Here is a 57,982-nt window from a genome sequence, read left to right on the forward strand (position 1 = left end):
TCTCTGCCTAATAATGAGCTCCGTGCTATGCAAGAAACACATGCTGCATTTAATTACACCATGCCTTGTTGATGAAATTTAATTGAGGATGTGATTATGTTGCATATGTTTACAAATAATTGCAAATCTCGATCTTGCTTTGCGCTTGGTCAAGCTCATGACCCTAAAAGAGCACTTGTCGGGAGAAGCCCCGAACTTCACAAACCATGCAGGACTTGAAACTCAAATTATGAGGAGGGAAACTGTGCCCAAAATTTTGAACACCATCATCAACATCTCCAAGTTTCAAGAAAGGACGTCATTAAGCCTCATCAATTTTGTGCACAAGTCCAGAGATTTACAATGCAAGAAAGTTGAATATTTAGGATCTCCATCAAGTTCTCGGTTCAATGCATTCATGATCGATATAATTGAAGACCCACGGGAGGAGCTATATCTCAAACATCGGAGATGCACGTGCTGAAATCAGCACCGGGAAGATTGCAGTGACGGGGAAAAAGGGGGAATAACTCCCTCAATTGGAATGCGTTTTGGGCAAATGAAGACTTGTTGGAAACAAGATTTCGTGCACCTTGCATTGGATCAATTGTTTGGTGCAATTCCCAATCTGGACAGAGAGGAAAATCCGTGAAAAGAAAGGTAGCGACGAAGGACAACAAAGAAGGAGGTGACCATGATGTGAGAGACGATTGGGCAAGTTTTCCATTAAGCATGATTGATCATGTCTAACATGGGAAGTGGAATAAGAGCTGCATGGAACACCTTCACCTCTTGCATGAAAGACCATGGCTTCGCATTAATGAGAAGGTATGTAAGAAAGTCGAGCTCTATGACTCTAAATGAAGCGCTTTGCGGGAGGCAACCCGATCTTTTATATATATTAATATGACCGTCTACATTGCACTCTTTAATCGGAATATCAAGTAACATTGTACCATTGCTCTAATAAAAACCATAACTTCATGTTGTTCATTCTAAATGTTATTGAGGGAGCACTTTTTTATTTGATCTTGGGAAACTTGTAGACCTTTTTGTGTGCCTATTAGTGTTTAGAGTCTTTTTCTTTGTGTCCCTTTTAGAGAGATTTATGAAGTATTGTACCACCCTTTGATTCTAAACTTGTGGCTAGTTAAGTTAGGCTAACTTTTTGTTTTGTTTTAGACCGCCTCATCATGTCATATCATTTTGTTCACCCACCCCGTGTTGCCTTGCATACCATGTCGTTCGTCTCACGCTTGCATTACATTGCATGTTGCATTTAAAAAAAACCTTTTCTAAAAACATTGACTAGCCTCGCTTTTGAGATCCTAAAACCCTTAGGAAAACCACTCATAGAGCAATTCTAAAACCATAGGTTATATTTTTCATTCAAAAAAATCTAACTTTTGTTTCTCTCTAGTTTTTTTTTAAAAAAAACACCTTAGATAGAATTTCTATACCCAACACTCTCTCTTCAAAATTTTTGTTTTAAGCCAAAAAAAATATAGGAAACCCATAAACCTACTTCTAAAACCTTGTTAGCTCGTTTGCTTGGTCATTTTTGATAAATAACCTTTTCATTGACAAAAGCCTCACTTCTTATGAAGTGTCGCGAAGGCTTTTTGTCACTCTTAGCAATTGTTTTTGAATAAGCTAGTTGCGGAACAATATCGAAAAGTCCTTTCAACCTTGCTAACACTTGTTTTTGCTAACTTTGCATTGCACTTTGCATCCATTTCATTGTTCATGCACTCATTTTGCTAGCTTGGTCTCAACTTTATTGATGAAAGCTTTCATATCCATGTTAATGCTTCACGTGAGCATTTTCCTTTTTGCAATCTTGTGTAAACATGGTGTTTAGACATGATTGAAGACCATCATCATTTAGTTACCAAGCTATGAGGTTGCATTTGGTTGGTTTATAAGCTTTGCAATGCGCTTTATTTTTTTCTTGTGCTATTAAGGCCTATTGATCTTGGGATAGACAAGGTGTTTTGACCTTGGTTAAATAAGTATTTTTGGCTATGGAGAAGTTTGGCAACCTAGTTGTAAACACGGTGTTTAGAACTAGGTGTAAACATTGTCTTTGTGTATATACCTTCCTCTCATTTGCATTTACACTAGCACACAAGTACACTCACTAGTTTCGCTAAGTTAGTTATGCCACAAATTGAGATCTTAGGAATGGTGGGTTTGTTGGCATTTGTTTCTACTCCCGACTGTCACCTTGGGGGTAGATTGTGCACTTAAATTATTTTGCAGGCATGACAAAGCGTTCCCATGAATTCGTGATCAAAGAAGAAATCAAATTCGTCAACATCTCCAAAGTTCGAAAGCAAGCCCCGCTGTTTTCATCAAATTTTGCACATGAACAGAGATGTACAAGGAAGAAAAAGTTGATATTCAGAAGTTCCATGAAATTCCCGTTCCAACGCATCCAAGATCAATGAATTTGAAGACCCGTACAAGGAGATATGGCAAGAACATTGGATGTTGCGCGTTCTGAAATTCGTCGAGACAGATTGCAGTGCTGGGATAAAATGGACACAACTCTCTTGTTCGGAATCAATTTTGGGCGAATGAGGACTCGTTGGAAAGGAAAATTCGTGCACTTCGCAACGGAGTAATGTTTTAGTATATGTTCTATTCTGGAAATTGAAAGACAAAATTCATGAAGATGAGACAGCAATGAGACAACGAGGAATTGAAGGAGGCGACGATGATGTGAAGCAATGATTGGGACCATGACTTAGTACAAGACGAAGTTGAAGGAAATTGAGGCAACAAAGGTGAAGACACATTGAAGATGATATTCATACACATGAGAGAAGGACTTCAAGAATTTCAAGATGGTCCATCTTCTCCTTCCACACCTAGCATCATGCTAAGCATGGGGGAGGATTTCGTGGACAAGGAAGAAAGATCTCATGGAGTAAGATAATCACGGTTGCCACAAGATGCTCATGATTCTTCTTTCATGCTTAGCACAATGCTTAAGTATGGGGGAGGCCGCGCTACACTTCATTACGAGCATCGAGAAGGACGGTAATTCTTCCTCAACTCTCTCTTTTTCTAAATGCTTGTACGTATATGCCTTCAACCATAGATGCAACCTTTGTATATACCTCTCAACCTATCACATGGCTTCTAGGAGGACAACCTAATTTTGTTTTTGTTTTCAATAAGTGTAGGATCACCATCACTTTGCACTCACCACATTGATACATTTTGGCAATGCCTTATGCTTATGGAAAAATGATGAAAGTTGCTGCTTTGTTTTACCTACGCTATGTTGTATATGACTGGACCATTTGCTCTCAAATAAATGGAATTAAAATGATTAAATACCGGCTCTTTTATTTGTGGAGGTTAAATAACTAAATTCTAAACTCATATATTCTATGTTGCTCTTTGATTTAAGTCTACCGATGACCTTACACCTTGTGATTGTTTAATTTGAAAACTTAATTCCTATGCTATCTACATTTGTGAATCTCTTGCAAAGTTCTACCTACCAAAGCCTATACATACATATTCTTTCATGATGAAACCTTTAGATTGCAAACTTATATTTTGATGAGTTTGATTAAGATTGATTTCTTTGGTATGAGACGAAGAAGCTGGTCATTCCGTTTTTTTGTGTAACCTTCTTTGTGCTACCCTATTTATCCATGCATTGTGAGTTTCTACTTTGGGAACTTTGCAAACCTCGCTGGATATCCACTCTAAACCAAAAATATCTTTTTGTGATTACCTCCTTGAACACAACCCAATTTGAGTATGGATTATCATTTCGATGGAATCAAAAGAATCAAGGGCACCATATAAAGAAAAGTTTTGGGAGACAAGGCTCACCGGAGATTCAAGAGGTTCTACGAAGAAGAAGGTGAATTTGAGATACTTACCCTAGCTAGTTGGTTCTCCCACTATTCATACTCGAGGACGAGCATTCGTTCAAGTATGGGGGGATGGCTGCGTAAGTATTCTATGCTATCAAAAGTTCTAAGGAGCAAAAAAAAGAAAAAAAAAGAGAAAAATAGAAAAATGAAAAAAAAGGGAGAAAAGAAAAGAAAAATGAAAGAAAAAAAAGAGAAGAATAAAATGCTCCTTAGCTCTTTTTGGCTTCATTAATTTTCCAAGTTACTTTGAAGAATTATTCCATACTCAAATTTTCCAACCATGTGCAATCCGATAACGAGAACTTTATTTGTGTCTCCGGATCATCCATCTGCCACTTGCACATGTCCACCTATCTAAATGTGTGTGTTTCATCTTTCTCCCTCTCCAACATTATTTTCCAATAGCCTTTTTGACTAGTCTTAGTAAATCCAATAGATCTCTATCTTAGTTTGACAATATTTCAGATATAATGTTTTGCTAGGATTGTTTTTACCTATCAAGCTCCACATAAGCCTTCCACTTTTATATATTGTAACACCCCAGGTGTTAATCACCTGTAGTTAATCATGTGTTGGTATCGTCATTAACACTAACTGTGCATGCATAAAATATTTTTAAATTACATTTTTGCAAGCTTGTTAACACATGAAATGATGACTAATTTTCAAATTCAATGAAACATGCTTTAAAAATAACTTTTAAATTCTTGCTCAAATAAATTTTTGCCTAAAAATAAAGTTGTAGAGTTTGGAATGGTGAAAAACTTTCGTGTTTATGTTTTTTTTCAAGTTTCAGTACAAAATTTGAAGAAAACTTTTAATTTTCCTTTGAATAGGACATTAGTGCTTTGGTTTTAACATTTCAAATTTTAAACCATGATTTGATCTTCAAATGAAGTTTTTCCTAAAACAAAAGTTGGGGGAAATCAAATTTTGAACAACTTTCATTCTTGGAATTTTTCGAGTTTCTATATGAAATTTTGAGTTTTGGACGGTCAAAATCGAGCTAAGTTTCGTTGAATCATTTTCTCTCTGTTCACGGCTCCCGGCGCTCATGCCGCGCGTCCACGTGTCGACCGTCCGGCGATCCTTGGCCTCCAAATGAGCACGTTCTTATCCATTCACGGCGCCCGGCTCTCGTTTTCATTTTTTTTCCACTTCCTTCTCGGGTTGAGCCGAGCGGCGCCGCCGCAGCTCGGGCCTGCCCCGCTGCGCCGGCCACTCCCCGCCGCTTCCCTTCCGATTGGTCGCGCCCCAAGCCCCCTCACCATCCCCTCCACCTTCCCCAGCCCGCGGTCAAGCTTCTCCCCGGCCGAATCGGCCGGAATCGGCTCACTCACCACCCACCACCATTGGAGCCGCCCGGAGCTCCTGCTCCCCGTCGACCCCTCCCCTCCAGACCACCTCCGCTCGAGCTGAGCCCCTGAACGGTTTCCTCTCGTCGCGCTGAAGCTTCCCGGCCTAACCCCGCTCGTCCTCCCTCGCCGGAGCGTCGTCGCCGCGGAACACCATCGCCGCCGGCCGCCTGCTCCCGTCGCCGGCCCTCCTCCGGCCACCTCGGCATCAACCGAGACCACCCAGAGGTAGCTCTCGTGTCGCTCATGCTCCCCCACCCCTCCCCGGCCGCCGGGATGGCCTCCTCTCGCTGGTACCAAGCTCCCCGAGCCTCTCTGTTCCAAAAATCGCGATCAGGGGCTCCACACAAGAATTGGAACAAGTCTAGGGGGTTTTCTGCGAAGTCTGTGACTCATATGAATAGTGTTGCGAAGGGTTGTTTTGTAATAATTGGCTGAAACTTTGAAAAATCATAGACAATCGAAGAAAAATCAGAAAAATGCAAACTAAAATTTGTTGGATTCCTTGTTCTAAGATCTACAACTTTTCTTACAGGTTGATCTTCAGTTTCTAAATAGTTTTTGCTCTAGTTTAAATGTTAGTTTAAATGGTTGCAAGCTTTGAAAATACATAGTAAATAGTAGAAAAATGGTAAAAATGTAAAACCAGTTGGGTTAGAATTTTTTTGGAATATAGAGCTTAGGAAAAATATTTAACATGCTGGTTGTTTAATGTTTATGTGATGTTTTGATTTAATCATAAATAATACTTGTTTTAGCTTGTTTATTTAATATCTGCAGTTTTGGAAGTCGAAAAATTATGAAATTTATGCAGTAGTGTACTCTTGGAATGCTTAGTTCACTGTAAAAATTTCATGTCCAAAAGCTATGCACATGTGTGTAAATCTATTTTTGTTCAGTTTGTCTTGTTTAGGCTAAAATAAATGCTTTATGTTAGCAATAAATGTTGGTAAATTGTTTTTACACTCTTTATCAGTATCTTATCATGCTGTTTAAGTTGTGCTATCAGGTTCTTGCTGCATGTCAAGTTTTTACATTTATATAATTCCTAGATATAGTTTTTCTTTTGTTATTGCTAAGAAATGTCTTCCTGCATAGATAATTGCGGCAACTTGTTTTGTTCATGTGCTAACCTTGTGAAATCAATTAGAGCTAGTATGTTGGTGGTTTTTATAAAACTTGCTTATGTTGGCTTGTTAGCTAAATAAAGTCTTTAGTTGCTCTCTTGTGTTTTGCCTACCATACTTGATGTTCCTTGCTATATTTCTATGGAAGATTTGAGTAGTATCTAATTAAACATCTTTTGGTGCTTAAATCGGTGTGGTGTGACTCGGTTTATCTTGTATGCCTTTTAAATGCCTCGTGTGTTGTTTTCTTTACGTTCATGCATCCGCATTGTTGCATCTCATTTAGGTATGCTAGATGTGTGACGCGTGGAACTGAAGGGTGATGTTGGAGCCGAGCCAGAAGATGGTGTAACGGTGGACGCATCTAGAAGATGGATGGATGGACCCGATGCGCATGACCAAAGGAAGATGTTCGCCAAGTGAATATCATCTAACCAACACTAACTAATTCAGTGTTAACCCCAGGCAAGCCCCGGAGCATAACCCTTAATTTCAGTATTTAATGTTTATTATATAATTATTGTGCATTTACGTTTCTAGGAGTTGATTGGAACCGTAGATGCATAATCCCTAGGTTTCCTCAGTTACTCTACTAGTGTATAGGTGTCGTTAGTATTGCCATGCTTAACTAGGATCCGGTAGAAGTCGAGTGATTGCTGTCACTCGCGAGCTATAGGTTTTTGTTACTTATGGAAAAGTGGCTTGAGAATGAATATGTGAGGAAAGAAAAATGGAGACCGGGCGGATAGGAATTGGATCTGGATATGAAAGGAATGGAAAGTAAGCCTCCGCCTGTGTCGATTGAGAACTGTATCGTTGTTGGCCGTGCTGACCAAGTTTGAATAGTATTAACCACATGCCGGAAGTAGGAGGTAGTCGAAACCGGTAAGCTAATTACCTGATTTGCAACGATACTTTGAATCGCGACCTGCTATTCTGGGAGTGGGATGATGGCGGGTGTTGGAATGTATGTCGTCTCCGGGTTCTCCGGGAGTTCGCCATGAGGGACCCTTCACCCGGGTATTGGCAGGCGTGATTCAGACGTCGGGGTAATTATGGGAACGGTTGACATATGTGGTCCGGCGTGGCTGCACGTGTCATGTGAGTTAGGTCCACCTTGCAAGGTTAAATCGGATCGATTCGCCGTCTCTCTCGGTTAAGAGAACCTTGATCACTTTGTCACATCATAGTAAAGGATGAAATGAGAATGAGTTGAAGACGTTTGAATGGTTTTAATAGAGGTTTAATGTGATCAATCATGCTTGCTTTAGATGTCAGGCAAATTTAGTTGATACTTGATAAATTTAAATTGAGCTAAAATATTGAAAGTAAGGATCCAGTATTAGTAGCCTTTCAGCAAAACAAACTCCAGAGCCAAAAAGCTTTGCATGTCTAGATAGTGGGCTAAGTATACTCGTGTCGAGTAAGTCTTGCTGAGTATTAGTATACTCAGGGTTTGTTGTCACCCTGTTTTCAGGTAATTACTGCTCAGTGGAGCTAACCAGGATTCACATTGGTGGGCTCGATGTGACGTCCTCACGTCATCGTAGTTATTGTGGTTTTTAAAACTAAACTTCTATTTAAATTCCGCTGCTTGTTGAACTTTGATAATTTGTTTAAAACTCATTTTGTAAAGCTCTGCTTTATAAATTAAATTTGACAATTTTTGTCTGCTTGTAATCATCTGTACTCGTCTTCGTGCGAGACTTCCAGTGTTTTTCGATCCTTAACCCAGCAGGCTGCCGGATTACACCGTTTTAAGTGCGTGGCAACTGGATTAACAATTAAGATGATAGTTAGCGCACTTAAGCCGGTTTAATTTGGGCGGTTCTGCCACATATATGAGTAGAATAGATTGAAGACAATCTAACGTAGGCTTGAGCGACTTGATGAGATGAGTATTTCCATGATCTTTTGCAAGAGAACCTCACTTATGTTTGATATGCATTCTTTTGAAAACTCTTCACGATGAAACAAGGTAAAGGTTTGAAGTTCGCTTAAGTTTGAGAGCATTGCATTTATTTATTATTGTGGCTTGTTCTTTAATTGCTAGTCTATCTTCCATAATGAAAAAGTAGCCGGTCACAACATGAACTTAAATGCAAAATACTTGAGAGAGCAATGTGTCTTGTTATGTATGACTAAGTGCAGAGAAGACATTGAGGGGCAACGCTGATTTCTTTATAAGCAAAGCTCCTGGACTTACTCAAGGACGAGCAAGGTTTAAGCATGGGGGAATGTTGGCGCTCCTTAAGTACCCATTTTATCCCCTGTTTATCCTTGATAATGGCATGAATTTAATATCAAAATCACTAACCGTCCTAACCCCGGCCTAATTATTGGTCATTTTCACACTTGCACATATATTTTGGAGGAACTTCGTTTTTGCAGGTTTTTGGCCTATTTTGAAGCATGAAATGACGAGGCCCGTGATCGAGCGCTAACACGAAGAAAGATGAAGGCCAAAGCCCAAAGGGAGGACCAAAGCCCATGCTGATTCGAAGCCCATTCATGCACATCCATCCTCCAAGAGAGCCCAAAGGACCAAGCCCACGAAGATGAGATCAAGATACTTCGGGATTAAGCAAAGCAAATGAAGATTTAAGGAAGGATCCCTATCCTATCCTTTCCTCAAAGATATCTCCAAGATAACGACGTCAAAAGGGGTGCAATCGTGAAGGACATAAACTCTAGAAGATGCGAGGAGTCTGCACGCGAAAAATGAGACCGAGGCGAGCCCGAAAGGGGGTAGGCCGGCCGGCCTAGGCCCATAGGGCCGGCTGGCCTAGCCCGTTTCTGAGGCGGTTCGGCCTCCCCTTCGACCGGTGGCTTCCTCGGCTTATAAATAGCTCGCACCTTATTCAACTCGGAGCATTCATCCACCCAGAACTCGACGAAAACCTAGGGCCAAGACCGGAGGGAGACGACGGCCGCCGCAAGTCTTCGAAGTTGTCTAGGAGATGGCTTAGGCCGACCCTAGCCGCCGTGGCCTCCCTACGTGGTTGTGCCATGGCAGAGTTCATGAGCTAGTTGGATTCATCGATGGTGTGCACATGGCGGTGATGATCCAAACAAATCTATTATGTGAGTAATGATAATCATATCTTCCGAATCTATTAGCGACCATGTTCTCTCTTTCGATTTCGTTCTTTTCTTTGGGTTTGCTTCATCCTAGATCTATTATCGAGATAGATCGCTTAGCATGATCTTGTAGTCATGGTGGCTAGAGGTTCATGGCGGAACTACCAAAGGGGGTTCGACTTGCTTCAGGGTACTTTTGTCGAAAGGGGTGGCGTCGTGACAGGCCGTTGCCACTAAGTAGGTGGAGTATCGAGGGATCGGATTGGAGATTTTGGGTTTAAAGATGCTTTTGATTGAGATGCATGATTTATTCGCTCGTTAGCTTGAACTACAACTAGATGACGATAGGCCTAGTCATATCTTTGGTTTTGCTATGATTAAGCCTATATTCATGGATGAGATCAACCTTTACATATCACTCATATCTATTAAAGGTTTACCCTTTATATGCAATCAATGCTTCATGTTAGGATAGATCCATTAGATTAGATGGAAAACCTTAGGTAGTTCTTTGTCGATCCACGGATTGATAAACCTTGGGGGAATACTCTAAGAGAAAAGCTACACGAACCGTGCGTTTGCGGTATACAAATTGGGGCGCTAAGGAGCGTAAACAGCCGCGCAGCCGTCCGCCTCGCCACCGTCGGCCGCCCGAGCACCGCCGCCTGCCACAAGCTCGGAGCCGCGCCGCCGCCGACCGGCGCGCAGCCGCCGCCACCACCCGCGGCCTGCTGCCGCGCCCGCCGCTTGCGCTGCCGGCCGGTGCTCGGAGCCTCGTGGCCGGATCCACGCTCGGGGCACCGAGCCGGCCCCTGCCCCCACGCGTGAGCAGGCCCTCGGCGGCGCGGCTAGGGGCGCCGAGCGGAGAGGGCGCCATCGCCGTGGGCCGCCCGCGCGTGGACGCCTGCCGCGCCGCCGCCACCGTCCGCGGCCTCCGCCGCCGGCCTGCCCGCGGCCTGCTGCCGCGCCCGCCGCTTGCGCCGCCGCGACTCGCCACTTGCGCTGCCGGTCGGTGCTCGGAGCCTTGTGGCCAGATCCATGCTCGGGGCATCGAGCCGGCCCCTGCCCCCACGCGTGAGCAGGCCCTCGGCGGCGCGGCAAGGGGCGCCGAGCGGAGAGGGCGCCGCTGCCGCTGGCCGCCCGCGCGCGGACACCTGCCGCTCCGCCGCCTGCCGCATAGTCAAGGCCACGCCGCCGCAGGGGATGAGGCTCTGCTACGCCGCGCGCGGCCGCCGGCCCCCCTCGACTCACTCACCGATAGCCCGCCACCGCCGCTCGAGCCCGGCCACCGCCGGATCCGGGCCCGCCACTGCCGGATCCGGCCGGTGCCGGCCACCGGCCGACCTCCGCGCGAGACGGAGTGAGGGGAGAGGGGGGAGGGAGCGCCATGCACGGGAGGGATGGAGGGAGGAGACAGAGGTGCACGGAAGGGGAGAGGGAGTGAGGGAGGAGAGAGAGTGAGGGAGAGAAAAGGTTAGGGTTTGTGAACCGGGCTTTTCGGATTATTATTGGGCCCGACCTATTTACTGAGGCGGACATACGCAAACACCTCAGAAAATAGAAGTATTAACTGAGGCAGACATGTATAACGTAACTGCCTCTAATCGATTTTCTGAGGTGGTTTTCGTAACCGCCTCTAATTGATTTTCTTTTTGTGTACGCCTCAGAGGTCTTTTTCAAGTGCCTCGCAAAATCCAGAATTGTAGTAGTGCCTCCAGGTTTTGCGCACCGGGCCTGGCCCAGTCAGCTCCCGATGGGCGCCCATGCCATGTGTGTGGATGCTCGTGGTGGGTCCCACGGCCGCGCCCAGCTGATGTTGCCGGCTGATGCGGCCGGCGGGCCTGTCCTTCTTGATCACGAATGAGTCCGGGGTTATGGCGACCCGTTCCCATTACGCTGACAGCAGTATGTATATATATATATATATATATATATATATATATATATATATATATATATATATATATAAAATAATTTCTACACGCACGTGTAGCTACTCCCACATTCGTTAGGTGATTGGGTCAGACATGCCTACATAAGGAGATATACACGCAGGAGTAGCTACACGAACATGTAGATTAGATTTTTCCTATATATAATAATAAAATATTGGAAGGTCACTTTAAATATTGTGAAGCCACTATCGAAAAGAAAAACAATAGCGAAGTCATAACAAAAATTAAACATGGCTCACACAAGACAAGACAAAAAAAACAATATTTTCGTGAGCTTTGCGGGCAGCATCTTAGCTGTAGCTAAGACTATCTCCAACAGCTCATGCAAAAGTTTTTAACAGCTGCTGCTACAATATGTAGTGCATAGTATAAATTGGTAAAGAAAACTGGCTCCAACAGAACACGCAAAGTGCGTAGGTATTTTGGCTAGGAAGCCAACCGGGAGGCATATTTGGGTCGCCTCTGTCCCATGACACAAATCTCTCGCGCTTCCAAAGGTGGGCCCAGCGAGGCATGTTGAGGAGCGGGGAGCTGCTGGCGCAGTGGGGAGCAGCTGGCGTGACAAGGATTGTTTGACGTAGTATAAAGACTTGTTGACTGATTGTTCGCGAGTAAATATAAATACATTTATCAACAAATGTTTTTTTTAAAACAAGAATCACCGACAGACCATCTATTAGTAAGATTTACTCATGGACTGTCGATTGGTAATATTGCACTTTTATCTATAGACTCCCGTTGTTAATTTGGTGTTGTGGTGAAGTGGGAGCAGGGCGTAGCGAGGAGCATTCAGTGTGGCGGGTCCGTGGCGGAGAGCCACCGGCGCAGCCGCAATGAGGAGCGGTCGGCGCAGTGAGGATGTGCCTCCGCTGCCTTCACCGGCGGAGGTCGACGCCCGTGAATGGCAAACGGCTGGGCGGGCCAGCGCCCGACGGGCTCCTGCGTCGTGGCGGGACCCTGGCGGGCCGATGGCGGCTCCGTGGCCGGCGCTTCCTGGCAGGTTCGCAACGAGGTGAGATGGACCCACGGCGGATCCTCAGCGGGGCGCAGCGGCACGATCACGCGAGCCTGCGGCCGAATCCACTGGAGAAGAGCGCGTAGCTGCGGAGGAGGACACCGAGACGGAGGTGGAGGATTTGTGTTTGCCTGTTGCCTGTTGGAGTTCGGCTTATTTTGGGTGCTCATTCTTTTCGTGTACACGGCCCAAATAAGGGAATGTGTGTTGTGTTTCGATTTTCATTGTTGGAGACAGTCTAAGCAAATAACGACGCCCACGGTAGCGAGGAGCTAAGTTCAAAAGTTGGTCCCAGCACCAGCGCAGAGTGAGCGGAAGGGATGGCAACAACGAGGCCCAATAACTTCTTATTTTTGGGCCTTATTACAGAACAGTAGGATTTTAGGTTCCATTATCAATCACTTTTTAATCAATAGAATCCTAGCACATCATCAAGGTAGCAAAGATGAAAAAGTGAATGATACAATCCAATATTATCATTCAAATACACAAATAGAGAAACAATGAAAAATCGAGTGAGAATGAAGGCATAAAGCACCTAATTTTTTTTCTACAGAACCTACCTAGCGCCTTAATGGTTTCCAATTCAGTTATCACCAACATTTTTAACCAAATGAAACGGCATGTCAAAGAATCATAGGAAATATGAGCATGATACAACAATATTTCTTTATCTAATAACACATAAAAGTATAAAACAAAAAAAATAATTTGGAATGAACAAAAAGCAACATATCACTCAAATATTTAACATATCTAATAACACATAAAAGTATAAAACAAAACAAAAATAATTTGGAATGAACAAAAAGCAACATATCACTCAAATATTTAACATCACACTAGGGGGGTGCAAATGGGTGAACCTTAGGTGCACCTCCAACCCACTTTAGTTCAAAATTTTTTACTAGTTTTCCAAATTGAGATATGGTTTTGAAGAATTAGTACAAAATTTTGAAGTAGAGAGGGTTGGAGGGGCACCTAATGGTTACCAATTAGCACCCCCACATCACACCATAAAATGATACAACATGCTTTTTCAATCGAATATACAAGAAATAAAATATAAATGAAAACAAAGAAAGAAATTGCTTACGATACTCTGAAGCTATAGTGTCCATAGGTGGTGCCTCTCTCATGTCCGTCTATCATATTTGTTCTCCATCTATCATGAAGATACCCTTTCTCTCGATCCCAATATGCAAATTTGACAGGGTCTAGTGCATTGGATTTTGCATTGAATTTGGTCTTCCATGAATACTTCTCAGCCCACACACAGCTGGAAGCAAATGAATTCAATCTTCACCTCGTCCAGCTATCAAAGAGTAAATGGATTATCTTAGAACGCGTTACCGTTTGAAGCAGCAAGCAATCCACGCACAAAACCTCTCAAAAAAAATTTCCTCGCACATAAAAATGAAGCAGCAAGCAAAAGAACAACGGAATGAAGCTGCACAGGGGCCGGCAGAACAACAAATTGGCTAACTGGCCAATGGAAACGATAGAAAAAGGCCCAACTAGTGCCCCCGCACATCACAATTTCAATCCGACGCACGAATCTTTACAAGATCAGAGCCAAACAAAAATGGGTGAAAACAGGGAACAATAATCGTCCGAGACATGTTTAGAAAATCCGACGGAAAACCCTAATGATTCCCGGTCCAATTATGGGACATCAAGAATATAGCCGGGAAATTTTTTTTTTCTGTTTTCATATTTTCCTAGGCAAGAAAATTAGGATAATGATTGGATTGGAACTTTTCATGTTTAATGTTTTCACCCTACACACCGTCAAGTTGTGCTATCAAATACATGACATAGTAGAGTATATATTATTAGACGTAAAATAATCTTATTCACAACAAGTTCTGGTTCCGGAATAATATCATCACCCACTTATATACTATATAGAAACTCATGTACTCTGGAGTATTTGGTTTGTGAAGCTAGGCACAAACATCGAGCTCCCAATTAACCCAAGAATATATATATATATAACCTGTCTATTTAGTATCCTGGTTGTTGAATAGTTATTTAACACTCACGGTGGAGCATCACCGGAGCTCCGGTGAGCACTCGGGCAGCAAAAAATTACTCCATTTTCATTGCGCAGTAGTAAAAGGGAATCCAGCCTTTATTGCAAATGTGTTTTAATGCCCTTTCGATTCACTGTAAATGGCGTGGGTAGTGTAAATGGGATACTCCACGTTTTAATGCCTAGTTAACCAGTCGGCATTGATTTTCGCTTTGATTGCGTTAATTACTGGCTGAGCCCCCTCGGAATGTTTTTATTTCGGGTGCGGTTTCAACTTTCTGGTCAGCGGCCACATACCAGACTGATCTCTGCCTCTCTGGCAAGCTAAATATTTACTACGTTGCGGTGTCGTGGAAGTATAAAGCAGCCCTCACTATTCCGTGGCTATTCTGGTTGTCACGACCAAATATTCTGTGACCGATCCGTGATGGGTGCTTCCTGATCCAAACGTGATGGTAGTAAAAAATAAAACCTTGCCGTAAAAGCTAATATTTACTATGTTGTGGAGCAGTCCTTCCTTTTCTGTGGATAACATGGGTTCCGTTGTCATGGGAGTAAAAAAGTGACCATTCTGCGACTGGTCTGATTGATCCTTTCCGATCCAAACTTGATGGTAGTAAAAAAAAAGAGGTGGTTATAAAAAGTTGTTTTTGCAGCGTGAATATTGATCCGGGTGTGCCTATATCCATTGCATGGGCTCGTCGTGATTTCGTGCCGAATGTGTATGTCAACGCATTGGAGTGGGGTTGTGGACATCGGGGCTATATACTGTAGTGGTCGAGAAGCCATTGGTAATCTCTTGATCTATCGACAATCTATTTCGCTGTGGATGAAAGCATAGCAGCCGTATTTCTTATCATGGAAGTATGTTGCTGGACATCCATCTCCTGAGCCATGAACGAAGGGCATGCAAAATGTTTTGACCACGTGCCATGATGGATGAGCCATGAATGCACGGCATGCAAAATGTTTTGACCATGCATCATGATGGATGAGCCATGAATGCAGGGCATGCAGAATATTTTGACCATGCGCCATGCATGGAATCTTCAATTACCCATTATTGGTAAAATTGCAGCAGAAGAGGGATTTTAGGGGGCACAGTTGAAACATGCATCTATGCCTATTAATGTGAGCGATATTGTCTTTTTTATAACAAATATGAGCGAGATTTGGGAGAGGGGCATTCTGCTTCAAGACTCTATCCATGCATTAGTATCTCGTTTAATAATTTTAAGTTTACGAGATTACTGCACTTGTATATATCCAAGGAACATTCCTTGTTCAAAAAAATAATTTTCAAACATAGGAAGTAATATCTACAATAAGTTTAAGTAAACTCTAAAAATTTAAGCAGTATTTTAATAAGTTCTGCAAGATTATTCTATTTGTATGGAAATATAATTTCGTGTTCAAAGAAGTAATTTTGAAACATAGAGAAGTAATATCTACAATAACTTTAAGTAATTTACTACTTAAAAAGGAAGAAATATAGTTTTCTAGCTTGTTGAATTTTATTTTAATCGAATATCTGGGATCGTGGTAATCTTGAGACAATTTTGGCAATACCGAGGAACAGATATTCATTGTTTGGAACAATAAAAACATAAAACATTGTTGTGAGGAACTCGCGCAGAGCATGATGATCTCGTTATCACTGAGCGAGCGGTGGCCGTCCTCAGGGAGTGTGATGTCCTGCAGGGTGTCCACGTACGAGTGCCGGAACATGATCTCGCTCGTCAGCGCCTGGCCTTCCTCCTTGACCTGTCTCTGGTACGCTCGCCGTGCACTGAACAGCAGCACGAAGAGCTCCAACTGGCGCAACCGAAGGGCGTGTGCGGCCTGCTGGAGGTGTCGTCCGCAAAAGATGTAATTGGTGATACGGACAGGAAGAAGAAGATGCTCATCTGCTGGGAAATGTAGAGCAGTCAAGCGCGCTCGCCGTCCTCGATGGTGCGCAACTGTGGATTATTCGCCGAAGCACATGAGCATGAGGAGGCAGTGGAACACCTCCATGGTGCCGCCGGGCGCGCCGGGCCGTGCGCAGGTTGTCCAGGAGCACGCCGCGCACCCAACCGCGTGCGGGCTCCGTGCGATGGGTGCAGCATCTCCACGACCAGAAAATATGGGAGGGACCAAGCTGCCGGCGGCTCGTCGGAGTGCGAGGGATCAGGGCCAGCATTAGCCGTGGCACCACAGAGAGGAGAACACGAAGAGAGAGAATTGAAGGGTCTAAATTAAACAGTTGACAGATAGAGGTGAAGGGTGGGAACTTTATTTATACTAGTTGGTTTGTGGTGGAGGAGTTTTTACGGTTTTGTTTCACATAAATACGGTTTGGGCATTTTAGTTGGTTGTCGGAGGTGGGCGGCGCTCCGTCGACGTGTTAAATATTATTTAACTCGCAGGATGTTAAATAGACTATATATATAGTATAAATAAAGTTTGCGCGCGCTAATCTACACTTTAGGTGTAGAATACTATTCTACACCCAGCACCCAACCAACCCAGCCAGCCCACTAGCTAGCTAAACCAAACCAACCTGGCTCCCACCACCCGGCCCGATAAGCCCACCATCCCGACTCATCTCCCCAACCTGTCCAGCTTCTGCATTGGGCGAGCATGAGCCGCGAGCGCGCGGAGCGCGGCGAGCGGCGAGTGCGAGACCTCCCTGGATCGACGGCGTGCGGGGCCAGCAGGGCGGTGGCACGTAGGCCGGCGAGCGGTGACGGGCGCGGCTTGCGTGGGGAGTGGCGGCAGGCGCGGCGTGCCCGGGGAGCGGCGGTAGCGAGTCGGGAGCCACGGCGGCGGCGTTCGCGAGCGCCGGTGCTGGGTTGTGAGCGGCGGCATTGGGGGCTCACAAGCAGATCGAGCACTCCCCACCCCCTCTCTCTCTCGGTTGAACCCTCGAAGCTCCCTCTCTACAGAAATGTCGGGCGGAGCTGCGTGCAGGGCGCAGCGCCGGTGGGTGGGGGTTCTCAAGTGGCTGCAGAAACCTTCACCCCCTCCGGCAGATCATGCGGTTGTCATGGACTTGCAATTTGTCTACTGATTTGGATGTGCTATGGATTCAATTTTATCATCCGATTTTCTCCATTTTCGCTATGAGGGTGGCATGCTGATCATCGGATTGTGAAGGGGAGAAGTAGCGTAGAGTCAGGGTGAGCCCCGTGCCTCCACACACCTTCCGCGCCCCTCCCTGTTCTTCCAATTTTTTGTTATCTCAGTAACTGGTTAAGTGAGTAATTTAACCAGCCATCCCAGTAATTTAACTAACTTAGAGAATGAAGATGGTGCAGTAACAAAAATTACTGCTTTCAGTACTAGATTAATTCAGTAGTAAAATGCCTTTTTCGCTTACTTCAGTAGTAAAATTACTGCTTTCAGTACTAAATTAATTCAGTAGTAAAATGCCTTTTTCGCTTACTTCAGTAGTAAAATTGTTTCAAACATATATAGTAGTAGCTCTCATATCTTTTGTCTGCTCGTTTGGGAAAACATTCTCCCATTTACCGAAGTATCATTTTTATTTACATTCAGTTTTTTTTAGGCTTTTTCATTAGCTCTCTGTGTATTTGTCAAGTAGGCTTAACCAAGTAGGGAGTCTAGTAGTTCTGTAAGCATTTTTTAGTTTGGTAATTTTGACTAATAACAAAATTACTGAACAAAGAGGATGCATGAAAAATAGAGGATAGGATGCTGAACAAGAGGATGCTGAATATAAATACTGAACTACTTAAAGTAAAAGCTAACTAAAAAATGGTTACACCCTGATCCAACCGAGCTAGTAGTTTGTAAACAATTAACGACAATTACTGAACATTGTATGCTAGTAGTTTTGTTAGGATTTAGTATCACTAATTTGTTGTGTTTATTAGTCCAGTATTTTTTTTATTATGTGCTGACGATCTAAACTGAGTAGGTAGTCCAGTAGTTCTGTAAGTATTTATTCAGTTCAGTAATTCATTATTTTGCAAGTATTTTTTTAGTTTAGTAATCCTTCTCTGTGCTGACCAATAATCCCCTTTTTAGTATTGTTGATGATATAATTGTTTTTTTTTCACCGGGTGCAATTATCGATGACCCACGAGAAGATCCACAAGCTCCACAATCATCTACAAGATGTAGATGCACTGTGCAGAAGGTTTGTTTGAGGAATGTCCCCCAAATTCTATAAGCATTTTTAGTTCAGTAATTTGTTATTTCAATTACAATTGTTCTTTTTTCATTTTTAGTTTGAGCTCAATACTATATTATTTTAGTAGTAGTATAGTACATGTGTTTCTCAGCAAAGCAGTAACCCAGTAATTCAATAGTACATCCAGCAATTTCTATTTATATCTTGGATTCAGTATTCTAGAGATCTTATATTCAGTAACTATGTATATCTTGAATTCAGTAATTTTTAAGTTTGTAAATAGGCTAGTATTTTTTTATTATTGATGCTTGATGAGAAAGAACTACACATCAATTCGTCTGGATATGGGGTCATCCTACCGCACCTCACTTGTGGTATGTATCTAGTAATCCAGTAATCCCTCAACACTCTAGAACTAGCTATTCAGTACTATGCACTATTTTCAGTAATTTCTCAGGTTTTTGGTGAATTTGTTTTTCCAGTAACACACCATGTTCATGCTTGGATTCGGTAACATGGAGATCCAGTTATTCAATATTTCTTTTATGTAATAAATATTCAGTAATTGGACACAGTAAGTGAGAGACTCGGTAATAATATTTTTAGTATTCTCTTCTTTTTTTACATTGGATGGATTCAGTACTCCAGAGATCCAATTATTCAAAAAAATTTATATCCTACTAATTGATTGCAAAATAGTTCATGTGTTTGGATTCAGTAACCGAGTGACTCAGTAATAAATATTCAGTATAGTCCATCTCATCGTGTCTGTAGTTCATCCTTTTCAAGCTTAGTCATGTTTAATAGTCGATCATTTTAGCTTTTTGGTAGTCCAACTAATATGACTCAGTATAGTCCATCACATCATCTTCAGTATTCGCTGATCTGTCTCAACATGTTCAGCACTCTCGAGCCATCGAGTTCAGTAGTACTCCATCTAATCGTGTTTAGTATTCTCCTAGCTCCATCGTTAACAACACCTATTTAGTTTGCTTAGTAATATGTATTTCTATTATATTTTTCTTGCTTTTTTGGTGCCAATCACGGTGCTTTTACCTTAGTAGCTCTGCAATATGTATTATGTTTGGTAATTATTTGATTTTGTTCAGTAACATACTTTCTTTTGTGTATGTCCAGTAACAATAGTAATATGTTATTTTTTTCCCCACGCCATCTCTCTCTTTTTGTGTTTGCTCAACTGATTTTATATACGTGGATTTTTTTAAAATGCAGCTACTTCGACCACAATATAGGGCCCAACCTCTCTACTACATCTGTTCCACAAGCGCAACGCCATCAGCCCCTTACCCGCTGTGATTGAAGAACTAGTGCCAGGGCATTTGCACCATGTTGGCAAGGCACGCCTTCAAGACCCGTCGCCTCATCCACACGACAGTCATAATACTTAATTTCACAAGGAAGAGGGTTCCAAGTGAAGAGAAAGATACTGCTTCATGTGTTTTTTTAGACCTTTTGGTTTTTGGAGGGTGCACGAGACAATCAATCGTGACTAATATGTGCACATTTGCGTAGTCACTCACACACCCAACTATATGTATATGCTTGGATTCAGTAATCCAGAGAACCAGCTATTCAATATTATGGACTTTTTTCCAGCAATTCCTTGGGTTAATATGTGTGCGCCATGTATATGCTTGGATTCAGTAATAGGGAGATCCAGTTATTCAGTATTCTCTTTTTTGTGTACATGTCTGGATTCAGTAATTAGGGAGATTCAATATTTTTTTCTTTTGTGTACATGTCTACATTCAGTAATCAGGAGAGTATTTTTCTTTGTGTACATGTATGGATTCAGTAATCAGGAGATCCAATTTTTCAGAATTTTTATATGCAGAACTGTTCAGGCTAGTTTTTTCGTTCGCAATCAATTCCTGTTTTTGGATTTAGAAATAGAGAGACTCAGTAATAAATATTTTAGTAGACGTCTTTTATTTAGTAATCTAGTAATACACATCCAGTAATCCTGGTTTTGCACGATCATCTTCTGAGTCATCATCCAGTAATAGGGAGATCAGTAATTCGGTATTTTTCTTTTTGTGTACATATCTAAATTCAGTAATCAGGAGATTAAGCATTTTCCTTTTTTGCGCACATGTCTAGATTCAGTAATCAGGAGTCCAAATTTTCAAAACTTTTTTATATGCAAATCTATGCAGTCTAGTTTTTCCTTTCGCAATTAGTTTCTGTGTTTGGATCTAGAAATAGAGGCTCAGTAATAAATATTTTTTCAGTAGACACATTTGATTCAGTAATCCTGTAATACACATTCAGTAATCCTATTTTTTGCACAATCATCTTTTTGAGCCATTGTCCTCAATCCGTACCGAGAGGAAATCGACCAGCCTATTCATTTTTTTTATGCAGTTTTGTACTAATTTCTCATGTTATTCAGTATTATGTACATCTAGTAATGTTTTCACAAATTTAACACCATCTTATTTCATAGTACATTTTTTTCATTCAACAAAGGTGTACCAGCAGTTACTCAGCATTTTTTATGCAGATCCACTAATGCTTAAGTATATATCAACTCAGTAATTCATAAATCTAATAGTTCAGTATTTGAATTATTGAATTCAACAATGGTACATACGATCAAAAGAATTCTTTGCCTATTCTTCCTTGTTCTATTCGTCTGGATAGGAAAACCAGCAAGCTTCATATACAATCTGTAGAACTCATATGCAATACTAGATACCAAACTACATGGGATTGGGATTGAAGAGAGCTCACTAATAACAAAAACTACTAACTCTTCAAGAAGTCAAATGCTTCGGTGTCATATCTCATAGGAAGATTCACAAACTCTTCTGCTCGCCTCGATGCCGCCTGCACACGACAGCCTTCAGGTGCGAGAGCACGCGCCGCAACTTTGAGCCACAGCCTACCCAGCCCTCAGGTTCCAAAATACAAATTACTGGACTACCGAGCTACAATGAATTAAGAGGGCTAGTAATTAGGTACCACCAAAACTAAAAAACTATTGAAACTAGTGCCTTTTGTAAGGATCGCTTAATTACTGACAATTGACAAATTAATTTTTTCAGTAATTGAATCATGAAGAGACTAGCTACTGAGCTACAACAAAATTCATCAAATCAACAAAAAAAGGAGAGAAGTGAGCTATAGTCAATTGCTAATAGAAGATGATTTGTTGTAGCTCATAGCTGGCCCATGCACCCCGCCGCCACCGCACCCTCTTGCTGTGCGTGCTCGCTCCCCATGCCGCACGCCTGCGCCGACCAGTGCGGCCGCCTCCTCTGCGCTGCAGCACCCCTGCAAGTGAGGCAGCCGCGGCTGCTCCCACGCCGCTGCCGCTCCTCCCGAGCCCGCGCCGCTGCTCCCTGTGCAAGCCGCCCCGCAACTCCCAACGCGCCTCGACTGCTCGCACTCGCCGCTCGCCGCGCAGCTCACATCTCGCGCTCGCGTCGGTTCCCGCCCACGACACCGCTAGCGCCGCCGTGAGCCTCGGGCTTCACTGGCCCGCCCCCGCCAAACCAGAGAGGCCTCGCATTCGCCGCTCGCACGCTCCGCGCGCTCGCGGTTCGTGCTCGCGAAACAGAAGCTGGACATGTGAGGGATAGGTCAAGTCGAGGGGCAGAGCCGGATTGCTTTGGGTTAGCTGATTGGGTTGGCTAGGTGTAGAATAGCGCTGCCGCGCGTGTGTATATATATATATATATATATATATATATATATATATATATAATAGTCAGCTCAGCATAGTACTTGGCATATCAATATACTCAAGCACTACTACCGTAGCCCCTATGACGGGATCAATTCGAGATGCTGGTCGAAGAGGTGTGCATGGCCGTAAAAAAACAAAATCAGAATTATCCCTTGCAGAAAAAAAAACTTTCCGTGGAGTTGCTGGGCTGTGCACGCAAGCCAGACCAAATTAGATACGGTGGGCTCCTAGGCGGTAGACGGGCAGAGGTGGGTCGGCGCGCGATCGCGCGCTAGGGCTGAAGCGCAACGCGTCGTTGGTTAGTTTTTCCGCGAAAAAGCACGGCCACAACCGTTTGAGGCCGCCAGTGCTATCTTGTGCGTTCATCTTGCTTTTATTATTCGTGCTGGTCAACATGCTATCTATTCCCACTTCGATTGCTGAGTTCCCATACCTACTGCTCCCCTTTCCATTCCGTGTGCTTCCATTCCGACTTCCTCTTTCCCCTTCTTCTCGCCCAATGCTCTGCGTTTCTCTCAGTCCGAGTTGCTTGTCCGAACCCTAGCTTCGCGCTTCTCCTCGGACGATTTTTTGCCGCCTGTGACGATTTCGATCCGCGACAGGTGCGATGACCTCTATACTCTTGTGCGTCTTTCGATTGATGATGATTATTGTGTATCATGTCTATTTCCTTCTCGCAGATCCTACTACATTTCGCTACATTTCCTTGTTCAATTTTGTTCTATTTTTTACTGTCTTTCTTTGCCCCCCGCCCTTTTTCCCAGCCATGGATAGATCCGCCACTGCCACAGTTCGTCGTTCTTACCCTATGCTTGCAAGAATGCCAGATCGGTCTGTAGTCCCTGTGCTTCAGTGCGCTTGTAGTGGAGCTGCTTTCAATCGTACATCCGGCACAGACCGTAATCCTGGCAGGCGATTCTACACTTGCTCGGTATGGTTTTCTTCCTTTATTGTGTCCGTCATTGCTTTAGCCAACATTTAGCTTAATTCGTTCTAATTAATGTCGTAATTTATCCTTAAATTTTTATGCAGATCTGTAAAATGTTCATTTGGGAGGATTTACTCAACAAGTATGTTGAAGAGATGGTTTTTTATTGCCACTCAGCTACTATAGACGCGCTGCAGGTTGACCTTGATACTGCTCGCCAGATGCTTAGGCAAAAGGATATGCAGATTCATGCTTTGGAACAGGAATTGGGCAATTCTTTCTGCGATGCTCCTCGCGCAGTTGAATCCTTTTGAACCTAGGAAGTGGAGCTTTGGGTTCGTGAAGTTTAGTTTGATTCTCCTGGTATTAGTTTTTTTTAAAAGCTTTATCTGGCAGCATGAAGTGCCTCCAAGCTAGCTGATGCCTTGTTCAATGAGTTGCCCTCTTTTGGTCATTGTAGCTATTAGGTGAGTTGTGCTAATTGTAGGTATTAGGTTAGCTGCTTAGAACAAAGCACTGTTGTTGCTACTGTTCTGTAACCAACATTATGTGCTATTGTACTTGTACTATTTCTCTTAGCAACTGATCAGTTATCACTTATCACTGCTGTTTTATGCTTCGCATTTTAAATTGAGCAGAGGCTTGGTCTTGGACAATTCAACGGGTTGTCTCTTCTGATGTTCATCAAATTTTAGCTGATCGTTTCATCGAGAGTGTGGATAGCCCTTGCTTCATATCTCCTTCTTTTACTTATTGATTTGTTTAGTTCTGCTTCGTTTTTATCTCACTTAGCTGATGAGACAACAGAATTACTAATGCCTAAATGCATTTCAGTGGCCTATCTGATTGGATCATTTCAGTAGCTTATATTGCGTTGTCTCAATGGCGAATTTAGTGCAAGCAGTTCGCTAAATCCACATATAATGTTCTTCCAAGCAGTTCACTAAATACATATATCATGTTCTCGGCCTTCAGTTTCGAATTTTGAAATGCAAAATAAATTCGTGCCATTCGAGCTAACACAGCTGATTACACAGTATCACTACTAAGGACATTATAATTAAACATACGACAAATAGGATTCATGGTTTTTTCGCAATTGCACTTTCTTCCAAACTATTCTTCAACTTCCATTTGAAGCGCTGCTTTTAGAATCGGAGGCAGGCTTGCATTGTTCTGGGCCAAACTCAGGAGCTGGTGTAGTATATTAAACTTGTGCATGTTTTGTGATTCCTGCAATATTTATTTCAAGCTAAGTTACATAACAGTAATGTCTCAACATTTGGCGTCAGATGAATAACTATAATGTAGACTGTTACTTACAGGAGTGACTATTCTTGTTAACATTTGGCCGTCAAAATAGCGTGCATAGAACATAGTGTACAATCCAGAGCAAGTGCTGCAAGTTTCAAATTGGATTCAATGCACTTTTTTATTTAAAATTTTGAAATCTATCAAAACTGTTTACCTGCCACAGTTTGCGCCTTGTATGGATATGTAGTCCCTTGTCCAATCTTCCATGTCTACATCAGGATCTTTGAAATATTCTTCTTTGCATTTCTGCATTGCTTTGTGCAACTTGTGCACTATGGGTTCATGTTTCTCCATTAACACTTCTCTTCCTGCTACCGTATTCACAGGATCTATGACTACAACAGTCCCTCGCTCAAAATTCCAAACATACAGTGACCAGTCCCAATCAATGTATACTGGAGCCCGTATCTGTTCATGGAATCAAAATTTTCATGTTATGTATCTAAATTAAAATCAAATCTGTTATTACCAATCTTGAGTCTGACAGATTAGCTTACCATTCTGCATTTAGCAATATTGTAGGTTATATGGTAGCCAGCAAACATTTCCTCAAGCATCGCAGTGCAGTCCAATCTATTATTTTGGAGCACTGAATCCTGCATTTTCATTTAACATTTGCAAACATTTAGAAATGTAAACAAATCATAACAATATATTTTCCTTTATTTACCATATATTGGACATCACCGCAAAATCACACGGCAGGAAGTGTCTACATCTTGTCTCTTTGTATGTAGCATACAATTCATCATTGTTGACACCATTTTTTGACACGTGTCAAGAAAGGTGATTTCAGTAAAGGAAAGATGGCTGATTTGGAAGAAACCAAAAGACGCAAAGTATTGGAATCAGCCGATGGAGCTTGTCCGATGGGCCAGAAGAATATGCTTCGAAGATGCTGATTTATCCATTCTGGTGCTCGGCCGATAGAGAGTTGCCGATGAAGTCAAAAAAGGAGGGGATCCGGACTCTACGAAAATCTTGATGATTCGGTTGTAATATTTAAAGTAGTTTATCTTTAGTAAGTCTTTTCTTTAGAGTCAAGTAATGTTTATCGTAATCGGCTAGGACTCGGTAGCACTAGGCTATAAATTTGAGTCTAACTTACATCATCTAAATTGTACATTCGCAGCTTAGATCTTGTTATACACGTGTAATCGGCTGCCCAAAGCCGGTTTCGTTGTTTAGTGCATCGGCTGATCCTGCCGACGCGCTCCTTTACTACGCGCTTGTATTTAATATCCTTTTGTCGCTTTCTGTATCGGCAGAGGTTGCCGATACGCTTATCTGAGAGACATTCGGAATCCCAGCCGATACGTTCTCGAATTTGATTCTGTTTTCTACCTTGTCAATTTCAGGTCAAATTGACTAGCACGCTTGGTTGAATTTTTCGTGCTTGACGAACACTTGCACTCAGATTCCAGTGTGTTAATTTTTGCGTCAACACATCTTTTGGCACGCCCAGTGGGACCGAAAGCTTCAACATGGTGGACATTACTGATAAATCTGCGGTCAGTGAAGAGAACCAGATTTCTGTTCCTGAAGATTGGCTCAAAGAAGAACAAAAGAAGGAATATGAAGAGCTGGTGGAGAAATTCAAACGTGAATGCCTCAAGTCGTACAACATCAACAGATCTGGCGAAGTGATCAAGAAGTTTGATCTTCCAACTTTCCAGCCATTGACAGAGGCTCAACATGAGAACAAGATGATGGATGCAGTTGGCCAAGCTGTAGTACAAGCTTTCATCAAGAGTGCAATAGTCATGGGCAATACAATTCACAATGCGGTGGTCAAGACTTTTGCTGAAGGCACGTTTCCAGGTTGCATGGGTCCTTGCTACATACAACCAGATCAGATGCAATATACTCCCTTGGAGGTGTCTATGACAGCAGCTCTGTCGGCTCCAAATAGCCAGGCAGGGACAAGTGTAACGAACATGGCACCATTGATGCCATTTCGAGTGATTTTGGTGATCGAATGACAACACAACACTTGGACTAATATGATTGTTAAGATGATCATTCTCAGGCTTTTAGGTTCAAGTGATGACAAAGAGAAAGAGAAGATAGGCGTAGCAAGGCCCGATGGACTGCCCCTACGGGGGTTCCGCTACCCGGTTAGTGGACGGGGGTCGAGGGGGAGCCGCCCCTCGCGGATCTCAGGGCAGCGCCCTGAAAGCTCTTCGATTCAGGAGCACCGGAAGAACCGACGCCAGGGCATCGGAGCATCCGATGGTAGTCGGAAGAACCGACGCCTTGATACTTTGGTGCAGAAGGGAATCGAAGCCAAGTCAGCCTATAGGCACCGGTTGAACCGACGGTCCAAAATAGGGCATCGGTGCAATGGCCGTCCTTTGTACCAGAGACGATGTCAAGTGCCCAGAAGAAGTTTCTTCAGCACCGGTTCAACCGACGGTGCATCGGTGCATACCACCGGTGTAATGACGTCAGCATCCAGGAGAAGATTCTTTCAGCACCGGTTGAACCGGTGAGGCATCGGTGCATTGCATCGGTTCAACCGGTGGTCTCTGCGTCAGCTGTCAGGACTTCAACGGCTACTTCATGTTGTGAGTGACCGGATGAACCGACGCTACCCCACCAAGAGGCATCGGTTCTTCCGGTGATACGCAGATTTTCAGCTAACCGTTGGAGCAACGGCTACAAGACTTGGTGGCCTATATATATGCCTCACCCCGTCCATTTGAAGTGTGCTGGAGTTGCTGAACATCCCAAACACACCCAAGAACATCTCCAACCACCATAGAGCTTCATTGTACATCATATAGGCTTAAGCACACTTGTGAGAGTGCTTAGTGCTTGTTTAGGGATTAGTTCTTGCGAGAGCTCCCTTGAGAGAAGTCTTGCTGCGGCAAGCAACTTGTGATCCGTCGTGTGACCCTCCGTCTTGGTGTGGAGTGGCAACGACACTTTGTGCGGGGGAAGAGGAGGCCCCCTCCTTGGTGGAAAAGCTCCGTAGTGGATTTCGGCCGGGTGACCGAGAGAGACGGTGGCGGTGCACTAGACTCGGTGTCTTGTGCGCACTTGCCTTTGCTTGCCGGCATCGCCTTGGTGGCGTAGTGCAAGACGGTGATCGGAAGAGCCTCGGTGTCCCGTGGACGTAGGCGTTTGTGCCGAACCACGTTACATGACCGTGTCTACTCGGGAGTTTGCATCCCTCTTGCACTTATCTCTTTACCTACCTTATTACGTTTCCGCATTTACTCTTTCTTGTGTGCCTTTACTTTCTTAGTTAATTTGATTAGGATTGGCTATAGGTTGCAAGTTTTTAGGGGTAAGTAGAGAGTTGCATAGATAAACCTTAGTCATAACTAGCATGTGTAGGACGTGTTAGGTTTATCGTTTGCAAGTAGATTGAGCCCTAGGTTAAAAAGCGATTAGCGACCCTATTCACCCCCTCCCCCTCTAGGGTCGGACACCCCGGTGATCCTTACAATTGGTATCAGAGCTTGGTCTCACACCTCTTACGAGGATTAGCCAATTCTATTGGTAAATTTGTGAGAAAGCTCGTAGGAGACCCGTCGACTTAACCGTCGAGTGAGTATCATGTCCGGGGAAGGGATGAGTACCGATAGGGCTCCGTTTTTCGATGACACGGGATTTCCACGGTGGAAAGTGCTTATGCAAGCACATCTTCAAGCCCGGGGGCTTGATGTTTGGCGTGTCACCGAAGAGGGCAAGAAAAATGAGAATAAGGCCGAGAGACAATATGATGCCATTGCAAAATCAATTCTATTGTCTTCTCTATGTGATAGTGTGTTTAATCGTGTCTTTGCAAATGAAAATGCTCATAAGCTATGGAAGCAAATTGTCGAGAATCATGAGGGCACAAAGGATGTTGCCAATCAAAAATATCATATTCTCGGCGAGGAGCTTAGTAGCTTTAAGCAACTTCCTAATGAAAATGGTCATGACATGTACTCACGATTAAACACTCTTGTCAATGAAATTAATGCCTTAGGTCTCAATCAAGTTAAAGATGAGGACATTAACCGCAAGATCCTCCGAAGCCTTCGCAAGCCCGATTATGACATCATCAACACACTCTTGCAAAAGGAAGACTTGGTCAAGCTTACACCCAACCAAGTCATCAATCAAATCATTGCCCATGAATATAGTATGGGGATGACAAAGAAGAAAGAGCAAGAGTCCACCTCTTCTTCAAGCAAAAAGAGTCTCGCCGCCAAGCACTCATGCAAGCATCAACCAAGGCGACAAGACTCGTCAAGCTCAAGTGAAGAAGAAGAAGAGGATGAGGAAGATAGTGATGATGAATCAAGTTCAAGCGATGAAGAATATCCAAGGGCCGTGCTATACCATCACCGCAAGATTGCCAAGCATGTACATGAGCTCTATGAGCTTGGGTACAAAACACTCATTAGAGGGAGTGCAGTTGGGATGGAGAAGATGGCGAAGAAAAAGAACGAGTCAAGAGCTCAAGCTCTCTCCGCCATCCACAAGCCAAAGAAAAGTGGTGAAAGCTCAAGTCACAAGAAAAATTCCAAGAGCTCCACCACCCATCGCCCTCGGAGATTATCACCACCACCCATGTGTCTTATGGCACTAGGTAATAACGATGTAAGTGATGACTCCTCCTCAAATGATGAATCCGATGTTGAAACCAATGAAATATGTGAGATGATGACTCTTCTCCATAATCAACAAGAATATCTCATTAAACAAAATGAAGAAATCAAAGCTCTCAAGGCTAACGAAAAACTTCATGCTTCATTTGTCTCAAGATATGAGAACTTGCTAAACAAATTCAATTTGTTAGACAATGAGCATAAAGAACTTAAAATGAAATATGAGAGTCTTGAGTCTAAAAGTGAATCATCATCGGATAAATCATTTCCTTGCAATATTCCTTGTGCTATCTCTTTTGACAAGGTAGATGCGTCTACCTCTTGTGATCTAACCCCTTGCAATGAGAATGTGATTGTAGAAACATGTGATGATCTCATTGCTAAGGAAAATGATGAGCTTAAACAAGAGATAGAAAGGCTAATGACGGACTTGAGGCGGCTCAAAGGAAAGTACACTCAAGAGCAAGTCCAACCTTCTCAAGATAACACCTCCGCGGGCGTGAAGAAGCTTGAGAAGGGAGAAACCGTGACTTGCTTCAAGTGTCACAAAGAAGGCCACAAGTCCTACCAATGCAAGGAGAAAGAGGGCAAAGCAAAGGGCAAAGAAAATAGCAAGCCCAAGAACTTGAACAAGAACAAGAAGGCTAAGGAGATCAAGAAAAACACATCTCCATACTTGAAGGCTTCATACATGTACACCAAGCCCACCCACAAGAACAAGCAAAAGAGCAACCACTACATACTTAAAAAGAAGAAGAATGGTAAGGTGGTGGCTCATGTCAAAGGGTGGAGAACATATGGATGGAACCGACCTATTTGGGTGCCCAAGGATATTATTCATACCATGGATGGCTCTCAAAAGGTTTGGGTTCCTAAGACTTAGGCACCAAACAAGTGCTTCGGGGAATTTGGAGGCTTGGCAAAGTTTGGGGTGTATGAGTAGGGATGCATCATGCAAAGTTAAGCTAGAGCCAAGTTATGGATTAAAAGATTAGTGACCCAAGTTCCCCTCCCCTACATATAAGGTAATGGTAGTTAGAATTCAATTCAAGCATCATATAGCGCCATTGCTTTTTGCTAGGTTGTTTGCATCGCATCACCTAGTGTTATATATGGTGGGTTGCTTGTGCCATGACTCTAACCCATGAGCAACCTACATGGTTTGATAAGTGTGTAGAAAGCTACACAAGGTTACCTTTCATGGTACATGGACTTCATGAGGTATGTCTTTCATATGTGTACCATGAGCACAAGCTATGGGGTAAACTTCCTAATTGTGTCAAAATCAATGTGTATACATTTGCTTGGTGATTCAAACACTAAATGCACACTTTTAGGGGGAGTTAACTTTATAGCTTGTGATTTTGAGACTAACATGTTTTCTAGTTTATCTTTTGTAGTCTCACGTGGAGTTAACACTCTAAGAGAATGTTTCTCACGATCAATGTGAACAAATAACTCTCTAAGAGGGGTTAAATAAATTGTGCTTTCATGCATATTGAGCCATGCTCTATTGAACTTAAATGATCATATCTAAGTTCATAGGCTATGTGCTCATACATTTGCTCAACCTTGGTGTACCAAGTGCTTTTCTTCAAAAAGACTTACAAGTGGTATCTTGTGCAAATCACTTTCAATTGGTACATGCAAGGTAAACAAAAGTAAACCCCCGGAGGTATGCAAGGTTCTAAACTAATTAAATTGGTATCATTGTCATATCCTATTTACTTTAGAGCTACCTCCGTGCATGATATGATCTAAGCTTTCTAGTTATTACTTTTAGTTGTGCACTTGATTTTCACATTATCATTTTGTGCACAATACTTATGGAAAGCTTAGCTCATGTCATGCTAGTTTCGTGATTTTGTGATCCACCATAGTAAATTTTCAATTGGTATCTTCATTGATATCATACTTTTGGATCATAAGTCATGGAACTAACTCCCTAAGCTACTAATCTTCTCTTAAGCTATATTGTTTTTGCAAGACATTTGTTGGAGCAAGACCTTTTAGGTGATTTGATTCCAAAGGGGGAGAAATGTGGATCAAAGCAAGGTATTTTCTCAAAGAGGAGAAGCATATCCCAAAGGGGGAGAAATACCTAAGTGAATCAAGTCATGAGGGAAAAGTAGCAACATAGGGGGAGGTTCAAAGGGGGAATCATGGTTTTAGGGGGAGGCCAAGTTGTCATTGGATGGTGGTAAACATCCAAGCAAGCGTAAGCGGTTTTCAATCAATTAATTTCAATTGGTATCAAGTTGTTAAATTTGTCAATTTTGTGCAAATTATGCTTGCTTTGATTGTGTTGTCATCAATCACCAAAAAGGGGGAGATTGTAACGAACATGGCACCATTGATGCCATTTCGAGTGATTTTGGTGATCGAATGACAACACAACACTTGGACTAATATGATTGTTAAGATGATCATTCTCAGGCTTTTAGGTTCAAGTGATGACAAAGAGAAAGAGAAGATAGGCGTAGCAAGGCCCGATGGACTGCCCCTACGGGGGTTCCGCTACCCGGTTAGTGGACGGGGGTCGAGGGGGAGCCGCCCCTCGCGGATCTCAGGGCAGCGCCCTGAAAGCTCTTCGATTCAGGAGCACCGGAAGAACCGACGCCAGGGCATCGGAGCATCCGATGGTAGTCGGAAGAACCGACGCCTTGATACTTTGGTGCAGAAGGGAATCGAAGCCAAGTCAGCCTATAGGCACCGGTTGAACCGACGGTCCAAAATAGGGCATCGGTGCAATGGCCGTCCTTTGTACCAGAGACGATGTCAAGTGCCCAGAAGAAGTTTCTTCAGCACCGGTTCAACCGACGGTGCATCGGTGCATACCACCGGTGTAATGACGTCAGCATCCAGGAGAAGATTCTTTCAGCACCGGTTGAACCGGTGAGGCATCGGTGCATTGCATCGGTTCAACCGGTGGTCTCTGCGTCAGCTGTCAGGACTTCAACGGCTACTTCATGTTGTGAGTGACCGGATGAACCGACGCTACCCCACCAAGAGGCATCGGTTCTTCCGGTGATACGCAGATTTTCAGCTAACCGTTGGAGCAACGGCTACAAGACTTGGTGGCCTATATATATGCCTCACCCCGTCCATTTGAAGTGTGCTGGAGTTGCTGAACATCCCAAACACACCCAAGAACATCTCCAACCACCATAGAGCTTCATTGTACATCATATAGGCTTAAGCACACTTGTGAGAGTGCTTAGTGCTTGTTTAGGGATTAGTTCTTGCGAGAGCTCCCTTGAGAGAAGTCTTGCTGCGGCAAGCAACTTGTGATCCGTCGTGTGACCCTCCGTCTTGGTGTGGAGTGGCAACGACACTTTGTGCGGGGGAAGAGGAGGCCCCCTCCTTGGTGGAAAAGCTCCGTAGTGGATTTCGGCCGGGTGACCGAGAGAGACGGTGGCGGTGCACTAGACTCGGTGTCTTGTGCGCACTTGCCTTTGCTTGCCGGCATCGCCTTGGTGGCGTAGTGCAAGACGGTGATCGGAAGAGCCTCGGTGTCCCGTGGACGTAGGCGTTTGTGCCGAACCACGTTACATGACCGTGTCTACTCGGGAGTTTGCATCCCTCTTGCACTTATCTCTTTACCTACCTTATTACGTTTCCGCATTTACTCTTTCTTGTGTGCCTTTACTTTCTTAGTTAATTTGATTAGGATTGGCTATAGGTTGCAAGTTTTTAGGGGTAAGTAGAGAGTTGCATAGATAAACCTTAGTCATAACTAGCATGTGTAGGACGTGTTAGGTTTATCGTTTGCAAGTAGATTGAGCCCTAGGTTAAAAAGCGATTAGCGACCCTATTCACCCCCTCCCCCTCTAGGGTCGGACACCCCGGTGATCCTTACAACAAGCAACAGTCAAACCCCACCACAGGTTGCTACTACGGCGTCAGCAGTTACAACAGATCCTATCTACTCGACTACACCACCTATTGCTACATCTGTGCAAGATGGGTCTGCGTTTGTTTTTCCTAAGGGATGGAATCTGGCTACTGGGTTTGGCATGTATCCAGATTTCTTTTCTACGCCACCCAAGATACAGTTTAAAACATCAGTTTCTCAGCCGATGACCTCTCAACCTGATCCATCGGCTACCCAGCCGATGAGTGCACAGCAGGACGCATCGGCAATGCAGCCGAATGTGCAAGGCACATGGAGTACACAGATAGCTGCGCAAGCTAATGCATCGGCACCACCGCCGATGACCCCACAGCAGCGTCTCGCGATTATGCTCCAACCCCAGTCTCCTACTGAAATCCTTCTGTCGCAATCTCCTCACCGGAAAGGAGTCAACTGGGTTTTTCATGATCAGGCTACTGGACAGTTGCGGTATGTCAATGTGCCGTACATGGATATTACTGGTCAACAATCGGCTAACCCATCAGCTACACAGCTGACGATGACTTAGCAGACACCCAATCAGATGTCCCAGCAAGCACAACAGATGCAATCGGCTCAACAGCCGATGAATCATGTAGCTCAGTAACTTGCAATGATGACCAATGCAGCGAGCGTGGCTTCTCCCCAACAGACACTAAATGTTGAAACACAAGTTGATTGGAGCACGAAGATAGCTGAAGTGATGAGGGAGCAGTTTGGCTTAAGGCCGAAGCAACAATCTATTATGTACAAGGCTCCCTATATATCCTCCGGCTTACAATTAGATTCCTCTCCCCCACAAGTACACGATGCCTGACTTCACGAAGTTCTCAAGGCAGGGAGAAGTTTCAACGATGGAACACGTTAATAGGTTTCTTCTACAGTTGGGAGAAGCGGGAAACTATGATGCACTCAGAGTTCGTTTGTTCTCCTTGTCTTTGTCTGGATCGGCTTTTGCTTGGTTCACTACTTTGCTAGCAAATTCCATATTACATTGGGCCGATCTGGAGAGACAATTTCATCAATTTTTCTACTTTGGGGTTACTGAATTGAAGTTGACCGATTTGACTGGTTTAAGGCAAAGAAACGATGAATCAGTCGCTGCTTTCATTCAGAGGTTCAGAGATGTCAAGAACCGTTGCTACAGTCTGGTTTTGTCCGATCAGCAGTTGGCGGAAGTGGCATTTAATGGGCTCTTGCCGCACATTAAAGATAAATATACATCGCAAGAGTTTGAAAGCATTAGCCAGATCGTGAGTCGGATGACAGGAGAAACTCGATCCTACGAGTCCAAGAAGCCTTTTCAGAAAAAGATAAATTATGTGGAGTATTATGCTAATGATGAATCTGAAGAGGAGCAAGAAACGGTCGCATCGGCTGAGTGGATACAGAACAGCAAGAAGCCGGTGATATGTCCGTTTGGGAAGAAAGAGCCTAAGTCATATGGGTTTGACATTACAAAAGCCGACAAAATCTTTGACTTGTTATTGTCGGAAGGGTTGATCAAGTTGAAGCCATATCACAAGATTCCATCGGAAGACAAACTCAAGAATATGAAGTACTGCAAGTGGCACAACGCCACGTCGCATGATACAAATAAATGCAAGGTCTTTCGACAGCAGATTCAGATGGCTTTTGAAAAAGGGAGATTGAAATTTGAGGTTCCCAAGAAGACGATGAAGATCGAAGGACATCCTTTTGCTACGAACATGGTCGACGTGGCCAGGGACAAAGGTTCTTCGCAATCCAAGATTCTGACGTCATCATCGGCCAAGAAATCTGGAGCTATTGATCCTAAAGCACAGATAGTGGCCGATGAGGTCAAAGGAAATGGTCCGATGGAGGATGTTGGGCATTCATCGGCACCACGTAGGCGTGTCACATCTCAAATGCTGTTGAACAATTTTCAGTATGATCGTGAAAGGCGGCAGCGTAAAGAAGAAGAGGAGCGACGCGAGCAAGATCATTGGAGGTGTCCTTTCTTTGTCTACTGCCGGGAAGAAGGGTTGACATTGCCTTTGGCATATGATTGTCCCGAGTGCGATGGTCAAGGCAGCCGATCATACGAAAGGCCACGTCATGAACCCTATCGGCGTGAGCGCACTCCTGTGCATGATCGGCTAGGAAAAAAGGTATCGGTGCATGATCGACTGGGGGGCAGATCCATGCTATGTGATCCTGTTGGAAGAAGAGTACCCACACATGATCGGCTGGAGCAGATGGCCGATGATAGAGTGCAAGATGATCAGCTGATGCGAAGAGATCCAGAACATGAGCCTGATTGCACAAATCAATCTCAATGGTGTCCAGGATGTTTGACCAGGTCTCAGAAGCGATGTGTTCAGAGGTTACGCCAGCTGGAGATCATAGAGGAAGAGCAAGAACAGACTCTGAACAGGAAAGGAGTCAAATCACAAGTCTGGCGTGTCAAGGCTAAGGCCGATGGTGAATCGGCCAGTAACAGTTCCACACCGATCCAAGCAATCGGTTCTTCAGAAAGTTCCTAATTGATGAGTTCCTAGAAGAAGAAGGGAAATTGGGGCAGGGATTTACGTCGGCCAATTTGTTAGAAGAAATTAATGTTGGAGATGGTGATAGACCAAGGCCGACATTTATTAGTGCCAATTTGGACCCCAAATACAAACAGGAATTGAATAGTTTATTAAAAAATACAAAGATTGCTTTGCTTGGGAATACTATGAGATGCCTGGCTTGGATAGGTCTATTGTGGAACATCGTTTGCCTATAAAACCGGGATATCGGCCACATCAACAAGGAGCAAGACGGTGCAATCCTAAGATTTTTCTAGATATAAAGGCTGAGATCACACGGTTAATTGAAGCTAATTTTATTCAGCAGTGTCATTATGCCGAATGGATTTCTAATGTGGTTCCTGTTTACAAGAAGAATGGCAAACTATGAGTGTGCATTGATTTCAGGGATCTCAACAAAGCTATGCCGATGGATGGTTATCCTATGCCGATAGCTGATATGTTGGTAGATGCTGCTGCTGGGCACAAAGTGATCAATTTTATGGATGGCAATGCTGGATACAATTAGATTTTTATGGCAGAGGAAGACATCCACAAGACTCCGTTCAGATGTCCAGGACATCTCGGTTTATTCGAGTGGGTAGTCATGACCTTCGGATTAAAAAATGCCGGTGCTACGTACCAGAGAGCCATGAATTATATCTTTCATGAACTCATCGGCAAAATTGACGAGATATATATTGATGACGTGGTTGTAAAGTCAAAGGGGCACCAAGAACATTTGGCCGATCTACATAGAGCTTTGGAGTGCAACAGAAAGCATGGTTTAAAGATGAATCCAAACAAGTGCGTTTTTGGTGTATCAGCTGGCCAATTGTTGGGTTTTATGGTACATGAGCGAGGGATTGAAATTAGTCAGAAGACTATATCAGCCATGACAAAGTTGAAGCCCCTATGACGAAGGTTGAACTGCAGTCATTGATCGGCAAGATTAATTTTATTCGAAGATTTATATCTAATCTTTCGGGGGAAAATTCAATCGTTCAGCTCTTTACTAAAGTTGAAGGCCGATCAGGAGTTTGTATGGAGAGAGGAACATCAGAAAGCATTGGACGAGATCAAACATTATCTGGTAAATCCTCCGGTGTTAGTTCCTCCTCAAAAGCACAAGCCGTTTAAATTGTATTTATCGGCTGATGAGCGTGCTATCGAATCGACCCTTATTCAAGAATTTGAAGGAAAAGAAAGAGCTATCTATTTTGTGAGCAGAAGGTTGCTGGATGCTGAGACCAGGTATTCTCCCATCGAGAGACTATGTCTTTGCTTATATTTCTCTTGTACTAAGCTTAGACATTATTTATTATCGGCTGAGTGTGTCGTCATAAGCAAGGATGATGTCATTAGATACATGCTCTCGCTGCCGATTTTAAATGGGAGAATAGGAAAGTGGATTTTGGCCTTGTCAGAGTTTGATTTGAAGTACGAATCGGCTAAAGCAGTCAAGGGTCAAGCCGTAGCCGATTTTGTCGTGCAACATTGTGGGCCAGAATTGAGCATGGTCGATTTTGTTCCTTGGACTTTATTCTTCAATGGATCTTCATGCGGGAATGGTTCTGGAATTGGTGTGGTGCTAATTTCCCCTCGGGGGGCAAATTTTGAGTTCTCGTTTCCAATTGAGGCATCTGCAACCAATAATCAAGCTGAATATCGTGCTATTCTCAAAGGAATTTAGTTACTTCGAGAAATTAAAGCCGATGCTGTTGAAATTTTCGGAGATTCTATGCTAGTGGTTAATCAATTAATTGGAGAATATGAGTGCAAAGATGATATTTTGCGATTATATCATGAAGAGTGTCTCCGATTGCTAAAAGAATTCAAGAAGGCAACTATTGAGCGTGTTCCAAAATTTTATAATAATGATGCGAATCGGCTGGCTCGGCATGCTTCAGGATATCGTCCGATGGAAGAAGTGACGACCTTGGAAGTAATGGCCAATGACCGGAGGGAGGAGATTGTTGAATATTTGAAAAATCCCTCCAAGAGAGTAAACAGAAAAATCAGATTCCAAGCTCTCAAGTATGTACTGTTAGAAGGAGATTTGTATTATCGGACGGTTGATAGAGTTTTGCTCAAATGCATCGATAAAGAGGAAGCAAAGGTGTTAATGGGCGAAATTCATGAAGGAGTCTGTGAATCCTATCAATCGGCCTACAAGATGAAATGGGTAATCAGGAGAAATAGGTATTTCTGGCCAACAATGTTGGAAGACTGCTTCACATATTATAGTGGTTGCCAAGAATACCAGAAATTTGGAAGCGTGCAAAGAGTTCCTGCATCAGCCATGAATCCCATAATCAAGCCGTGGACATTCAGAGGATGGGGAATTGATTTGATCGGTCAGATATATCCACCATCTAGCAAAAATCATAAGTTCATTTTGGTGGCCACTGATTATTTCACCAAATGGGTTGAAGCGATTCCTCTTAAGAATGTTACGTCGAAGGAGATGATTGAATTTGTCAAAGAACATATTATTTATCGGTTTGGTATTCCACAGACCATTACGACCGATCAGGGTATTATGTTTACATCAGATGAGTTTGAGGAATTTGCTACTGGAATGGGGATTAAATTACTGAATTCTTCTCCATATTATGCTCAAGCTAATGGTCAGACAGAAGCATCTAATAAAGGGGTCATTAAATTAATCAAAAAAAAGATTGATGAATATCCTAGAAAATGGCATACTGTGCTTCATGAAGCTTTATGGGCATATAGGATGGCCTATCATGGTGCTACAAAGGTGTCTCCATATCATTTGGTATATGGGCATGAGGCTGTCCTGCCATGAGAATTAAAGCTTGATTCACGACGTGTCACGTTTCAGGATCAGTTAACGTCCGATGAATATTCTACCCTGATGAAAGATGAGCTGGAGGATTTGCCTGGTCATCGGCTGAAGGCTCTCTTGAATGTCGAGGCAAATAAAGCTAGAGTTGGCCGATGGTATGACAAAAAGGTGAAAGCCAAAACCTTTGAGCAAGGAGAATTAGTTTGGAAATTAATCCTGCTGATAGGGACAAAAAGTTTGAAATTCGGCAAATGGTCGCCTACATGGGAAGGGCCATTCAGAGTAAGCAGATGTGTCCCTGGTAATGCTTACATTCTGGAAACGCTTGAAGGGGAAGAGTATTCTAGAGCTCTTAATGGAAAATATTTGAAGAAGTATTACCCTAGCATTTGGGTGGATGCATAGTCGATTAATTAAGATTATCGGTTGAATTGTTATGGCCGATACGATATGTATCGCACTTAGCGCAAAACATCTACACAATCTAGACTGTTCAAAATCATGTCAGAGTTAATTTTTTTGTACTGTAGATTGGAAGAATCGAAGATCAGCAAGAAAGGGAAATATTTCATTAATAATGTTGTTTACATAAGGGCCGATCGAATGATCTGGCCGATACAGCAAAAGTTATTCCTAGGAAGATGCCACTCCTAGAAATCTAATCATCGGCAAAGACATTGCCGATGACTGCTTCTATACTAACATCTTCGGAGATGGCGGCGGCTGCCATCTCCATGTCGTCGATGAGCTCCTGGAAAATCCACCAGTCCTCACCCCCCAGTGGGAGTTGGACCGGTTCGACCTGCAGGAGATCATGACTGGTCTCGAACTGGGCCGTGGCGAGGGCTATGGCGGCGCGACGACGAACCCCATGTCCGGCAACCTCCCAGATGCGGTTGGGGATGTCCTACAGACGGGCGGCGACGGTGTCGCCGCGCGCGTTCACCGACTCGGTGGCGGTGGCTGCTGCGGCGTGGAGGGTCTGGATTTGCGATTCCAGGACTGATGAAACGAAGGAGTCAGAAGAAGAATTTAAAAAGAAAGGAACAATGCAGAAAATAAAATAACCTACAGGCAACCCTAGAGTCAGCGGCGGTGAGTTGGGCCCGGACAACGTCCCGGTCGGCTTGTGCCGCCTCCAGTTCGGCGGCGAGGCGCTGAGACCTGATGGTCTCCTGGGAGTAGTTCTGCCGAGCTTCGTCTTTCTCGCGAAGAAGCTAGCGGATGAACTCCACGGTGCTCTCAGGAACGCCAGGGAAAGGGGGCCCCTCCGAACCAGAAGAGCCCGAGGTAGAGGAAGCGTCGTCACTGTGCAGAGATTGAAGATCAGAACTAAACGAGAATGAGGGATCGGAGGTAGAGAGAGGTAACTTACGCTAGGCGGCGGCGGATCGCTGGAGAGGCATTGGAAGGACCCTCGTCAGGATGCTTGGTGCCCGCCATTGCTACAGGAAAACCTAGGGTTTTTTGGAGCTGCTGGAAAGAGAAAGGGAGAGGTGTTGTAGCTAATGGAGGCTTGTTGCCGATGTAGAGCCGGAAGGTGATTCTTATGGATCTGTCTGGGTAGGTGAAAAGACAGAAAGTGAATCGGTGCATTGTGCTTGTGTGGACGGAAGGCAGAGGAGCGAGGGGCAAAGAAGAGTTTTACCTGGCTGTGCTGAGCATGCCGTGTGTGCAGGATTCGAGGAGTTGCTCTGGAAGCTGGTTGGAGTAATAGTACCAGGTAGCAATCATGAATCGAAATAATTCGGAGCAAATAAATTACTCCGAAACTGGGGGCATGTGTTGACACTATTTTTTGACACGTGTCAACAAAGGTGATTTCAGTAAAGGAAAGATGGCCGATTTCGAAGAAACCAAAAGACGCACAATATTGGAATCGGCCGATGAAGCTTGTCCGATGGGCCAGAAGAATATGCTTTGAAGATGCTGATTTATCCATTCTGGTGCTCAGCCGATAGAGAGTTGCCGATGAAGTCAAGAAAGGAGAAGGGGATCCGGACCCTACGAAAATCTTAATGATTCGGTTGTAATATTTAAAGTAGTTTATCTTTAGTAAGTCTTTTCTTTAGAGTCAAGTAATGTTTGCCGTAATCGGCTAGGACTCGGTAGCACTAGGCTATAAATATGAGTTGTAAGGAACCGGAAATATTTGATACACATCCAATACAACAAACTTTACAATTACTTTGCACTTTTCGGCGACTTCGCCTTTTCTTCTTCTTTTTTGACGAGTTCTTTCAAGTTGATCAAGGACGCCTCACATTCGAGCGACTTGATTTGCCGGTGAGTTTTTGTTTTACCGAGTATATTTGAGCTTTAGCTACCGGGCGCATCGCTGTGGTTTCGTTCAAATCTATTCAAAAGTTATCGAGTTTATCTAGGCTTTGACTTCCGGGCACATCGCTGTTGTCTCGTCTGGATTTATTCACAATTTATCGATATCGGCTAGATTTGTAGTTTTTCCTATGCTTTTTGGCCATTATCAGATCTATCCACTAGAAACATACTAGATCGGCTTTAGGTTTTGCAGTAATACTTTTGTTATCTCAAGAGTCGGTTTAGATTTGTTTCTAGCTTACATCATCTAAGTTGTACATTCGCAGCTTAGATCTTGTTATACACGTGAAATCGGCTGCCCAAAGCCGGTTTTGTCGTTTAGTGCATCGGCTGATCCTGCCGACGCGCTCCTTTACTACGCGCTTGCATTTAATATCCTTTTGTCGCTTTCTGTATCGGCAGAGCTTGCCGATACGGTTATCTGAGAGACATTCGGAATCCCAGCCGATACGCTCTCGAATTTGATTCTGTTTTCTTCCGTGTCAATTTCAGGTCAAATTGACTGACACGCTTGGTTGACTTTTCCGTGCTTGGTGAACACTTGCCCTCGAATTCCAGTGTGTTGATTTTTACATCAACAATCATCCATGGTGTGATATAACCTCACAATTGCATTAATAACTTTCTTATTGAAATCAAATATTGATGTAAACATAAGATACATCTCTCTTCCTTCTATGCTCAACCAAGTAGGATGCTTGTGTATAAACCATTTCCTTGCATAAATAGTTTCATTAAGTAGAATTATTGTTATTAACAGTAATAAACAAAAGAATGTACAACTCATGCTTAAAAAATTAGAATATGTTGTTGTACATGTCTGCCAAAGATGCCGTTTTAGTAAATCAGAATCTGGTAACAGTGTACCTGTCTTTATCTGAATCTGGTAAATTCTTCAGTGCATTGTACAGCGACGCCACACATTCGAATGGAGCATCCGGATGTGACAAGTCCAAAGCAAATGGTGATAGCCCAAATATTTCGCTATGGTTTAGATGAGTTGCATCAAAGTCAATGTTGTTGACCTTCACCATGTATTTGGCACTGCATCCTTCAGTTGTATCCTCTCTCCTCTACCTGTGTTCATTAAATACTGTCAGAATGCTTTTGCTTTCCTATTTATTTTTCTTATATAAACTAATGTTAAAAAACTAATTGACTTATCAATGTTTTTCCAAACCTGACAATTTGCAATATCTGATTCATCCGTCGAGTCATTTCTTATTTGGATTGTTCCGTTTGTTTCATGAATGTTCTTTGGCGACCCCTTGAATCCATACATGCCTGGCAAAGATATCCTCATAGTACTGTTTATTAATTCTTGATTGGGCTTTCTCTGTATCTCAAAATTTGCTACATTGTAATAGCCTGCAGTTAATAATGTGATCAGGACATATACTATTTTTTTTTTGAATTTTGGGACAGCATATCTAATTTCTTACAAACTTGTTATACCTTCCACAGTCGTTTGAACTTGTTCTTCCCAATCAGCATATTCTTCCTCTTCCCAATCAACGTGTTCTTCCATTTCTCTATTTTCTACATAAAGCCATACCATTATGCATTTGTATGTTAAGCACAGTTCATTTCCAAGATGATATTATGTATTTACCATTAAAAGGATTCAATGTAGCAAGCTCTTGATATAATCGTTCTTCCATTTCAATCTCCTTGTCTATGTCTATAGACAAAAAAGTCCTTTGCGATGTACACTCCTCTGGGTATCCTAAGCATTTCAAAACAATAAACTTATAATTGAAAAGCTTGCTTATATTAAAAAATGAAGTTATAATTGAAATTGTATTTTAAAATTAACTATGAGCATATGAGTAGAATTACCATCAACGCCATATCGCAACTTCGTGTCTTCCGAGTTTGTAAATCGACTATAAGAGTCAATAGTCCCCAACATTGTCCCCCATGTCTTCCACTCAAATCATTTTGAAGTTGACCTCCCTGCAATTTTGCCAGCACTGGCCTCTCTTAACAATTCTTGGAAAGAAAAATTGGCAGAGGAACCTATGAAATTATAAAAAGTATAACATAAATTCTGAAGTCTTAGAATCTTTTACTTAAATACGATAACGAAGGAAAAAAATGGAACATAATAATTCTGTATTTACATTAAAATAACGCTACAACAGAGATACATAACCTGTTGTTGCTACAACAGAGATACATAACCTGTTGTACCCATCTCTAGCTGGCAATCATTGTTGTCGAATAAAGCACTATGCCCAACAGATGCATAACCTGAAACAACAAATGCGGTTCTATTAAGGACAATAGCAGCGTCCAGAAAGAAAGAGGAAAAGATATATATTGCTTCAACGCCTTACCACTGAATGCCGCTTGCGCATGAAAACCAGATCTTGATCTATTCATTCCCTTTGTAATGCGGATGGGTGGCCTTCCCTAAAGATCCGATGAAGAACAGCATAACAGGAAATTCGATCTAGGTCTTGGTGGATCCGGTTCTGGCTGCGACATTGAGTGTTGGGGTGCATCTAGATCTGGAAGTCGTCAATGGCGGAGGTCGCCAATGGCAGGAAGCACGAGAGTGTGTGAAGGAAAGAGAAAGCCAAAACGAGAGTGTGTGTGGGACCGCAGCGTCAGATGTACTTCATTCCAGTGTTTCGCGTCTTTCCCATTCCGACAAGCGGGAAAGAGCGGGCAGCATATCCCGGAATCGCACAGCTGGAAAGACTTTTGGACACAGTTGACCTGCACGAATCTTGAAACAATAGAAGCCAACCGATAGAGGTGGCGGCCGCAAACGGTTGAAGAGATACTGGGTTGGTTTTTTCCTTGTATAGTAGAAAGCACATGCGATCAGGTGTGTTACTGATCTGACTTTTTGGAATCTGCATTGGATCAGCAAGCATGCTAGCTAGCTAGCTATTGGTGGAGGCACCGCCAATGTTGGCCCAGATCATGGGCTCATCTTATTTTTAATTTGCCTCATCATCTTGGGATGCGCGCTCAGCAGTGAACTCGGCATTAATTGGGTGAGACTTGGGAGCGAAACTTCGTCATGCTCATTTGTCAACGATGGGGCGGCTGCTAACTTGTCCGTTATCTCAGTGTTTGACAAATAAGTTAGACTAGAAGTCAACTAGTACAGTGTACTCCCTCCGTTCCGAAAAACCGGGCGTCCTGGGCCAAACTCCTGTTTCCGAAAAACTTGACGTCCTAGCTCCTCCCGATGCGCTGCCGCGGTATTTGGACGCCTTTGCCCTCGCGCACGCGAGTCAACCGTCAGTTGCGCTGCCGCATTCATCGCCCGCAATTATCACCACGCGTGCCCGACGCCATTCATCTCCCACGCGCTTCCGAAGCAGTTCAGTCACCGGCCGCACTTCATCTCCCACGCTCCTAGATCCACTTCGTCTCCGGCCGCGGTTAGGGTTCGCCATGGATCCATCGTTTGGCTCGGAGTATTTGCTCATCGCGGACTCGGTGGAGCAAGTGCCCAACGCCATGCCCCGCGCGGACGTGCCCGACGCCGGCGACGCCGTGGTCCGCGCTCCGGGCGCCGCGGCGGCGTGGAGCATGGACGGCGACAACGAGTCATACTCCACGCCTCTGGAACGCGTCCACAAACGGGCACGCGAGACCGGCGCGCGCGGTGACGCCGCCACCGCGGCCCAGCGTGCTGTCTCGGAGTCTGTCGTGCCGGACGCCGTCGACGAGGTGCTGGACTCCGTCGACGAGGTGCCGGACTCCGTCGACGAGGTGCCGGACTCCGTCGACGACGTGCCGGACTCCGTCGACGATGATGTGCCAGACGCCGTCGAGGACGTGCCAGACGCCGTCGAGGACGATGTGCCGGACGCCGTCGAGGAGGTGCCGGACGTCGACGAGGTGGTCGATTGTCCTCGCTGCAGGACGTTCCACGCTGGCGGCGTCTTCGGAGAAGCCTGTCGCCAAGCTCGCCGCAACGCTCGCAGGTGTGCCTGTTGTGGCCTTTTACATGAAGATTACGACCTCGTCACACAAGTTCTCCATGGCATGGAAAATTTTGATTGTAAGTTCTACATTCCTGTTGTGGAGGAACTTCAATTGGAGGGTAACACCATCATTCTCCCTGAACAAGTTGTTCAGAAGTTGGACGAGATGAATCAAGCAAGAAAAAGTGCAAAGGCCAACAAAGAAGGTGAAGCAAGCAAAGATGAAGCAAGCAAATAGTAAGGTACATGCATTTGAACAGTAAGCATTCGGCTAGCAATCTTCTAATTTGCATAAACTAATTTGCATCTTCTAATTTGCAGGGAGACTACTTATGGATTCAGCTAGCAATGAAGCTTCACAAGGGATTTGCAATGGCAGCCTATCTTCCCTCTCTAGTCTTTGCTTCTGCAAGTGAGGAATCTTTATATTATTGCAACCTTTAACCTTCATTGCTTCCTTCAACACAGTTTGTAATGTTACAAATATCCTGTTTGATTTCCATGGATTGTACTCCAAGAATGCCTACAAAACAAGTGTTGAAGAAATTAGATCTTTCTATGTCTTACTCTCTTTATTGTATTGAAACAATCAAATGGAATTAGATCTTTTTACCTCATGCACTGCTGGAATTAGTTCTTTCAATGTCTTAGCATTTTTCTTGTATTGAATCGCTTGGATAGCTCGAAAGAAACCCAAATCTAGAACGTTAAAATCTGGAGAATTGGCCGGTTGACATATAAGCCGAATGTCAAAGCCATCTTGCTTAGTACACTCACAAAACTGAGGATCATCCACTTTCAAATGAGTAGGAGCATTATCTTGTTGTATGAATATTGGCTTGTGCACATCTTCTCTTGGCCACTTTGCTCTAATTGCCGGCAACACCTTATTTATCATGAAATCCCTTATGATATCCCTTGTGATTGATTGGATTGGCTTGATTACTTCCTCACCACGCAGCCGATAAGGACTGTCTCTAATAGCATGCTCAATAGTAACAAGTGGAAAACAACCTATTTTGCCATCAAACACACATACTCCATCTCTAAATCTTGGCCGAGCAACAACACACAAAAACATGATCCTAGGAATGTAGTTCTTGTTCTTGCAAATACGATGTGGTTCATCTTCATCGGGTAGCAAGTAGTACCTCTCTGATTTTTGATAGAGATAGAACCACTTCTCATCAATAAACACAATGTCAAACAAATCCTTGAACTTTGGATCATCAAGCAAACTTTGGTCAATCATGTCAATGCACCACTTCAATCTAGTCTTCTTGTTAGCCTCCGTGAGGTAAGGTTTGACACTACTAGAATGGTGCCTAAGCAGACCCTGTTTCAAATACCTATGTATCTTAGTCTTGCTAATACCAAGTCTACTAGAGACATCTTCTAGGGTCATTCTTTGTTGGAGAGGAATGTTCCTCAAATTTTCCAAATCAATAGGGATTGCTGGACGGCCACTTCTACCTTTCTTTAAATTAGGAACCTTGACCGGAATGTTTTGCAAGTTGGTTTTTACCTCTCTTCCATATGCGTTGCACTGTTCTAATCTTTACTCCAAATTGCTCAGAAACAATTGTTGTATCGTGCTTACCTAGACGCCCATTCTTGCTTCTCATCAAAAGTGCTTGGTACACTTGTTGTCTAACATTATCAGAATAGTCATGCTTCGGTTGGACTACTTGATCGGCATGATCTAAAAATAGAAAAAAAGAAACAAGCTAAGTCACGGCATGATCTAAAAGGTTGTTCATGCATGGTACAAATACTCATTCACGGTATGATCTAAATATAAATACTCACGGCATGCTTCCTATTCATGCATGGTACAAATACTCACTCACGGCATGAAGCGTCGCCATCAGGAAGGCAAGGCAAAGCAAGGCAAATAACTCACGGCATGATCTTTACTCGAGGGAAAAACAAGCTTATTCGTAGTAGTACAATGAACTCACCAGCTAGGTTTTGTACATAATCAAAATCAACCGCTCCAAATTCATCTAGTGGTAGGTTCAAATCGAATCCTATAAAAAATAGAACATGAATATTTCAGCGACAAAAGAAGAACATTCGATCTGAACAGCTAGAGAAGAAAAGGAGGTAGTACCGTTGGCATGCTCATCATGTACAGGTTCGTTCAGATCGAAACCACTGTTGTCGTCGTCATCGTCATGCTCGTTGAAATCAAAGGCAGCGTTGCCGTCGTCATCTCCATGCTCGACGGGGTCAAAGGGAATGTTGCCGCCGCCGCCGTCGTCCTCTAAATGAACAGCTAGTAAAGAAGCAAAGCAAAGAAGCGTCGCCATCAGGAAGGCAAGGCAAAGCAAAGCAAGCAAGGCAAGGCAAAGCAAAGAAGCAAAGAAGTGTTACCATTGTTAAGATCGAAGCCGTCGTCGTCATCTTCTTCTAATCTAACGTTGAGGTCAAAGGCAGCGTTGCCATCAGCCATTGCGCCGTGAAGCGTCGCCAGGGAAAGAAAATCAAAGAAGTGTCGCCAGAGAAAGCAAAGCAAAGGGAAGCAAGCGTCGGCAGGGAAACAACTCGGTTTAAATATCCACGGTGAATCTATAATGTCGGAGGGAGTGGCGCCATCGCAAAATTGTTTTCCCGGTCGAAGGAGTGAAAAAAGGGCCAAAACGCGCGCCAACACCATCAAAAAAATGTTTTCCCGGCCGAAACGAGCGAACCGCGGCGGCAAAACGCGCCCCAAACACGCGCCATGCGGGCTTGAACAGCGCCATGCAAAATCCCCATGCAAAATGGGGCATCCATCAAAAAAAGTTGCGGCCACCAGGACTCGAACCGTGGTGCGCGCGACCCACGCCTAGCTCCACTCGCCAACTGGGCTAAAGCTGTTTCTCAGAAGGAATGCACCCCCAGGTCTATTTATTAGGGGCAGACAGGGAAAAATACCCCATAATTAACTCCACCTTGATTACCGTGATCATGTCCTAAACGTCTAGTTTTTCGGAACGGAGGGAGTATGTGTCTAGCTAGTGCTAACTGCAGTGGCGGAGCTTCATTGGGGCCAAGGGCCATGGCCCCCGGCCAATGAAAATCTCCATTGCATGAATAGTAAAATGACTACTGTTCATTACTATAGCAAAAGAGTGGCCCCCTCATTCTTCTGAAATTAAAGGTCAAGCTCCGCCAGTGGCTGACTGAAAATAATGTGCATGTGTCTATATATGTGATGATCGGAAAGGAACCCTTCTTTCCAACACAAACCTTTGTCCAAGTTTGGAGCTCAACGTTGTCGCAGTAGAAAGATCGCTACCGTAGAGCCTGCTCGTATTTGCTCTCTCACGCTCCTCAGATCCATGGCTTTCTACCGTGGCTCCTCCCTCTCCCTGCAACAAAGTACTAGAATCCTCCCTGTTATTAGTGGTAGTGCCAAACAGTCCCGAGCCTTCTGCGGAAACACACGGGGTTTTTGTAAGATTTACCGCGTGTCGGCGTCGAGGATACGTGAGGGTGACACCACACATCATGGACATGGGATCGTCGCCTCGCCCGCCTCATCTCCAGAGCCTCCTGTTGTGCGGAAGGAGCTCGAGTCTCCACCAAGGCAGGAGCATTCGCCGGGGTCGTGGGTAGAGCGCTGGCTCCCCGCGGCGGCGAGGCCCTATGCGCTGCTTGCCCGTATCGACAAGCCCGACGCCATTTGGCTCTACGCATGGCCCTGCTTCTGGTATGCGTATCACTAGCTGCTATGTTTGTATTGTTAGATCGATCACGTTACTTTTTTATTGTCCAAGTTGTTGATGCTAAATCCCCTGGCCATGATTCCATGCCACGTCGGTCAGATCTAATCTAATAGGTTGAACTTCCCCTATTTATTCTATACTACTACAAAAAGGGCTTATAGTACCTACTTCTACAATCGGTACCGCGCATCTGGAACTAAAAGTCCACTGGAATTAACACCGAGTGGATGACTACTCAAGCATTTTGCATCAAAAAATATTTTAAGTCACGCGAAATAAGCATGCAAGCCGCAGGTGAGGTTCAAACTCAGGATCTCTTGCCTCGCGTGAACCTCCCCTTCCATCTCACACTACTACAAAAAACTTAACTAAGACGGACAAAAGTGAATGACAGAGCCGGTTTTCGCAACCGCCTCAAATCAAAGGTTACAATAAATGACCCATTTTCTGAGACAATTATTCTGCCCACCTCAACTAATCAAATAAAAATTTTAAAAAAAGAAGCCCGTCGAGCCCATCACGGTCCAGCGAGCCCATCGACCGTGCTCCTCCCTCCGCTGCCACCATGCTCCTCCTCCGCCGCCACCGTTGCTCGCGCCGCCGTGCCCGCTCCCTCCTTGGAGGAGTGCACGCAGTCGAGCAGGACGCGCTCCTTGTTGGCCCACATGGCCGCGCACTAGTTGGCCTCGAGCCTGCAACGCTCATGCTCGGCGGACAGGGCACGCAGCCTGGCCTCGGCGGCGGCCACCGCCCTGCGCAGCTGCTCGGCCTTGGTGCCGGCGGCCTCCAACTCGACCTGCGCTCCTAGCCCTGCGTCGACGTCCGGAGCTCGCCGCGCAGGACCCTGATCTCCTCGTCCGCGCAGCTGAACAAGAGGTCCCTGACGCTCTGCTGCTCCGCGGCGCCGCTGCGCCGGGCCACCACCTCGAGGCCCTGGTGTACAGGGAGGGACCTGGTGGCCTCGGGATCCGCCACTAGGAGAGGGAGGGGCAGCGCTTGCTGGAGGAGAGGGAAGGACGGCACGCGTGGAGGAGAGGAGGGGCGGCGCTCGGCGCTTCATTGGTGCTAACAAAAGGTCGCAGTAAATCAATTTTTGTAGTAGTGTCAACTATACAACAATTGTGATTAGAAGAGAAATGCTTTTCTTTTTAAGTAACCTGTGGTGGACCCTTTTCTACTAGATGGTCACACTAACCAGTACTAAAAAGGTGCACATTAGTACCGGTGGTGTTACCAATCGGTACTAATGTGGTAGCACTCTTTAGTACTGGGTGGCAACAGCAACCGGTAGTGGTACTAAAAGATCCGTATTAGTACGGATATCGTGTTTTCTAGTAGTGCTATTTTCCTAAAAAATATAGAAGTTCGTAGATATATATTCATTTTCATTTATTGCCTCCTATATTATGTCACCTTTTACAAATCTATCCATTTAGATCGAACTCAATGGTCGGTCCATAATTATTTTGTTGAAATTAAACAACCCTATTACATGACGGGGTGACCAAAATTGGCAACTATAGGGAACCGGTCAGACCTCTTCTCCAAACCGGTCAGACCGCTCTGGTCAACTTGTTCAAATTGCAAAATAGACTTCACCATTAGATAGCTCTCGTCGATTAGATCAAGATTCATATGTTAGAACATTCAATTTGGAGTCCGGATGAGAGAGATATGGCTTCCAGAAGATTTGCACCATAGCAGATCGGTCATACCGGTTGACAGGGGCGGTCAGACCGGTTTTGGACTATAGAATCTATGTAGAAGTTGTATTTTGACATAGGAATTGCTAGGGTTTCGACCCTATTCGGGGCAAGACCTCCCCACCCTATAAATATAAAGGGCCACAGCCGATTGAGGTTTATCCAATCGATTAAATACAAAAAATTTTATCTTTTTACTTTCTCTTGCCCTAACTTTTCCAATCTACTACTTGTTGTTCCTCCTTAGACTCTACATCAATGGAGGGTGTTCTCGGTGGCCTGCCAACTCTTGAACAACCATGCGTGCGCCTACCCCGACAGGTCTTTCCGGGCTAACATTCGTAAGTTCGTCGTCGATCTTGCCGGCGGCGACCGGTCGGACCGCTCCGTGAAACCGGTCTAACCCGTGCTGCAGCGGGCTCCTCCTCGCGCCGCACGTTTGAGTGCATTCGTGTGTTGATCCCAAAAGGTGTCAACAATGGGATAATTCATTTCTAACTATACCATATCTTTTTGGATTTTTTTCCGATGTTATTGGGATTGGATTATAAGTTACTCTTCCCCATAATCCTCAAGGTTCGATTTCAGATCGGATCGGACAGAGAATTATTGAGGCCACTTTCACGTAATAATAGCCATGTCAACGAAGGGCTTGTTTGCCACTGACTCCTGGCTTCTGCTTCACCTGATCTGCCACGGAAACTTGAGTAATGAGCTGGATCGTAATTCGAGTAGGAAAAAAAATGAACGGGAGTAGCGAAGTCGCTTATTTTGGCTTCTTCTTGCTACTGTGCAAGGAGGCACTGAGGCAATTCTGAACAAACTTGTTAACAAACTTCTATGGTGGGTGGGCCCACTTCTTTTGCCATTTAATCCAACAAGAACTTGCTGTTACTCTATGTTTCAGCAGTTACACACTTACACTTATTGAAAAAAATCACGACCCCTTGGGCTGAAAAATAATTACCGGTTTCAACGGTGTACCGCAGCCACTTGGCCACTTGGCCGGAGTCTCAGCTCCCCGTGTGTTACGTCCACCCGACAGCTAATGGCTGATGCGATACAATTACTCCACAACATTGCACTTGTTATAAATTTTACATTTACACGCTGCCATTATCAGGATCAATACTTCAGAAGAAAAGTAACGTAATGTAACAAAGGTTCTGTACAAGCGATAAGTTCGTCGCCAAAGGGTATGTAGCTAGTGGTTACAAGAATCTTAGTAGCACCTTAAAGTTCTGGGTTCGACTCGCCGTGGAAGCGAATTTTCTAAGGTTTAATGACATTGGCCCCCAGTGTGGTTGGTGACATTCCTCTCGACAGCGAGACGCCTGTGGTGGCTTCGTCAATTTCGAGGACTTGCCGGCTCAGTCTTTGAAGATGCTCATAGGGGTAGGGTTTGCGTACATGTATTCACAATCTCATAAGTTAAACGGACAAATTTGAAAACTTAGAAATGTTAGCTTTGTTAGGATAATTTATGACAAACCAATATCTTTCCTCACGTAGAAATGAGAAACTAAATATGTAAGTCATGATTTGTGCTAGATTCATATATTAACTACTATGGAGGCCTTGTCTACAACAATTTGTACGCATTTTTATTCTGGCGTCACCATGTTAGTATGTTTTTTTTAGATAAAGGAAAATCCAGGCCTTATATATTACGTGGATATGTACACAACACTTGTTGTCTTTGTGACAAAGAGAGACTGCATACTTTGCATTTATTACAGGTCAATTGCACTAGCAGCAAACAAAGCGGAGCTCCCAGACATGAAAATGCTGGCACTCTTTGGATTTGGCACGGTTATCTTGAGGGGTGCTGCTTGCACGATGAATGATCTTCTCGATCGAGGCATCGATAAGAAGGTCACTTTTCTTTCCTTTTTTTTAACTTTCGGAGTGATGTTTTGATTGGTTTCTCTTGTCCCGTTCTTACCAATGTCTTGATCGAGAAGGTCATTGAATCTTCCTAGGCAAATGCATGGCATCTAACGAGCATATATAAATGTTTCTCAGGTTGAGCGGACAAAAAGCAGGCCTCTTGCATCAGGTGCTCTAACCGCTGCTCAAGGATTTTACTTCCTTGTATTTCAGGTTCTACTATGGTTCGGTTTTCTTCTTCAGCTAAATAACCGTAGGTATGTTAGACATATCTTCATTGCGAGTCAGACAAATGCATTTTTTTTGAAGCTATTGGGAGGCTAGACATAATTGAAAAAAAGAACTATATATATGTATTACCTGTAAACGTGCAATGGACAAATGAGCATAGTAAATTTCATGAACTAACAGATTGATATAATCTGTTAATATATCATAAAACTATGTATTTGAAAAATATATTGCAAAACTACATATTTATATAGTCAGGCCAATGATCTCAAAACTGTATATGTTATCCAACTTAAATATAATTGGTTTTGTAATTCACAGGCGCGGCACACTAACAATGTATTACTTTGATAATTTAAAACCTTGAATATTTGGATTATGTGCATGAAGAAGGACAAAAACAAACTAAATAAGGAAAATAAAGTAGGAAAAACACTAAACACGGAGAAAATAGAATACACATAGTATATGATACATGTGGTGAAGCAAAATTTGACCAAAACATAACCAATATCAAATTTACAAAAGAATTTGGATTCTATTTTTGGTGAAAACATAACCATTCAAATTTACAAGAAAATATAGGCATCTTCGACTCATTTAAGAATTAAAGCATGTGGTGAAAGTAGTTATAAATAGTTTTGACATAGATGCTTAGTACAATGGGAGGCTAATTACCTAGCCTTGACAAAACACTCTACAAAATGCCATTAAAACCTAATGAAATATCAAATATAACTAAAATTTATCCAGATTCAAAAATATTGGATTGGCTAGAACCCCTACATGGAAAGGCATTATTCATGGAGAAAATTTCACTCTGTGGATGACATGGAATGACATAAAAGAATATTTACATGTCAGAAATTAATGTGTGTACCACAACTAAAAAATAGATTTAGTCCCGGTTGGGAATATACTTTATTTCGCGGGACTTCTACCAAGATTTATTGCCTCACGTACAGTTTACTTACCACCCACCTATACAACACATATGATTTTTCATAGGATACTTTCCTTTTAAACTAACATTCAGATTACCCTTTAGTGCCGGTTGATGACTAAATGGTCCTTTAGTCCGAGTTAGTGTTATCAACCGGGACTATAAATTTCTCTGCATCTAGCCGTTGTACTCGGAATTAATGCCTTCATTAGTGCTGGACCTAAAATTGACCGGGAGTAATGAAGGGAGGCCGGGCCGAGTACATTTCACTTACTTCTTTATCTCCCTTGATAATCTCTCTAGTAATTGTTTAACATTTTCTTCCTATAGCCTTATCATGGGAGCTTCTTGGCTTGTTCTGTTTTTCTCTTATCCCCTGATGAAGAGGCTCATACACTGGGTTTGTATATAAAAACAATGAGACTTGGATTAAATGCATATAAAAACAATGAGACTTGGATTAAATGCATTCTCGCACATATACTTTGGCCTTTATTTAATTTAATCCCCTCATATATCAGCCTCAAGCCTTTCTTGGCTTCACCGTCAGCTGCGGCGTTTTCATAGGATCGGCTGCTATTAAAGAAAGCTTAGATTATGCCGTCCTCCTTCCAATGTATTTTGCTGGCATATGTTGGACACTGGTATATGACACAATATACGCACATCAGGTATTTATTGATTGTGCTGTTTTATAGATGTAATTTTCCCATTGGAAACCATCTCTTGAGGTTCTGAAATCATCTTGTGAGGTTCTTGTACACGCATGCATTGCAGGACAAAAAGGATGACTTCAAAGCAGGAGTTAAGAGTACAGTCATAACTTTTGGAGATAATACCAAGTACTGGCTTAGTGGGTTTGGTGCTGCATGCGTTAGTAGCCTAGCACTCACTGGTTACAATGCTGACCTTGGTTAGTGCTCATTATCACATTTGTTATATGATATTTAGTAAAAGCATTACAATTTCACATTGGATTAATGAATACTTACCTTGATCATGTCGAACAGCCTGGCCCTACTATCCTTTTCTGGCAGCTGCAGCTGGACATTTAGCATGGCAGGTTTCAACTGTTGACTTATCCAACAAATCAGATTGCCACATGAAGTTTGTACCCTTACACTCAATCTTTGCTGTTTAGTTACATTGATTTGTTGGATATGTACTTATTTGGTACTACAATATATGGAATGCTTGAACCTTACTCCTTCTATTCCTATTTTGCAGGTTCGTGTCGAATAAGTGGTTCGGAGCATTCTTATTTGGTGGAATTTTATGTGGAGTGCTTGCAAAATGATAAAAGGAGTGTGTTGTCAATAATTCCTTTTCATAGTAATCAGTTTAATAGCAGTAGGCTCGTAACTCTGTGAAAACTAGAATCAAGTTTGCAGTTACGCCTTGCACGCAGGAACCTATGTTCAAACTTCTTCACTAATAATAGTAAATGCATTTTAAATGCATATCTTTGAGAAAGAACCTTTTTCTACTAACGGTGCCGGCGGCCCTTGGCTTCGTTCGCCGCATGTGACGTCCTAAATAAGCCACGCCACAGCACGCCATCGCACCAGAGCGCGCACGCACACACACCGTACCGCCGCCAGAGCAAGTCTGCATTGCGCTACTAGCAAGTGTCAAGCCCTCTCAGTCCAGATGGCTCCCCGCGCCGTCGTCGTCTCTGTGCTGCTCCTCGTCGCCTCTGTGTCGGCGTAGGACTTTACCGCAGCACCGTCGTCCGTGCCACGCTGCTTGTAGGGGCAGTGAGGGATCAGGCCAACTTCATTTCATTATTTAATCGAGTCATCATCCATTAATCAACTTAATTAAAGAGAATTAATTCTGGTAGTCTTTGGAACGTGTCATAAGCAATACCTAAAATTTGAACACACTCCAAAAGCACAACAAGTTAAAACATCACCACACATAATCATATCCATACATAGAGTTCACATTGCATAAATAAAGAGGGTCAAGTTTACGTAACACAAGTCTCAGAGTTTAGCAGCGTTGTTGTCATCATCACTCCCACATAATAAAACACAAAATAAGAAGGATAACACCATAAGCCTATGGTTCCCTTCTCATAGCCACCGGTTATCTACTCCTTACCTGCACCTCTGTCCGCTGGATAAAAGTAACCAAAGACGGCCTCCAACTGCGGATCACGGCATCAACTTAACGATAGCACAATAAGTACAAAGAGTACTCGTAAGACTTATCCAATATGGGTTTATACTTGCCCGACCTCAAGTAGAATATATTTGGTTAGGTAGCAAGGACAAACCATATGGTAATTAATTTTTGCATAAGAAGCATCCTACATTAATTTAATCAAGTCGGGATATGCAAAAGTATAGGATCTATGATCTCTAACATACATCAAAACAATTATATAAGTAAAGTGATCATAAATCATGAGCTCAATCTTTCATGAACCCTTCTTGTGATAACATGTATTAAAGTCCAAGTACAAGAGCATGCTTAATGACCGAGAGCATGGTTATCTTAATAGATCAAAAACACTACAATGGTGTACAACTTTCCCCACACGAGAACAAGACCAAAGAGCATACACACAGCCAAGAATGAGTATTGATTCATGCCCCAACCTTTCACATACCTATACTTGGCTACAAACGAACGGCCAGGAGGGATAAGTGCATCGGAACCACCGATCACACTCCATCACTACCTGCACCGAATCCGCTGCAACTTATGCTACTTAGTTTACCATTCCCATATTAAGTATGTGGTTCTATGGATAAGTGCTCAAGTATCACAGCGATAATGACCGGTCCTTAACTAACCCTAGCAAGCCTAAACCATTTGGATTCCACTCCCAACATGGTCCCACCATGCTTGCTCAAGTTTGAATCATCATTCTATATTGCTCAACTTTTATTCATCATTGACTAAGCATGTAGAATTAATTAAACACCATATAGCTTGCGAGTGGATACCATGCACCTTGCCACCTCTCGTCTTCTACCGAAGCTAAGCATTTCATTCTCACATTATTACTTGAAATCAATTTGGACATTCAGAAAATCCTGGTATGAACATGATATGGGGTAGTATACAAGTATATATGGGATGTCGGAAACAGAGCTATCAAATCGCAATCATGCTAATAAAGGTTTTGAAAAAATAATAATTATTCTCTCCATTCCAAATTATTAGTCGTTTTGGCTTTTCTATATGCATAAGTTTTTACTATTCATCTAAATATATTCCATATCAAGATGCATAGTAAAATCAATGTACATAGAAAAACTAAAACGACTATTAAATTAGGATGGAGGGAGTTATGACATTGGTTCCAATTTGGATGTGGCTGAGTAGTGGCCTATTTGTGCTACGTGCACATGTTTAATACCACCTTGCTAGTTGAGCAAGGCGGAGTCAACTTATGAGCCTTTGTCCTCCAATCATAGCACTTGGTTGACCTTTTTACATGAAGCGAGAACGAAAAGTGTATGTAGGGTATTATATGTATGCACGAGCCCTCCTCTTGGAAGGGCTGTAGGGCTGTGTAATGCATCTTTGGAGGACGGGATGTGACAGGAGTAGGACATGAACACATGATATTACGGGCATGATTCCAAATGTTTAACTAAGCATTACTGCACAATAAGAGTTTGCCTCATGGTATATAATTTTTAATTTATTTATCGTATTGCTCTAGCTTTTTCCTAATCGGACAAAAAAGACAAGAACATTAGGAAAAGAAACACATTCTTGGATAACTATGAGAAGAAAATGGTGGCAAGTCACTTAATCATAAGGAAAATTGAAAAACATGGCTCACACCGGGAGACAGGACGAGACAAAAGCAATATTGCCGTGGCTTGGGGCGGGCCTCTGGCTCTATGTTGTGTGGCTGAGCAACTAACGGCCCAAGGCAGCGGGCAGCTCAGTTCAAAGCTAGTCCCAGTGGGCCTATTGGAAGGGGTGGCCACGCTGAGGGCCAATTCACTTTGGGTCTTTAAAATAGCGAGCTTAATGATAGATAGGACCCAAATCTTTATTTTTCTGTTTTCCTGCCATTTTATTTCCTAGGTGAGAAAATACAACGACGGCTAGGATGGGAATTTTCATTCTTGTTTTCCTTCAAAATATTATATTCTTGTTTTCACCCTTTTTTTAAGGAAACAGGAGGGGCGCGCGGCTACTGTGCTATAATATAATATTAATAAAAGTAAAAAGAAGAGTTACAGCATACAGAAGAAAGGTTCAAAGAAGAGCACTGAAAAAGGTGACTAAACTAAGAGTTACAAAGAACAAAACAAACAGACGTTGCTTTCACCCTTCACACCGTCAGGTTGTGCTATCAAAATACGGTACATAAATAGAGTATATATTGCCACATTGGGGACCAAAAGTCTGCCTTTTGGATTACCTAGGCGTTGCTATTCAGATTGCAGGATCTTGCGCTCATCTTGTTTAATCTCTGCCTCTTGGTGCACTAATTAATTAATGTCCCCGCCGAGATCCATTGGCACCTTGGCGATGGGTCATCGCTGGCAACGGGGAAGATCAGAGGAGCTTGCTAGCAATGCAAAGAGGAATGAAGATATTGGCATGACATGGTGCCGTCTCATTATTATAACATACTATATAGTAATAATAATCTAACGGTGCGTCCACGTGGAGTATTATTGCACGTAATATGGTGTGGGAGACATGGCTTGTTACTAGGATCTATCCTAATTAAGAAACACCAACTAATTAACGGCAGTATTAAAAGTTTAAGCCATTCCAATCCTAGGCGGCACACCTCGCTCGCTAGGAGTGAGAGCGTCACCGGCCAGACGTATCATAGAGAGAACTTGGCTTCC

At 43.5% G+C, this 57,982-nt stretch overlaps 3 protein-coding genes and 3 long non-coding RNA genes across 9 annotated transcripts; 3 read left to right on the forward strand and 3 right to left on the reverse strand.

The window, feature by feature from the left end:
* Positions 1–4,840: 4,840 nt before the first annotated feature.
* LOC120668790 lies at positions 4,841–6,871 on the forward strand. The gene is made up of 2 exons (XR_005672567.1): positions 4,841–5,461; positions 6,647–6,871. It is a non-coding gene; the product is annotated as an uncharacterized LOC120668790 (long non-coding RNA).
* A 15,815-nt stretch (positions 6,872–22,686) lies between these two features.
* On the forward strand, positions 22,687–23,846 carry LOC120670315. Its single transcript, XR_005673187.1, has 3 exons — positions 22,687–22,898; positions 23,061–23,227; positions 23,329–23,846. It is a non-coding gene; the product is annotated as an uncharacterized LOC120670315 (long non-coding RNA).
* Positions 23,847–24,145: 299 nt separating this feature from the next.
* On the reverse strand, positions 24,146–43,314 carry LOC120671355. 4 transcript variants are annotated; one of them, XR_005673608.1, is made up of 11 exons: positions 43,057–43,314; positions 42,902–42,970; positions 42,557–42,736; positions 42,330–42,443; positions 42,173–42,256; positions 41,898–42,085; positions 41,585–41,794; positions 25,036–25,134; positions 24,693–24,946; positions 24,548–24,623; positions 24,146–24,457 (listed from the first exon to the last, which is right to left on the reverse strand). It is a non-coding gene; the product is annotated as an uncharacterized LOC120671355 (long non-coding RNA). The 4 variants fall into 4 exon arrangements; XR_005673609.1 differs by having other exon boundaries at positions 42,873–42,970; XR_005673607.1 differs by having other exon boundaries at positions 42,841–42,970.
* Positions 43,315–44,944: 1,630 nt separating this feature from the next.
* LOC120671035 lies at positions 44,945–46,158 on the reverse strand. The gene is made up of 2 exons (XM_039951262.1): positions 45,281–46,158; positions 44,945–45,190 (listed from the first exon to the last, which is right to left on the reverse strand). Exons 1-2 carry the CDS (start codon positions 46,070–46,072, stop codon positions 44,978–44,980), a joined length of 1,005 nt encoding a protein of 334 aa, XP_039807196.1. The 5' UTR covers positions 46,073–46,158; the 3' UTR covers positions 44,945–44,977.
* LOC120669177 lies at positions 46,152–47,122 on the reverse strand. Its single transcript, XM_039948970.1, has 4 exons — positions 47,044–47,122; positions 46,781–46,945; positions 46,629–46,697; positions 46,152–46,369 (listed from the first exon to the last, which is right to left on the reverse strand). Exons 1-4 carry the CDS (start codon positions 47,120–47,122, stop codon positions 46,152–46,154), a joined length of 531 nt encoding a protein of 176 aa, XP_039804904.1.
* Positions 47,123–47,993: 871 nt separating this feature from the next.
* On the forward strand, positions 47,994–54,444 carry LOC120669178 (4-hydroxybenzoate polyprenyltransferase, mitochondrial-like). Its single transcript, XM_039948972.1, has 8 exons — positions 47,994–48,364; positions 51,823–51,958; positions 52,109–52,230; positions 53,478–53,547; positions 53,669–53,818; positions 53,925–54,060; positions 54,158–54,254; positions 54,375–54,444. Exons 1-8 carry the CDS (start codon positions 47,994–47,996, stop codon positions 54,442–54,444), a joined length of 1,152 nt encoding a protein of 383 aa, XP_039804906.1.
* Positions 54,445–57,982: the final 3,538 nt, after the last annotated feature.

The sequence above is a fragment of the Panicum virgatum genome, chromosome 4N (assembly GCF_016808335.1).
Source record: "Panicum virgatum strain AP13 chromosome 4N, P.virgatum_v5, whole genome shotgun sequence".
NCBI lineage: Eukaryota > Viridiplantae > Streptophyta > Magnoliopsida > Poales > Poaceae > Panicum > Panicum virgatum.

Bases quoted from the DNA above. Each gene is read 5' to 3' on its own strand.
- LOC120669178 (XM_039948972.1), top strand. From the start codon at position 47,994: ATGGCTTTCTACCGTGGCTCCTCCCTCTCCCTGCAACAAAGTACTAGA. The intron at 48,365-51,822 runs GTATGCGTATCA...CATTTATTACAG, and splicing joins TACGCATGGCCCTGCTTCTG to GTCAATTGCACTAGCAGCAA. The intron at 54,255-54,374 runs GTTTGTACCCTT...CCTATTTTGCAG, and splicing joins AAATCAGATTGCCACATGAA to GTTCGTGTCGAATAAGTGGT.
- LOC120669177 (XM_039948970.1), bottom strand. From the start codon at position 47,122: ATGGCTGATGGCAACGCTGCCTTTGACCTCAACGTTAGATTAGAAGAA. The intron at 46,698-46,780 runs GTACTACCTCCT...TATTTTTTATAG, and splicing joins ACATGATGAGCATGCCAACG to GATTCGATTTGAACCTACCA. The intron at 46,370-46,628 runs GTGAGTTCATTG...TTCTATTTTTAG, and splicing joins TTATGTACAAAACCTAGCTG to ATCATGCCGATCAAGTAGTC.
- LOC120671035 (XM_039951262.1), bottom strand. From the start codon at position 46,072: ATGACCCTAGAAGATGTCTCTAGTAGACTTGGTATTAGCAAGACTAAG. The intron at 45,191-45,280 runs GTAAAAAGATCT...CTTGTTTTGTAG, and splicing joins TAATTCCAGCAGTGCATGAG to GCATTCTTGGAGTACAATCC.